Source organism: Balaenoptera physalus (genome assembly GCF_965194825.1).
Source record: "Balaenoptera physalus genome assembly, chromosome: 5".
NCBI lineage: Eukaryota > Metazoa > Chordata > Mammalia > Artiodactyla > Balaenopteridae > Balaenoptera > Balaenoptera physalus.
This window is the reverse complement of record NC_138884.1, coordinates 6,372,711-6,444,799: the sequence shown is the minus strand read 5'-3', so window position 1 is coordinate 6,444,799 and position 72,089 is coordinate 6,372,711.

Genomic DNA, 72,089 nt, shown 5'->3' with positions numbered 1-72,089 from the left:
TTAAAATTTTAGAAAGCCTATCCACCAATGAAAATTACCAAGCCTTTCGCACATGAGGTACGCATTTCTTATATATTTACCTCATTCTGCAAAACACTGATAGAAAATAGCTAACCATTGAGGGAAGAATATCTGTATGATCCAGATGCCTGCATGATGTTTGTGTACACCATTTATCCCTAAGGTGAAGGTGAAAACATAAATATTTTGGTTAAATGTCAAAATGGTTGAGTAGTAAAGAGCAATAATCTGCTGAAGCAATATAGTTCTTCCAAAAATTAGGTTTATGATATACAAGAAGTATATTAGTCAAGTGCTCTAGGAGAAACAGAACTGGTAGGAGATGATTGATTGATTGATTGATTTGAGTATGAGGAATTGGCTCACACAGTTATGAAGGCTGAGAAGTTCCATGATCTACCATCTGCAATCTAGAACCCAGGAGAGCTGGTGGTGTAATTCAGTCAGTCCAAATCTGAAGGCTTCAGGACCTGGAGACCTGATGGTGTAAATCCCAGTCTGATGGCTGGAGATGCTAGATGAGGTAGTCCAGCTAAATTAATGAAGCAGGAAAAAACAAAGCAAAATCCTTTTTCTTCTGCTTTTTGTTCTATGCAGGCCCTCAATGGATTGGCTAATATTCCCTTCTATTGGGAAGGGCAACTTATTCTACCAAGTCCACTGAAACACCATCCTAGACACCCAGAAATAATGTTTAACCTTGGTACACTGTGGCTAGTCAAGTTGGCCTATACATTTAACCATCACCAGAAGATATCTGAAATTTTAGCAAAATATTAATTCTGATTATGATTTTTTAAGAAAAAAATGTTAGCATTAAAAAAAAATCAAAATTTCTTCACAGAGCCTCAGCCTTCCTGCTCCAGCGATCTTTTCTATTCAGTCCCACCAGGAACAGCTCTCCTGTTGTACCTTGTTAAAAATGGCTCTGCATTGTTTATAGGGTTATGGACTTGAAAAATCTCCTCCTTCCTTCAGTATTTCTCATACACTTGTCACTATTAAATTTTCTCTTTGATATTTGGCTTTCGAGTTCCTCCTATTCATAGCCTGTCACTTTCTTTATAATTCCACCTTCCTGCCTTACTATTGTAGACCTGTACATTAATGGTATTCTCACTTCTGAATCCTTTGTTTGTCAGTCATCTGCCCTGGGTAAAATATGTCTTTGAATCTCATGCCTTCATTTCTGAGTTGCCAACATTGCTGCAGGAAAGCCTTCCTGTTTGTTCCAAAACAAACTGAAATGTCTTACTCATTTTTTTTTCACACATCCCAGCAATCTTTTCACTCAATCAATATTAAATTCTTTACAGAAAATGTCAATATTTTCTGTTCTTCCTAGAATTATAGATGACTCCCTCCATCCATGAAGACCCTAACTAAAAATTTTGACAGAATATAAGTGTGTGGAGCAGATGTCATCAAGGGTTAATAATAGAGAGATAAATGTTGGTTTGCTCTTCTTGGGAAATAGTTGACTAAGTTATTCAGACCAAGTCTTCCACAGAAAGAAAATACAAAATCTGAATAAGACATTGGAGGAAGAAAACATCAAAGGGCTCCTTACTGTATGTGACCACAAGGTAAGGGAGGAAAAAGTACTAAGATAGAACCACAAGAACTGTTATGAAGAGTAATGATGGAAATTGCATAATGAAAGGAGGTCAGAGGATTAGAAAGTGGAACCACTAAGGATTGGCATCCCTTAATCTTCATCACTCTTCTCTCCATGCCTTCCATAATACAACTGAAATCTGAATAAAACATTTTCTTGGCTGTTCTCACTTCCAGATAAATTACCAACCTGATGACTGTCTTCTTTAGAAATTGTGGAGCTGTCCGGGGGTTGAGAGCTATTCCAGAGAGATTATTATCAAGGGTCAGAGAGGGGAAAGGATAAAGATGAAAGATAGGTACCCAGATTGTGATTAATTTTGCTAATGACTTTATCTTTTAACTCCTTAATGCACTTTCCTACTATGTAAAGTCAGCTCTTATTATAGTATAACAAAATTAAGAAAAGATGCTTATTCTCAGTGGACAATATTGTTAACTATATTCTTTAAACAAATGAGAATCCATAAAATGACTATTAAGTGAGGATTTGCATTTAAATATGAAAGTAAAGTTAGTTAAATAAAAATAAAAAGGACTGAACAAATGAGCCTGAAGACCTGACCTCGATATTAATTAGCTAAGGTTTTAGACTTTTATATTCTGCCAAGTCAATATCTTCTTCTATGAGATCATGATATGTGGAAACTGGTCTAGATCAGTGGATTTCAAACAGAGCTTTTAAATTTGGAGGGTTTTGCTCATCTTTGTTTTATTTTTTGAATCTTCTGAGAGACTTCCCTATTGGTGGTTTTGTGGAAAGGGTGATGAAGACTACATTTGACAGTATTACAGGTCCCCAGAACCCACTTCAGATAGGTCAGATATATTTTTATTTGTTTATGGCTCTGGGTAAGATTTCAACAGAGCCAAAATTTTAGTACCTAAGAAAGCAATAGACTAGCTGATCTCTTTCTAAAATTCTAAGAAACCTTTTCAACTTTTGAAGTGAAGTGATACTGAATCCCAAAGGATATTATTCTTGTTCAAGATGGAATTCAAATAATTAAGTTAGTTTAAAATGTCTGGGTGGGCATTCATTTTCTATATGAAAAACCATAACTTCAATCGCATGTGTATTTGTGTTTATTATTTCTTCCATTCTTGCAACAAAATGCAACAAGCAATTTTTGAATATCAAGTCTATGTAAAGTACCCCATAGACTTTTCTTAAACATTGTTTTGGAATCTTGAGAAATATTCTGGCAGTGTTTTGTTTTGTTTTGTTTTTTGATCCAATATTTTTATTTTTTAGCACTCATTTGCCTAATCTCTTTTATTGTATTTTTTATCTCCTAATCTGATATATTTTTTTGTTTATTTTTTTACTTTTTATTTTATATTGGAGTATAGTTGATTAACAATGTTGTGTTAGTTTCAGGTGTACAGCAAAGTGAATCAGTTATACATACACATGTGTCTATTCTTTTTCAAATTCTTTTCCCATTTAAATTGTTACATAATATTGAGTAGAGTTCCCTGTGCTATACAGTAGGTCCTTTTTAGTTATTCATTTTAAATATAGCAGCGTGTACATGTCAATCCCAAACTCCCTAAATATCCCTCCCCCCATCTTTCCCCACTGGTAACCATAGTCTGACAATTTGCTCTAGTAAAATATGAAGTAAACCTCTTTTTATAGTGACAGTGAGATCTAAAGAAATAATTTAATAAATTATACTTCACAGTTTATTCCATAATGTCACTTTTTGAAGGAAAGCTATGTTCTGTGTTTTGTTCTCTTACTTGATTTCCCAGTTTTATAGCAGTGATTATTTTTATACTTTGAAATATATGAAAGTTCTTAATTTCCTGAGAAAAATAAAGAACTTCAGGATGTATCTTACAACTAGGAAGAAATGAAGTGAGAGCTGAGAAGTAGAAAATGAATTTGACACTAACAACAAAATAAAAATGAAGGACTGTTTTTGGTACGGCTTATACATATTAATTGGGGGGAAAACTTGTGTATAAACTAGAGCTTCTGAAAATATATTGAAATCTATTCATATTTTCAACTTTTTGAAGGGCATATCTATCTATCATCTATCTCTCTATCTCCCTATCTATCCATCATCTATCTATCTATCTGGCACAAAAATATATCTCTACACACATGCACATCGATAGGTACTTTTGCCCACCTTCTCCTGTACAAAGGCGCACAGATAGCTGTCCACTCACAGGATGAAAGAAAAGGGAAGGATCATTTTGTGCTCTAACAAGAAAGCAGTGATGATGACTGAAGCTCAGAGAAGTGATTAAGAACAGTCTGTGGGTGCTTGTTTGGAAGGAACAGTGAAACCTTTAGTCCTGTTGGGAGCATCAAACCTGGAAAAAAGAGAGCTGGTTGTCCTCCTCTAAAAGGAATGCTTTTCCTTCCTGTCACGTTGACCTGATGCATCTCCACCTTGTTGAGCCCCACTGTAAGGCTTAGCTGCTTGAAGTCAGCATAACATATGCTGGGCAGGGCAAGACGGGCTTCAAGATGGACCCGGGTATGACTCACTCGAGTTCCTGAGATTGTGCTTAAAAAGTCCAGTAATTTCTTTGTTTTGGGTCCTGCTGCTCTTGGCACAGATACTTTATGGTTCTTTAATGGTACTTGAAGTAACCTTTTTATGTTCCCCGTATATACCATGTCTTTTGACCGTTTATTATTGAACATGCTTTCATTATTGTTATTGTTGAACATTTTGGTTTACAGACCTCTTGTCAGATGTGGCAGAAAATTCAACAAAACCCAGTTATTTAGCCTTAAAATTCTATTTTTCTCAAAATGCCTGAAAAAATATATTTATTGAAAACAAACATCTAAAAGTCACTCTTCTCTCTAGGGAACTGACTACGTAACCCGGGGATGCTATTTGAATCATTCTAGCCAGGTGAATTTTCATAGGTATTTGTATCTATTGGAATGTATGTATGTATATCTAACTGGCACTGCCACCAAAAGAGAGGGAGTCGCTTTATCCTCCAAATATGTTAGGAAACAAAATTTTCATGCTATATATGCAAAGGACAAAAAGGGACATAATAAAGTGTCTTATAAAATGGCCAAGTTATCAACTGAATTTCTAAAAGAAAATTATTTTATGTAAAATTAGACTTAGGAGTTAGAGAAAAGCACAGACATTAATACACGGAGGGATAGACTGAATATGATTGAGAAAATCAGAGGGAACTGGCTTTAAATTTCCATAAGACGTCTGTGGTATCTGTCAGCCTGCCAGCAAAGACATCCATTTGTTCACTAGTTATGAAGAAAGCAGTGACCTAATCTGTGTTCCTCAACAACTAATGAGACCAAACTTAATTTCATCCTCCTGAAATCAACCTTGATAGTTTTTCGCTGGATTGTCCAAGACTTCCTTGGCAGGTTCTCATAAAAGCAAACCTAAAATAATCCTCAAGAGTATTTTGTATTGACACTCTAGTACTTGTTTTTCTTACTTTAAATCTTACACTTGTCTCTCCATTTTTTTTCTTAGTAAAGTGATGGACAGAGATAATTACGAATAAAGGGGTTTTGATCTAAATTCTGGTTAGTAACTGAGAAAGCTTTGTAGAATCCTGCCTTTACATTCTGCTTCATTCAGGATGAGAAATAAATGCTCTATGGGGAAGCAATGATTGAATGACATCTAGACTATATTTTTTAAAAAGCTTATTTACTTATTTATTCTTTTATTTATTTATTCAGTATAAAGCATGTATATTCTTCAAGACTTCAGACATTTCATATGGAGCTTTCATTGTTATTCAACTTGTAAACATCAAGAAGTTTGCAGAAGCAATAGAACCATGTTTAGAAAAGTATCTTAGAGCATGCTTGCTATTATAGCATATCTGTGAGTGAAACCAATCAGCTGAATTATAGAGCACCGTTGGAGAGGGAGCCTGACATGGTAAAAACAGGGCAGGATTTGGAAACAACCCATTCATAATTATATCCTGGATCTTCCCCTTGGGGGTTGAGTGAGCTTGGGCTAATCCCCTCGAGCTTTAGCTTCTTCCTTGGAAAACTGGGATTAGAAGTAATGTGTTTCCAGTGCTTGGATGTATCAGGTGGATTACTAGAAGGAAAGAGATGATACACTCAAAAAATTTACTACTGGTGGCTTAGTGAAGGGACTATTTTCAGAACTTTGGGCAGGGAATCAACAGAGGTGGTGAGGCAGTGGCGAGTGTAGCAGTGGCACTAAGCCATCGGCAGCCTCTGCCTACGAGGGCTGGGCAGAAACTGTGGTCCTTGGTAGAAGAATGTGGCTTCAGCCAGACAATGGTGAGGCAGAGAGAGAGCAAGAGAGAGAGAACCTGTCCTCTCTACTAAGCTCTGACCTCTGGCTTTGCTTCCTATTGGACACATGAACCTTAGTGTGGCAGCTCTCAGGGTCCTGGGGCTCAGAACGCACCAGAGAGAAGCAGAGTGTGAACTTAAGGGTGACACAGATTGGGAATAGGCACCACACTCACTGGACTAGAGAGTGGGTATTACATGTTCACTCCATAACAGGAAGGACAAGACAATCTCCTAAACCCTATGTCTTTGATGTGGCATACACTTTCTTCGAATCTTTAATAAATCTTATACATGGACATTGATCTCATATGGTATATTTTACCCTCTGTGAAAACCAAGATAAGGGGCTCAGTGTCATATTTGAGTGAATGCAAGGACAGTGATAAAGAAACAACTGCAAGACTTAGAAGAGAAAATAAGACAGCAAAGTCAGAGAAGGACACAAGACACTTGAAGATTCAGAGAAAATTTTGGAAGAACATCGTTTGGATTTTCTGCAAACAGTGAAAGGCAAGTTTGTTGGGATAACCTCGTCTTGGTCATTAGCAGCAAGGAGAACATAGTTGCTATCCGGATTATAAACAAATGAGAGCTATCGTTAAGTATGTGTTTGGGGGTACTAAATTATTCTATAGTTTTGCTGAAGAATGAAAAAGTATGTGCTGTTTCAGCCTCTGTAGGGACCCACAGTACCTGCCATCTGCCATAGCCATGAAGAGTTAACAAAAATAGAGCATGACATTAAGTAAAGTCCTCTAGTATGGCAGATGGGCAGAGAACACTAATGTCTAGCTTGCAGAACAATAACAGAATCCCACGTCAGACAAGTGGAAAGGGCCAGCTGCATGTAACAAGCCAGCATTCTGCTACAGGCATGGCACTGTCCAGCTCTGGGAAGTGTCTGAGATTCTTCCTTCCTTGGAAGCTGTGAAGGTGGACAGCTTCCAAGGAAGGAAGCAACATTATCATGGATGATAGCAGACCCAAGACTTCCGGTCAGGCACAGAGAACTCTGTCACTCAGGACACAGCCAGCAGCATCAAGATCAACATATTTGGGTCAGTTTTCTTTGGCCTCCAGACTCACGGAGGTGATGTGAATGGGCCCAGTGGATGTCAGCTCAGCACTGCAGTGTGTTGAACTTGGGAACACCCATTTCTTACAATGGGCAGAAGTATGCTCAGCCTTTGTTCCAGAGGGAGATACAGTCTCTGTCTTCCAAGGCTGTTCACTATACAATTATCCATGACGGTTTACCCACAAAAAAGGACAGTCAATGCCTCACTACCAAGCCATGCGGAAACACAAGAAATCCGTGGAGAAACGTGTCCCAACAGACAGTTAACATGGTCCTTGGTGAAGCACAGATGTGTGAGACCAGCAGTACGTGGTGTTTTGACATGAGTGTGTCATGATCACGATCTCTGTCATAAATCTGGCCTATGTAGATATTACTATCAACACAGGGTATGGAAAACAATTGTCTATAATAATTTTCTGTTGGTCTTATAGGATTTAGATATTCTATTTTGCAGATGAAAAATGAAAAAAAGACTAAAAATGACTGACGGGAAGGTATCATTGACTTATTACCAGCTGACTACTTTTGCCTCAGTTAAGGAGGCATTTGGGGGAAAATTGTGGGGTCTGTAAGGCTTGGGCCCAAATCCCAGTCTAGTTTTCTGAAGAGCTGTGTTAGTTCCAGGTAGCGCCTCCTTTGCACCTGCCCAGGTTTCCTGAGGCTGGTGATCCTTTCTACACTGGAATTAAACCAAGTTGCATCAGACCTTCAGAGAGAGGAGCTCAAAAGTTAAAAGAATCCAAGTGGACCCATAGAGCAAACACTAAATGAACACAACCCTAGGGAGTTGATGATGTATGTACACAGCAACCTCTATTCCAAGAGTTACCAGTTGTCAGACAGCTCTTCGGGATTCTCACACTGGTTTAGAAAATTGCCTTATTTAACTCCAGGAGAATTCACCTAAAGAATCAAATTGATGATTTTTGTTGAAAAAAAAAGAAAAACTTCTAGTATACCAGGCCCACATTTTTTGATGGCAAGAGTTGGGGTTGCTCACTCAGGTAATGATTTCTTTCACTTGTGGCAATTACTGACCATCACTCTATATTGTTCCTTCAACATGGAGGCCTCAGGTCATTTACCATTTTTACCACCATTTTTCAGCTCAGTTTCATAGTATAAATTGCCTCCTTGATTAGCTTACCAGCCTAGGCCCTCCAGGCACTGAAGTTTACAAGCCTTGCTTTAACCCATTTGCTCTTGACCTTGAAAAGTAGTCGCAGGTCCTACATCCTGATCTTTGTAGCTGGGATTGGGCCAAGCCTCGACCTCTTACTGGAGAAGGAAATGAGTCCCTTCCTGGCTTCCACCCTCGGTGATGGAACCGAGGCTCTGCTTTTGGTATAGAGAGGGCACAACTGGGTCCTCAGTTCTGTTAGAGAACCTAAGGTTCATATGACAGTATTCTTGGATTTTCATCATTTTGCAAGGGATCAGTACTTGTGTCACAAAGAAGAAAATATTCTCCCTAGCTCAGATTCACTGTTTGACTATTGAATGAAAATCTTAAGAATCCTTCTGACATTATTGATGCTTTTTGGTCTTATCCTTCCATGTTTTCCCACACTTTTGATGTAATAACAACCACGGTTCTATAAGTAACACTCTGCTGCGTCCACGGGGTGAGTGGGACGCTCGGGACTGAGCCTAGACTCCTTCACTAGCCGTCCACCCCCGTCACATCTGTCCTCGGCCCCGAGCCCACGAGCCGTTCAAGGCATATTAGATCCATGCTGGTGCCCTTGGCTCAGGAAATGCTTGTCCACATCAAACTGCATGGTTCTAACGTCCCACTGACATGTCAGCATTACTCAGCCAATTTTAAGTCTTTGGTACAGAATGTAAATTTAATTGGAACAGTAGGTACAATAATCTAGAAATGAAGTCAGCAGTATTTACTTCGGAATAGTTGCCTATCAAGATGAGACAAAGAAGAAAGCTGTGTTGTTATGACTACATTGTGCCAGTTAGTGAAGCTTAAAATAATCCTTAGATATAACAACATGACAAGATAATCAGGGGCATGTGTCCCTGTTAAAGTTTCAAGCTTTAAATGCAAAATCAAATAAATCTCTTTTTGATCCGAGTTTGTTTTTTTTTTTTTAAGGTCAGTATTTTTTTTTTTAATTTACTTAATTTAATTTTTATTTATTTTTGGCCACGTTGGGTCTCTGTTGCTGCGTGCTAGTTGCAGTGAGCAGGTCTACTCTTCGTCCTCAGGCTACAGGCTCACGGGGTTCAGCAGTTGTGGCTCGCGGGCTGTAGAGCACAGACTCAGTAGTTGTGGCACATGGGCTTAGTTGCTCCGCGGCATGTGGGATCTTTCCGGACCAGGGCTCGAACCCGTGTCCCCTGCATTGGCAGGCGGATTCTTAACCACTGCTCCACCAGGGAAGCCCTTGATCTGGCTTTTACAAAACTAATTTTAAGGGCTAAACCCAGATGGGATGGGTGGGTTGGGGGAAGTCAGAATTAATATTCAAGACCAGAAGGTGGCAGCAGTGAGCTGGGATTAGAGACCTCGTTGTCGCCTCTTAGCAGGGAGAGTGATTTGGCCAAAGTCTAGGTCTCTAACCATGGCGTGGAAGGCATCAAAGCCCTGACAATCAGGGAGTTTTGTGTACTAAACGAAGAGTATGAGGACCCATTGCACGGGTGGTGATAGTAAACGTTAGACTCTGGGTCCCAGGGCCAGTGGTCAGATGGAAGATGCCACACTGAATCGTTCTGCTGGTGTGGCCTGTGGTTGGCAGCTGAATTAAACCCCGTATCAGGGCTGTTGGCTCTTAAATACCTGGAGGGCTTTCCATATTGGATCTTGGATGGGGCTATGATTGATAGTTAATAAACAATTTAAACTAATCTTTCCTTAAAATTGATGGCCCCTAGTTAAAAATTCAAAATATGTAAAAACGTCCAAGGTAAAAATTTGTTAACACCTTACTGATCTGTACAGAAAGAATGTTGTCAAAAATGATATGCAGTATTTAGGGGAAGAAAAATGAAGAATTGTTGGTGATATTTTTCTAAAGAGTACAAACAAAGGAAAACAAATTTTATTTAATGTCATAGGGGAAAAAAAATCAGCTTACTATGCTCCAACATGACAAACATTCGTATATATATATATATCAACTAAATATATCTCCTATTATTTGAAAAGTGTTTCTGAAGTTGAAACTTTTTTATTGATGTATAGTTAATTTACAGTGTTGTGTTATTTCAAGTGTACAGCAAAGTTATTCGGCTATATTTATATTCTTTTTCAGATTCTTTTCATTATAAGTTATTACAAGATATTGAGTATATTTCCCTGTGCTATATAGTAGGTCCTTGTTGTTTATCTATTTCATATATAGTACTGTGTGTATCTTAATCCCAAACTCCTAATTTATCCCTTCCCCCTTTCCCTTTGGTAATCGTAAGTTTGTTTTCTATGTCTGTGAATCTGTTTCTGTTTTGTACATAAGTTCATTTGTATCATTTTTTTAGATTCCACATATAAGATATCATATGGTATTTGTCTTTCTCTGTCTGGCTTACTTCACTTAGTATGATTATCTCTAGGTCCATCCATGTTGCTGCAAATGGCATTATTTCATTCTCTTTTATGGCTGAGTAATATTAATCCTTAATCCTTAATATTCACTTAATCCTTTTCTTTAATACATGATAAATAATAGCTCTTAACACTGAACTTACAATCAAACCACACGTAAATAATTTTAAAAATATGGCATTTATTTCCTGGAATTATCATAAAAATAGGAAGGGAATAAAGACATGTCTGAAAAATATAAACAATTTCTACCCTAAGAATTCTACTTATTTATGAACATATTAAAAAATTAAAAGTTAACCAAAATTCTTCTCATGGACAAAATTGTCTTTGTTTATGACAACATGTTTATCAACAACATGTTTATAAGCTGCTTGGGCTAGTCGAAGAAACCTTGATTGTATGGATTTACAGAAGATAAGCCAAAAAGAGAATTAAACTGCTCAGCTTTTGGAACAAAAGAGAGAGAAAGAAAGAGAAGAGAGAGAGAGACCCTCAAGAAAAGGAGGTATAAGTGTAGACTAAGAATGTTTCCTGCCATATCAGTAAACAGAGGATGCTGGGCCATCAATCCCTCAACCACTCAGCTGCCCCCAACGGTGCCCCCTGAGGAGACTCAGGATGGGAAAGAACAGGATACGGGCCCCAGAGAGCTGTGGTGCATCTCAAAGGAATGATTTCAGTGAGCCCAGACTCTTGCATCTTCCCATACATAGAAAAGAGCTAAACTCATTAACTTGGGACGTCTGGTTTTATTTAATTAACTGTAAGCTTTTGATGTTCCCACCACCTGGTTTTTGTTGCAAAACCCCCTACATATCCTGGCTGCTCCCTGACCCCTTCCGAGCCGTCCCTCAGAGCATCTGAGAGGATGTGTCCCGGGCTTGAGTCCTCAGCGTGTCTGCTGAATAAAACATAATTCTCAACTTCTAACTCGTGCTTTTTTTCCCAGTGGATATAAGAGAGAACCCTTTTGAGAGATTACTACATTCTTGGTGCCCTTTCAAACCCCATGAGAACCTGCTGAGATTTGGAAGTGAGTTCTGCATCCTGAATCCTCAGATTTCACTGAAAGCAAAGCCTGAAACATGGCCTTCAACACAGGCAGCTTATTTGGGGAGTGATTCCAGAAGTGGAATTAAAGGGGAGGATGAGACAAAGAAGGGACAAGCTGTTAAGGGAGGATTGTAAGCCGGATCCCACTGTGGCGAATGGCGTTTACTTCCTTCAGGGGCCTTCTGAGGAGCTCATACGTACTTCAGAGCTTTTCACCAAAGGCCAGGAGGATAAGGCAATGACCCAGCAAGTCCTGTATCCCTCGGCGGGCTTTGTCCTGGGGGCACCTATCGCCTGCACTCTGGGTTCTGCTGTGTAGGCTGGGTGGCTTGTCTTGACCGTGGGGAGTAGACACTTTGTGACACAGAGCTGGGAGGCTGGCAACGTTCCTGGAACAGCCCACGACAGCTGTGCTGAGACCTGGCAGAGCAAGGGGGGCAGGAGGGGGCACTGCACGCACCTGTTACGCTTACATTTATTTTTTACGCTCATTTGCATGGGTTTTATTCATTGCAAACATAAAGCCAGGGATAGGAGAACCACCTAAGTAAAACCACCTGGTTTTCTATAATTGTTTGCAATTTTCAGTCAATCCCTTTCAGTGATTATTTTCATTTTTTTGTGCTATTTAAGTATCTAATCAGGTAGTCCTCTATCTTTAAAGAAAACGGTGACCTAATACATGTAATAGGCTCGTCTCCTCTCTTCAAGAATAAATCACCTTGATATTTTACATTTAAAGAATGATCGGAGATAAGACCCATGAATAGAATTTGTTTAGAATAAAAAAATATTCTGATATTAGGAAAAATATTCAGAGGGTAATATTCTGAATTAATGAGAAGCCTACAATTATATCCATAACATTTCTTAACTCTTAAGATTGTTGGCAGGTAGAACTTCTTGGTGATTCTTCTTTTAATAATCACCATTTTAGTCAGTATATCAAGGGATATGCAAAGTCAATTCAAAACATTTGAAAATTGTTTATGTAAGTTAATGTCTTTTATTCTATTGAAATATTAATGTTTATAAAGTGTTTATGATATTTAGTATTTTAAGAAGGAGCATACATACACACAAATGGGTTTGCTTTGCTTTGCTTTCTGCCTTGGTGGGGAGACCTGGCAATAATGAAACTCATATATTATGTGAGCTAAATGGATTTTTCCCAGAACCCCGGATTGCCTTTTGACAATTCATTTCATACAGTCACCACCGTATATTTCAAAACTGAATTATGAGGGCTTCTCTGTGGCACACAAATTATGGGATTCTCTCAACTTTGGTTCTGCATTTAAGTGTCGTTCTCACTTTAAATCAGGGTAATTTGACAACTCTGCTTTGGAAAAATCAGCATTGATTTAATAATATGAGTCCAAATAAATTGATAAAAATAATCTTTGCTTTGGTATCATGGAGAAGTCTGTTTCCAAAATGTTTTGTTTTATTTTCTATATTAAACGAATCTTCACAATGTATTTTTAGGCTAGATAGAGTAATAATTCTTTGGTTAATCAAATACTTGTGTCTCTGTGTGTAACACATTTCATAATGTTTATAACACAGTTTTCATTATTATAAGATTTTTAAAAAATTTTTTATTGAAGTACAGTTGGTTTGCAATGTCATGTTCATTCCAGGTGTACAGCAAAGTGAATCAGTTATACATATACATATATCCATTCTTTTTTAGATTCTTTTCCCATATAGGTCATTACAGAGTATACAGTAGAGTTACCTGTGCTATACAGTAGGTCCTTATTAGTTATTTATTTTATATATAGTAATGTGTATACACACTATAAGATTTTAAATCAATGTGAAATTGTAGGTTGCAAGGAATATATAGGGTAAATAGAAAAGCAAAATATTTAGATTTTTTAAAAAATCTGCGGAAAATTCCAGATTAAAATTAAGACAAAATGAAAAGACCATAAGGAATAAAGAAAGAGTGGCTGAGGGGAGAATCTAAGGAAATTGCTAGAAAAACATATAGAAAAATGATAAAGCAGTAAAAAAGCTAATATTATATTTGTGTCCACAGTAAAATACATTTTATTTTTCCAATAAAAACAAATAATGAAAGTGAAAGTAACTATATTTTTATTCAGTTACACTTGATTTATTCAGTACCCAATAATTTATATGTGCGGTTGACCCTTGAACAATGTGAGCGTTAATCCAAGTATACTTTGGGCCATGTAGTACTCTAGTATTTACTATTGAAACTATCCACATGTAAGTGCACTTGCACAGTCCAAACCCAGTTTGTTCAAGGTCAACTGCAAAAAAGGAATCACTGTCTCCTAATATTCCATCACTTTAGAGCAGCGTGTGAACATTTGCCCAAAATGGGGGGCATGTATAGACTATATGATGTATATGAAATGAACTTTGGGGAAGTCTGGTTAATCTCTTAAATATAAAGATAGCAAGGTGATAGGTGGAGATGACAGTTATCCAAACTCGAGTAAATAGAATAATACTAGTAGGTAAAAGAGGGCTTAAACATTCACCCCCCTGCCCCTCAAGCACTTAAATCTGACATGATTGCCATCACCTTTAGAGCATTTGTTTGGGGTGGAAGGACACTTGTAGCATAACATAAAATGTACTTTAAATGACCTCAGAGGAACTTGAAGACAAGGACTGGTAACAGCCCCATGACACTGTGGGTTGATAGAAGCGTGGCATATGTATTAGATGCCCCAGAAAGAGAAAACAAACAGTCATTTTGGATATGACCCTTTAACAGGTGACAAGCGCAGGTGCTTTACTCTGTGGTTGCTGAGTGACAGCTGAGTTCATCCTCGTAGGTGGCAACTCAGTTGAGCTTGACTCAGGGTTTGGTAGCAGCAGGTCTTTGTTTAATGAATCGTGGTTCACTTTTTTCAAGCCTGGGGTAAATCATATCTTAGGTACAAGTGTGATGGGAAGGAAGATGATTGAGGCACAGAGAAGGTGCTGAGGCCTGTAGCAGTTGCTGGAGTGCAAGGCCATCAGGCAAGACACAGGTTATGGAGTGTCGCTGTCAGTACCAAACTGTCGTTCATTTCAGAAGGAGAAACTCAATGTGCAATGTCTCAGGAGGTTAAGAGGGTTATGTGTGCAGATTACGACTCTCTCATACACAGAAAAATGCAAGTGAATAAGAGAGTGACTAAAAGTGGATGTTAAAAGCCCATGATAGATTATTTAAGTATCATATAGGACATTATTTACCTAAAATTGTGAGTGCTGAAATGGTCAAATTTATGGATGAAGAAAATGATTATTTAAGTGTGTAGAAAAATTTAGTTATGTGAGAAGGCATTTATTAAGCATATGTGCACATGGGATTTCATTTCAAACTGCAAGGGGAAGGCAGTTTATTTTCCCCTCACAGGTATTTTCAAGGAAAGATTTGGCCCACTGCATGGGGTGAGCACAAGGGGTGGGGAATTACTATCGAAAGATTATAAATGTGTAGAAGCAAGGAAATGCTGGAGGACAGGTAAAGGTCGGGAAGGGCAAAAAAAAAAAAATGTATTTAAGATTTTGTTTGATTTTAAGAGACTTTGGAGAATTCAAGTGGATATACGTAAAAAATGAAGACCTTTCTAATAAAGGTCTTGTCTTTTATACTTTGAAAATATTGTTTGTTCAGTTACAAAATTATGTGCCAATTTAAGAACATACTCGATTAAGTCTTCTGTATGAAATACTACTTTTCTTTCTTAGTAATGTTTCTCTTGCATTGTCAGAGTCGTTAAATTGCTGACACTGATACTTATATAATCAGTGTTTTGGCCATAATAAGGCCAAAAGATGCCAGCACTGATAACAGTAACTATCGTTTGCTTGGTGCTAATTCTGTCTTTAGACCCCGTTTTAATTTTTTCTTTTTTTTAATATCATTTAGTTCATAGGGAAAATGTACAAGACATTTACTGAGGCTTAAAGAGGTTAGACTATTGCTTTAAAATTCTCAGCTAACAAATCCTGGTTCAAGAGTATAGTCTATTTTGGACACCGAGGCCAGGCTCTAATTTCTATAGTACACCGCTGAGTTTGGACATATTATCAAAACCTCTCTTAATGTTGCTCAATGTGATTAAAAATAAAATTACAATATTTATCATTAACATAGCTAACACGTGCAACACATTGTCCTGGAGCAAGGGGTCAGCAACTATAGCCGCTGGATCAAATATGGCCCACCACCCGGCTTTGTATGTCTCATCCATGAGCTGGACGTGGTTTTTATATTTTGAAGTGTTTCAGGAAGAAAGAAAAGAATTATAATTTGTGACATGTGAAAAGTATATGAAATTCAAACGAAATCAATGTTATTGGAACACAGTAACATCTACACATCCATTTGTTTACATACTGTCTATGGCTGCTTTAGCATCATGTGATGGTTAGTTTCATGCGTTAACTTCAGTAGGCTATAGTACTCAGTTGTTTAATCAAACATTAGTGTAGGTGTGTTGAAGACGTGGTTCACAGTTATAGTCAACTGACTTCACGTAAAGGAGATGAACCTCAATGGTGAGGGTGAGGCTCATCCCATCCGTGGAGGCCTTTAGAGCAAAACTGAGTTTTCCCGGAGAATAAGAAGACTGTAATATCAGCTCCTGCCTGACTTTCCAGCCTGCCAGTCTGCCCTAAAAAGTATAAATTCAAGACAGCAGCAATAAATAAATAGATAAATAAAACTGTAAAAAAATTACCCCTGTAGGTATTTTTGATGAAATGCTTATTATTTGCTGTGTACTGTGCCAACTCTTTATTCTCTACTTCACATAACTCTCTTGGACATAAAAAATGTCCTCCATAGTATGGAGGTTCCTTAAAAAACTAAAAATAGAACTACCATATGACCCAGCAATCCCACTACTGGGCATATACCCTGAGAAAACCATAATTCAAAAAGAGTCATGTACCACAATGTTCATTGCAGCTCTATTTACAATAGCCAGGACATGGAAGCAACCTAAGTGTCCATCGACAGATGAATGGATAAAGAAGATGTGGCACATATATACAATGGAATATTACTCAGCCATAAAAAGAAATGAAATGGAGGTATTTGTAGTGAGGTGGATGGACCTAGAGTCTGTCATACAGAGTGAAGTAAGTCAGAAAGAGAAAAACAAATACCGTATGCTAACACATATATATGGAATCTAAAAAAAAAAAAAAATGATTCTGAAGAATCTAGGGGCAGGACAGGAATAAAGACGAAGACGTAGAGAATGGACTTGAGGACACAGGGAGGGGGAAGGGTAAGCTGGGACGAAGTGAGAGAGTGGCATGGACGTATATACACTACCAAATGTAAAATAGATAGCTAGTGGGAAGCAGCCGCATAGCACAGGGAGATCAGCTCGGTGCTTTGTGACCACCTGGAGGGGTGGGATAGGGAGGGTGGGAGGGAGATGCAAGAGGGAGGAGATACGTACGGGGATATATGTATATGTATAGCTGATTCACTTTGTTATACAGCAGAAACTAACACAACAATGTAAAGCAATTATACTCCAATAAAGATGTTAAAAAAAAAAAAATGTCCTGAGAAGACTGAATCCAGCAGGGATACTGTGTAGCCAGATTACTAGCACCTTGAATGTGGCAGAGGTAGGGAAGCATCTAGCTTAAAGGGTGGATTTGATTCAAAGATGTGTATCTATTCACCAGAAAAGTGAGAAGGCTGGGAGTACAGTATTTATGTTACGTTTGGATCACTTATTGTACAATTTCCATAATTACCCCTCAGTTAGAAAGATTGCCTGTGGAAGATCATAATGTTCCCCAAGTATTGTGATATTATAAAACACACTGAATACAAAACCTTTGAATACTAACCATTGAAGTACCCCTTTCTATATTCTAAAAATTCTTAGTTCTCACATTTTTTTAAAATGTATCATTTGAATATTCACAATTCTGACATAAAACACTATGGACATTTGTGAGGAATAAGCTACTTGTTTTTTATTTGGTAGGTTTTGTTTTATATATTTTTTATATTAATTAGCTTCTATTTCTATGAGGGAAGACTGAATCATAGAAATTCTGACTTAAAGTTCGATTTCCAGTTAGCTAAGGCATGTTTGAATGTAACATAACAGTCTATGGCAAAGACTTTCTTCTATGTTTTGTAGATGAATCAATCACTATTTAATTTTTTGTTATGATTGTTTTCAGATAAAAATTCCAAATACTTAATTTTTATAGTTTTACTTAATTACCTGACATTACACATACTCTAATAGAAACCCTCTACCTATCAGGAGTAGAGATTGTAGGTTGAGTAATTGAAAACATATCTTTAAAGCAGAGTATCATTTAAAGATAATGAGTTAGGCTTAGATATTTTATTTTAACAAAAAAATAATTGCACATAAAATATATTTACCAATATTTGCACTTAATTTGATTTACTTAAAAGTAGACACTCTGCTTAAAGACTTACAAAGCAATCTGAGTAAAGCATCTTTCTAGATTTTTTTTTCCCTCCTCTAGTCTTTAAAATCAACTTCTTCCCCTAATTCAATAGTATTTTTAAAGCAGATTACTTTTATCAATTTTTTTCCAAAGAATTTCACTTGTTTTTCATATAAACAATGACTCTCTTTTTGTACACACATTTAAAGTGTTTACATAGTATTTGTTTGGATTACATAATAAATGAATAATAATTAATAAACTTAGCAAAAAAGATTTATGAAGAAGATAAGTGATAATTGGCGAGCATCCCACCTGCCAGGTAGCTGAACATAAGAGGGCTAAGGCGAACCCTGTTTCCAAGGGTACGGGGAGGATGTGTTAGTCTGGTTGGTTACCTAGAAGACATTAGGTGAGGGGTTTTTAGTGGGGCAGTCTACAGTATTGGATGGGATCTGTGTGGAGGTGATTCAGAAATGCCCACACTTCAGATGCCTGGGTTATTGCAATGGTCTTCAAACCATACCCCTGCTCTCTGCTGCTACCGCTTCACTCTGTGCCTGAGAAGGGAAAGTCAGCCCCACCACTCTGCTCAGGACCTACAGGGGTTTCCATCCCACTCAGAGAAAAAACTGAAGTCCCAAACCAACCTCTGACTTTCCACATGACCTGGTGTCTTTCTCTCTAGCACCCTCTCCCCATTGTTCAGTCTGCTCTGACTGCACTGACTAACCTGTCTTCAAGCGTGCAGACACGCCCCTGCCCCAGGGCCTTTGCACTGGTTCTGCTCTGCTAACTCCTCCTCCTCAGGTACCCACGTGACTCATTCCTTCATTTCTTTTAGGTCTGTAGTCAAACAACAGGCTTGTCACAGAACACTCTCCTGGATCTTTGACCTAAAATTACACCCCTTTTTCCACTCCCAGATTATTCCTAGTTCTTCCCTATTTGATTTTACTTTTCAGCACTTACTAGGATCTAACATACTCCATGCTTTACTGAAGTTTCTGTCCATTGTCTGTCTTTTGTCCATTGCAGAGATGTAATCACTATTTAATTTTTCAATTTTGATTGCTTTCATATAAAAATTCCAAACCAATTAATTTTTATAACTTTACGTAATTAACAGAATTTACACATATGTGTATATTTTGTTAACCGCTTTTCTCCAACATCTAGAATAATGCCTGGGACTTAGGAGATGCAATAATATTTGAAGAGTGAATGATGAAATGAATTTAATGTTAATTTACTAATCATGCCTATAATTTACATGAAACGTATAAAGTAATTTGCAATGAAAAACACACACAGTGGAAACTCACGCTCTTCAGATAGATTCTGGAAGCCAAAATAAAAGATATTATCCATCATAAATTTCTGTACTTCAGCTAGGCATTTCCTTCTATTAATCTCTGCCTTCTCAAAGATTGTCTTTCTTTTATTCCTACTAAAACAGGGGTCCCCGACCCCAGGGCCGTGGACCAGTGGCGGTCTTTGGCCTGTTAGGAACCGGGCTGCGTAGCAGGAGGTGAGCGGTGGGTGATTGAGCAAAGCTTCCCCTGCTGCTCCCATCGCCCCCATGGAAAACTTGTCTTCCACAAAACTGGTCCCTGGTGCCAAAAATGTTGGCGACTGCTCTACTAAAAGGAAATAGTGTACCCCATATGGTGTGATGAAAGAATAGCATTGGAGTCAGGAATAGTCACACTTCTGCAGTTAATATGTTGAGCATGACTCAGGATGCCTCTCGCCTATGCTGAGACTCTCAGCCCCTCATTTCTGACCAAACAAGATAGATTAAAGTATCCCAGTTAGGACAGTCTTTGATTTTGTACCGTGATTTGCAGCAAGATGGCAGTACTGGTGGTTAGGCCGATAAGTGATGCTATATGACTTACATATTGAAAGGATCACGGTGGCTGCTATGAAAAGATTAAACTGTAAGGAAACTAGAGCAGAGGAAGAGAAGTGTTTAGGAGGCCGCTCACGTTGTCCGAGTGACAGGCGATGGTAGTTAAAATTCAACAGATGGAGATGGATCGGAGGCGACATGGTCAGTCTTGAGCAATGTGTTGACACAGGGCTGACAAAACTTGCCAACATATTCCATATGAAGGAAAGAAAAGTTTACGTTCTGAGCAACTGCGTTTTAACGACAAGATAATAACAGGAATAGTGATAATGTTCATAATTACGCACACAGACCACTGGAACATAAGTTATGAACAGTGAAAACATGCTATTCATTTCAGTCGTTAGCATGATGACATCCAAGGAAAGATCAGGAAAGGCACTGTGGAAGAGAGGTCACCTGAAGTGGATTTTAAGGATGCAAAAGATACATTTTATGAAGTTGCGAGTAGATGCAGAGGAATAGGAAGGGTAGCATTCTAGGTATAAATAAAATCCCTAATCAGATTTTGCAGTCTGGAGCTTATGTTTCTGTATTATTCTGCTCAGCTGCTGTAACAAAAACTGTAGGCTGGGGGGCTTAAACGACAGAGGTTTATTTCTCACAGTTCTGGAGGCTGGAAGCCCAAGGTCAAGGTGCCAGCAAGGTAGGTTTCATTTTGAAGCTTCTTCTTCTCTTTACTGCTAGGTGGGCATCTTCTCACTATGTGCTCACATGGCCTCTTCTTTCGGCATGCATGGAACGATAGAGAGCGAGCTCTGGTGTCTCTTCCTCTTCTACAAGAAAACCAGCTCCTCTGGATCAGGTCTCCATCCTAATGACCTCATTTAGCCTTAATCACCTCATTAAAGGCCCTGTCTCTCACATGGTCACATGGGGGTTAGGGCTTCAACATATGAATTTGGCTGGAGGACACAATTCAGTCCACAGCCATGCCCATCACACTTTGTGGGATACACAGTGTTCTATAGGATTCGAGCTTATCTAGATATATGTCATTCTTTATGCTTTACAAGGTAGAGCTCAGGGGCCCAGGGCCACCACGTTGCACAACTCCAGTAAACACCATTCACCTTACATTGCTAGGACAATGGTGCCACTAGCACTGTGGAGTTTACGGATAGCAGGAGTCTTTACAGTGGCCTTGGCGGAGAGGGGTAGAGCAAAACTACAACTGAAATACTGCTGACAACAACTCGGATGCTTCTGACAGGTTTGGGAAATATTTCATTGATATATTCAGGTCATCTTAACAAAGGAAATCAATCCATGTGACCTAGGGCTGTGTTTTACATAGGATGTTATAAGTATGGTTCACACCACAGAGATTTCATACTAGGGCATTATAAAAACAAAAACAAAAACAAAACGCAGGGTCTTTTTCTGATTTTCATCCCACAGCTCTGTACGTCAGGAGATAAAATCTCAAGGTCCTGATGTTTTGACTCTTTATTTCTCCCAAAGAAGTCCTACAGAACTACCCCATCTAGTCTGCCAGCCCCTTTATCTCACCTGTAAGCAGTCAACATTGGGGCACTTTTTCCCAGTAGTAATAAACCCACACACTTTGTTGTATGTCAGAAGTCCCTTTTCTTTCTCCCATGTGGTTAGATGCCTTTTACATAAAGGCATGCTAAATTCCACTATGGCGGTCATTCTGCAAACACACCCATGTTATCCTCTATGTATTCCCTCAAACAAGCAAGAGTGAAAAATCAGAGCACAACAAGACAAAACAGACAACATAAAAAGTACAGCTAACATATCAAAAGCCCAGGAAGCTCAACAATATTGTATTCATTTTTCTTGACCTTTGGAATAAGCCTCTAGAACTGGTCACATAAACCAACGTTCCCCAATGACAACATCAAGCAGACATATAATACAGCTAGTGGAAAAGAGAAAAGGCCCAAAGCAATCTACAACACAGTCCATAACACAACCCATAGCATAAACTAAATAACAACAACAGTAACAATAAAAACAACAAAAAAAGACTGGCAGTTGTTGAAAAAATTTTGCTGTAGTTCTTTTTCCTCACAGGCTAAAATCTGTTTTCCAAGCGTAATCTCTTAAAAATCTCACTTCTTGGGACTTCCCTGGTGGTGCAGTAGTTGAGAGTCTGCCTGCCAATGCTTGGGACACAGGCTCGAGCCCTGGTCCGGGAAGATCCCACATGTTGTGGAACAACTAAGCCCCGTGCGCCACAGCTGCTAAGCCTGCACTATAGAGCCTGCGAGCCACAACTACTGAGCCCACATGCCACAACTACTGAAGCCTGCGCGCCTAGAGCCCATGCTCTGCAACAAGAGAAGCCACCGCAATGAGAAGCCTGCGCACCACGACAAAGAGTAGCCCCCGCTCACCACAACTAGAGAAAGCCCGCACACAGAAATGAAGACCCCCCCCAAAAAAAGAAAAAGAAATGAAGGCCCAACACAACCAAAAATAAATAAATAAAAGATAATTTATTAAATAAAATCTCACTTCTCTCTCCCTTTCTTTCCTCCATTTTCTTTTTTCTTTTTTAATTTTAAGAAAATTTTATTGAAATATAGTTGATTTAAATGCGTTAGTTTCAGGTGTACAGCAAAGTGATTCAGTTATACATATATATATACATATATGTACATATATATATTCTTTTTCAGATCCTTTTCCCTTATAGGTTATGATAATATATTAAATATAGTTCCCTGTAGGTCCTTGCTGGTTATTTTACATATAGTGATGTGTATATTTTAAGTGAAGTCAGACAGAGAAAGAGAAATATCATATGATATTGCTTATATGTGGGATCTAAAAAAAAAAAAAAAATACAAATGAACTTATTTACAAAACAAAAACAGACCCCAGACATAGAAAACAAATTTATGTTTACCAGGGGGAAGGGATAAATTAGGAATTTGGGATTAAAATATTTTCTTTTTTAAAAACAATATTTTGCATTAGTTTAATTGCTCATCCTTTGTATATTTCAGATTTACTTTCTATAATGTTTATCCTTTTTTAAAACTGTGGAATATGGTGTAGAAATAAAATAATCTATTAATACACACATAGAGTTGAAAAGTGAGTAAGGAAAAGTGGCTTTCCCAACACAGAGGCAGAGAACATGCATGTTACTTGTAGCCCCAAGGTCGCTGGGAGCCTGGATCTGAGCACATCTTCTTATGTCTCTGGAGAAAAACCAAACCCTGAACTGTGTGTTAGTCACTCCCACTTGCTTTCTTCCTATTTTACATATGTTTATTTTCAACATATTTTTTTAGTTCGCTATATACTTTTAGTTTGCTATACTTAAAGTGCTACATATTTTGTCCAATATATTGTTTAGTTTGGAAAATTCATGTAAAAGGAAGTGTACTCTGGATATTTCTGAGACTTTCTTTTTTTTCTCAGTGCTATATTCTTGAGACTCATCCATGTTGACATGAGTAGCTTTCAACCATTTTCACTACTGTATGATCTTACTGCATTAACTACATTTGATAGGGATAGAGCAGGATAATTAGTTAGTTTAGAAATCCCACCAGGGGATTAAAGACAAGGGCAATTTTAAGGGAGTTTGGGAGACTGTTGTAAGCTAATGACTACTCAAGAAAAGAATCCAGTAACCAAGCAACAATCTACTCTACTTTGAAGGAAGACCAGGTGTATCCCAGCACCAGGCACACTCAAGCCACAAGTTCTAAGAGCTAAAGCACAAGACAATAGACATGGGGTCTGAATCTTGTCACATGAAGTCAGGGAGTGAATGGTCTTTGAAGAGTAGCATTTCTGCATGTGGCCAAGATGGGAATATAGATGAAAGAGGAAAGAAACTAGGTGAAAGGGGACGTAATACTGAAACCTGAGATGAATTACCATATTTTAGTATATGTCACCGTCCCTTTGCTAATATATAATACATATGATTTAAATAGTGCCATGACAGTCCCTGTTGAACCATATAGGGTCAAAGGAGAAACTAACGATGTAAGCCTTGACGTCTACCCCAAAATGAGGAAGAAGGTGGTCTTCTCCCCTCTCTATTTTTTCTTGGATTATAAAATGTAGCCCTCTTTGTTCTCCGGGCTGTGCTCCCCTGCCTGCCTGCTTGTATCTCTCACAAGCCTCCTATGCTAATAAACTCACTCTTCACCTATCACTTTGCCTCACACTGAATTCTTTCTGCATCAAGACAAAAGGATCTGAGCTTCAGTAAGTCCTGGCACCAGGTGAGCAGTTTCAATGAAAAGACAGTGGGTTCAAGTCTCCTCCTAAGTCAGGGATCGTGGGTTCAAGTCCCAGTCTGGTTTTTGGCTGGGTTCGAGTCCTACCCAAGAAGGAGTGCGGTTTCATATTTGTTTTTCCAGATTTCCTTAGCAAGGGGCAGCCATAGGTGAGACTGGGCTCCAGGCTTTGAGGACGAGGAGTCAGAAAGGAACGTGTCTCTTCTTGGCGCTTTTCCACTTAACCCGGGCTGCTGATATACCACGGGCCATGCTCAAACTGAATGACACATAGTTTGGGAGACATATTGAGGCCATTTAATCCTTTTCCTGATGGACCCTGGATTAAGATTTCACCAGATGGTAAGGGACCATCCACTCCAAGTGTCCCAAGGCAGAGTCCCCTCCTCCCTGACACACTGTGACAACAGTAGCAGTCATCACAGGCAGAGGAGAGCCATGCTCAGAATGAAGGGCTCTCACTGTCAGCAGAAGCCATGGCTTCGGACCATCACAAGAAGAAAAGTAGGAGAATTTGTTTTGGCTTCTGAGTTCCCATTATAAGAACCGAAGAAAACTCCTAGAAATGACTGGTAATATGTTGATGGGCAGCCATGATATTATAGTATAGGGTTTACAGACTCTAGCTTGCCATTCATTCGCCTGTTCTCAAGCTGCAAATGAACAAACAACAAAACAGCACCAGGTATCCTGGGATAAATATGCCTCCTCCATCAGGCCTCTAGATTGTCATCATATTGAGGAAACCGGAAATGCTGACATCGGAAGGGAGGAAAGGCCCTCTCTTGAGAGCACAAGTACACACCAGAGGTCTGGCCATAGGACTCCTAAATGCAAAAGGAAAGGCCTTAGAGCTCTCAGAAACACAAACCAGGCCTCAAGCAAACAAATCCTATTGCGAGGTAAGTTTTTCATCAGGAAAGTCAATTGAAATTCCAGTTTTTCTGATCCCCATAACTTTCAGAATCATAGTCTAAATCCAATTCCATGTTCGTAGCAGTGTTAACCCAAAACCTTACTATTAACCAATAACATTAAAAATAATTGACTGCTATACTTGGAAACATTCCCAGAATTTTTTCTATACCTTTCCACAAATTTAGAAAACACAAAAAAATTATGCAATGGAAATTCTTAAGCATTTCTAAGTAAATTTAATTGCAAACAGGTTTCGAGGCTTATAAATAGCTTGTGTAAGCAACTTTGGCAGGAAAGAGCTCTCTACATGAGACCCCTTTTTCTTGCCACTAAACTTAAAACAGGCACTCCCATGCTGTAATCATTTCTGGCCCTAGCACACCTTTCAGATCTTTTGATCACACAATACCTTGCCTAACTTTTTGGCTCTTTCCATAGGTCAAAGAAGTAGAAATGAAGGATAAGTAATTAACAGATGACAAGATTTCTTCCCTGGCTTCCCCTTCAGTAATCTAGTGAACAAGCTGTGTGCACAAGACAGAATCTAAAGAAAGATCACAAGGAGTCGACAAGCCTGCACAAAGTGGGAATGGTGAAGAATCTGACCCCCCTATCTCAAAAGATTAAGTGACATTACTTCCCTTTTTCCTTTTAAAAACTTTCATGGCCGAATCTTTGGAAGTGGTTTCTGGGGGACACTGAGTCCACCTTCTCCTCAGATTGCTGGCATTCTGATTAAAAGCAACTTTCCTTTCTACCAACATTTTTATCTCTTGAGTATTGATTTTTGAACAGCGAGTAGCCGGACCTGATTTGGTAACTGTTGCAGAGATGAAACACCTCATGCTTACCCCACTATATCGTGTTCGGTGATGGTATACACACTGAACATGGAGGATATTAAGAAATATCTGTTTACTTCTACAAATAAACTTTTCCAATTTATAATCAAATTTACCAATGAAAATTTACCTGCAACCAAACTGAATCCCAAAAGTAAATGAATCCCTAAAATAGATGATTATATAATACTTCTAATTAACATTCTCAAATGTATATACACATTTACTGGTTAAATGACAGTTGTCTCTAACGAAACCCCTCACCCTTTTTGTTAAAAGGACTATCTATTCAAAATTATGCAAAAATGAGTTCTTGGTTTCCTAGGGAATTGCCAAACCCAATTGCAGTTTCTAACCAAAAATTAAAGGAAATTCCCCTCCCTGTTTTGTTTAGTGTGTATGTTTGTGTTGGTTGGGGGCTTGGGGGGATTATAATTAGAGTGACTTTAGCAGGTTTTTTAAATTACCAAAGAAAAAAATAGCAGTATATATGAGCTATCTAGAATTCTATGTGAATCAAGCTGTATTCAGAGATGAAATTCATTTTTTATCACTTCACCAACACATGTAAGATTTTAAGCATAAATCAATTCTCAAGAGAATTCTTTTGCAGAATTGTTCTTCCGACATTTTCTATTAAGAATTTAGCACCCCTATTCTTCTTTGCCAGGAGCTCAACAATTCAGTGTCCTTCTGTGTGTCATAAAAATTTATGGCAGTCTGTATGCACGCATCCTGAATGTCTGAAAGAAGAGGTATTGAAAAACGTGTGCGAAATGAGCACCTCTGTCTCTTACTAGGTAAGGAAGAGGTTTCATTTTTGTTGTTTAAGATACCGAGTGCTGTTCCCTTCCTTCCGCAGTCTAGTTCCTCTGTCCTGATTCTTTGCCCACCTGCGCGCTTCTAGAGTGTCCCGAGGGTAATGGCTGAACGAGGGAGCTGTGTCATCATGCCTGTCGTCCTGCTCCTCACAGGCGGGCGGGCTTATATCTGCATGATCGTTGCTGGGATCTTTTTCTGGCCACGCTCCTGGCCCCCGACTCTGTGGGTGGCTCTGCTGCATGTGGAACTGTGATCCCCATTTCCCACGGCCTGAATCCCATCTGTAGCGCTTTATGTGGGTGACTTTGCCTCTCAGGCTGCTGCTGCACTGTGTTCCTCCTGGTTTCTTTCCTTCCTTAATTCCCACCAAGTAGCTTTCACGGAATTGTAATTTTTAATTGGACTTAGAAAGACAAAAGGTGATGGAGTTGCACGAGAGGTTGAAACACCTCAGAAGCGGCTGGCCAGCATCACAACCTTCTGCGTTTCCCCTCTTGCTCCATCTCTTATGTCAGGGGGTCCAGGCTAGATTATAATGAGGGGACTCCATGGAGAGATAAGGCCAGACAACAGCTGGCACCGAGACCCAGAAATGCGAGTCAGGGGGCCAGCCTGAGTGATCCCAGTTAAGACCAGCAGGTCTGTCCACTCTACACACAGATCTGTGACACACACACACAAAATAATTGTTGTTTTAAGCCCCTTAGTGTTGGAGTGGTTCATTATGCAGTAATTGATCACTGAAGTACAGCGCTAAACACTAGCTGAAATTACCCTTTTATTTAAGTGCGTTATCTGTCTCCCATGTGTGAACACCAGGAAGGCAGAGACATTGTTTGGATTGCTTACTGCTGAAATACCAGTGCCTAAATCAGAGTCTGGCATGCAGTACATACCCTATCAATATTTGATAAATAAACAAACCAATATACACCTAATCCTATTGGTTCTACTAGGAAATATGCTAAAATGGAAGCAGTTCCTGGGGTTGAAAAGGTCTAAATTCCAGTCTGCTTTGATATCCACTGAACAGACATATGGCCTTGGGAGCTGTTTTGCCGAAAACCTGCTTTCGGTTTTACGGTTCGTTGGATTCTCTGGCAAAATAACCACTCTCTCACACAAATATACAGCTTCAATCAAATCTTTAATAGAAGGTGATTTAACTTAATTTCAATATACAATCATTAAAAGGAAAGGAATGAGAACATTAACAGAGTATATAACAGAGCATGCATCACCGAATTGGGCCGACACCTAATTCCAGATCCAAGCAGCAGCTAGGAAGTCCCTGGAACAGCAATCTGGAGCCCCAGCTGGGAAGGTCCCAGGCGGTGCACCCCACGGGTGAGACTTCAGAGTGCCGCTCAAAGGAGTCCTGCTTTTAACGCCAAGCCGCAAGCTGATAATTATCAGCTTGTGTGCCAATATGCAGCTCTGGCTATTATCATAAATGCTTTGATACTTTAGTTGTAAGTCTCAGAATGTTTGCTGATCCCTGGGAACTGGCCAGGTTCCCGAGGCCCAGGAAGCTTCGTGACTAATTCCCTTCTTTATCTGTTGGTTCCCAAGACTTGCTAGCACCGTTTCTGCTGACCTGCATGTAGTCTAGCAGCTCGGCATGTAGCTCTTTCAGGGTCTTTGTTTAGTTAGAGGCCTACTGTTGCCTCTGAAGCCTGAACAAGACTATTTTACTAGCTTCCCCAACAGGAGCAATGCCTGGTCCTTCTAAGCTTTAGTTTTATAGCCTATAAAATGGGGATCTTAATACCACAAAGGTTGATTGTGACTGTTAAATGAGACAACAGTAAATAAATGTATATCACAGCATTTGTTTTAATAAATAACAATTGTGATGATGATGAAGCCATAAACAGAGGAGGAAACTGATGGTACCACTTAATAATTTATGATATATCTGCAAATGAAGGGTAAATCTTATTTAAAAGGACTCCATGTTGTAGGCTTAAAAAATTGAGCTGTCCCTCAAGAGTAGAGGTGACAATACCATCTCAGACTTGTGGGGCATTTCTGGGTAGCTTTCCCAGGAATGACAATGTAATCTCTCTCTGACCCTGTCCATAAAGAGCCATGGGTATTTGACAGAAATGTCTGCTCGTGGCGGGCTCCAAGCCCTCCTGACCCACATGAAGGCAGTTCCATGAGCTTGGGATTATTAGCACAATTTTCTACCCAACAGTGACAATGAACACAGAAAAGTGTATTTTGAAAAATATGATTTAAGGATGTGATAATCTCTTAATACCTCTGGCATAGTATTAATACCTAATGGTGTTATGCAGGCTTAGAGATTAAGTAGCATAAGACATGTAAGGCATAAGAGCTCGGCAAATAGGGAGCAGTTTCATAATTTGTAGTGACTTTTCTAATATGAAAGGATTATGGCATGAAACAAATGGGCCATCTAACAAAATTAAGAGAAAATCCCATTGGCAATAGCTAATTAGATACTGAGTATTTAATGGCACTGAGGAAAATGGGAACATCAATAATTTTCATGGAAGTTATTTTGATAGTTTTAAATGTTTCTAAGTAGTATTTGTATTCATTTTCCAATCATTTTTCTTTTCAGAAAGTAAAGTAAAAGTGTTTGCATTTTGGTGTCCTGTTGTTCTGACATTTTATATCCAAAGACCCTGCTGTGTAATATGCTGTGTCACATTCAGCTGTGTCATATTTTGTGAGGCATTAGCTGTGAATACAATTTTAGCATCCGGTGCATAGAGAAATGTTATTTTTCAGGACTTCACTTAAGGAATAAAACTCTTGAATGTTTTTTCAATAGTTAGTTAAATATGCCCAATAAGTGAGGGAAAAATCTAACACTTCATAAATAAACAAGAACATTATGAAGAAATGCGTCTGATGTTCCTTTTCACTTTAGCATTCCATTTCATTGAAAACTCTTGTTTGTTTGGGGTAAAGGGAAGCTCAATTTTAACATGACAATTTGAAACACTTCCTTAGAAATAGTAAGTACAATTATTCATTAAAATAAACTGCCACACTGTATGACAGACTCTAGGTCCATCCACCTAACTACAAATAACTCAATTTTGTTTCTTTTTATGGCTGAGTAATATTCCATTGTATATATGTGAGTGAAGTAAGTCAGAAAGAAAAAGCAAATACTGTATGCTAACACATATATATGGAATCTAAAAAAAAAAAAAGTTTCTGAAGAACTTAGGGGAAGGACAGGAATATAGATGCAGACATAGAGAATGGACTTGAGGACATGGGGAGGGGGAAGGGTAAGCTGGTGCGAAGTGAGAGAGTGGCATGGACATATATACACTACCAAATGTAAAACAGATAGCTAGTGGGAAGCAGCCGCATAGCACAGGGAGATCAGCTCCGTGCTTTGTGACCACCTAGAGGGGTGGGATAGGGAGGGTGAGAGGGAGATGCAAGAGGGAGAGGATATGGGGATATGTGTATATGTATAGCTGATTCACTTTGTTATAAAGCAGAAACTAACACACCGTTGTAAAGCTATTATACTCCAATAAAGAGGTTCAAAAAAATAAAAGAAACTGCCAGAACTTCAGGTGATTTCCTTTTAAAAATGTATTTTCAAAATAAGCTATAGGTGTTGATCTGTTCCATTGGGATTTTCTAGTGTCCTTGCAGTTCCTTAAGGTAACATCTGTGTGTCAGGAGCTGGGAAGGGGCTGATTTTTCTCTCTACAAGTTAGCCTGCCACAGCTCTATAGATGCCGTGGAAGACACAAGGCTCCTGTTTTAGAGACAAAAGACAGTTCATTACTCATGGCAAAGGCAGTAGCCAGAATATCAACATTTCTGTTGGTTACCCAAGTGCCATTATCCACAAAGCAATGGTTAGAGGACCAGAGACTGTCTGCACATGCAGCAGGTTGCATTATAGAAGAGGAATCCCGAGCTTAGGGAACCCAAATCTTTCACAATGGGCTGTAAGCAAATCTGCCCCCTTGGTTCTGGAGGGAGATAAACATCTCTTAGATGATAGTCTGGAGCAAAGGTAGCAGTGTCTCTGCTTTCAAGACATGAAGAAATGTGACAGACCCATAGAGGATTATCTCTCAATGCTGTGATGCCACTTTTTTCTCTCTTCACTATCTTCAACTATTAAGTTAATGAGAAAGCTAATTATTTAATATATAATATACATTATAATATATAACATAATAATAAATATTTAATATTTTAAACCCTCCATAATTTTATCCATAATGAACAATGCATACTGAAAGATCTTGAGGTGCACACAATTTTTATCACCTTCCAATACTTCTACTTGTTCGTTTATTCAACGTCACATGCTAAGTGCTGGGCATTGTGTATCCAAGGCTGAACAAAGCACTTTCCACTAACACAGAACATAGACTTTATTATGAAAAACACGTAATAAGCAATCACATATGTCATTTTTTAGGATATGTTACACTTTCTGTTGTAAAAATATTTTTATTTTGAAAAGTAACACACACCTAAAATAAAACATGTGCACAACCTCATAAACTAGTATAAAACAAACATCTGGACACATGAACAAGGGCTCCGCATCTTACTTTATAAACCTTTTAAGTTTCATAGTCTCCTTTTTTCTCAAAAGTTACCACTATTGTAACATTTATGATTCATAGTTTCCTGACTCTGTCCTTTTAACATTTAAGTTTACCTTCCTAAGATTTATAGTTTTGTTCTGCCAATTTTTGAAATACACATAAAGGGGAATTACACAGTATGCAATTTTTTCCTGTGGCTTTTTTTCATTTAACATTTTCTCTAAGATTCACCCATGTTGCTGCATGTAGCTGTAGCTGCAGTTCCTTTATTTTCATTGTTGCCTGGTTTTCTAGTACGTGACTGTGCCATGCTATAATTGTTCCTTCTGCAATTGCGATTTTTGAGATTACTTACAATTTCTGGCCATTAAGAAAAATTCTGACCTGAATGTTCTACTTTCTACATTCAACTGGTAGTTTTTTCTACACTGGTCTCTGAGATACATTACACGGCACAGTGGCTGGTTTATCTGTGAGTTAATAGCACTTTGCACAAAATTTAAGAGCTATAATAGTTCCAAGAAAAGCTTTGTTGAATAAGGACCAAAAAAGTTGTTGAACAAATTAATTGAATTTTGGTGGTAGGAGAGCAGAATTTTGAAGGAAAATTGAAACTTAAGCCAAGGATAATTTTCTTCACAATTAGAGAAAGGAAAAGGAATTTTAATGGAAAGCATTAAAAGGTCAATATGCTCTGTGACATTCTATGACCCATTTCCTTTTTTTTTTAACATCTTTATTGGAGTATAATTGCTTTACATTGTTGTGTTAGTTGCTGCTGTATAACAAAGTGAATCAGCTATACGAATACGTATATCCCCAAATCCTCTCCCTCTTGCGTCTCCCTCCCACCTTCCCTATTCCACCCCTGATCTCCCTGTGCTATGCAGCTGCTTCCCACTAGCTATCTATTTTACATTTAGTAGTGTATATATGTCCATGCCACTCTCTCACTTCGTCCCAGCTTACCCTTCCCCCTCCCCGTGTCCTCAAGTCCATTCTCTATGTCTGCATCTTTATTCCTGTCCTGCCCCTAGGTTCGTCAGAAACATTTTTTTTTTAGATTCCATATATATGTGTTAGCATACACTATTTGTTTTTCTCTTTCTGACTTACTTCACTCTGTATGACAGACACTAGGTCCATCCACCTCACTACAAATAACTCAATTTCATTCCTTTTTATGGCTGAGTAATATTCCATTGTATATATGTGCCACATCTTCTTTATCCATTCATCTGTCAATGGACACTTAGGTGAGTGGAGGTGGGTCTTAGCGTTTAGACGGAGATCTCTTGGAGAGCTTTCACCGTTTGGTATTATGTGGAGCTAGGAGGTCTCTGGTGGACCAATGTCCTGAACTCGGCTCTCCCAACTCAGAGGCACAGGCCTGACACCCGTCCAGAGCACCAAGACCCTGTCAGCCACACACCATGTGTTCTTTTAAGAGCACTCTTAAGGAACATCCTGATTGTGTGCGGTACAACTTTACGTTCGAACTGAGAGCTGCGGTGGATGGGATTTTTGCCTTCCCCAGATGGTTGAAGGTTACGATTTTTGTTTTTGGAAACCCCACCACCTCCTTATTTCTATTATTATTTTTGCAAGAAAAGTATAAAAAGAGTTGGAGTGGAGATGAGATTTGTGATCAGGAAAGCCCTGGACACCCTCCTTCTCCATCTTCCGCCTCTTTCTCTCTGATTAGTTCCTATTTAGCAGCAGATTGAAGCAAGAGATGATTCTTCTCAAGGTTTGTTCAGCAGCTTCACTTCTAGGTGAAGGCTTCATGAACCAAGTGACGTCAACCAGTGAGGCTTCTCTCACTCTCCTCTCTCTAACAATGAAAGTTGCTGTTAACAAGGGAAAAAAGAGAATTGTTTATACCATTTCAGTTCTAATAATAAATGACCTATCAGCTCTAAAGTAGTCAAGGGAGGGAGGGCCCATTTCCTTTTATTCCAAACTCTAGGTACAAAATTAAAAGGTCTTGCTTATACATTGAGATCAGAAAGATTGCTAGCACTTGAGAGTGAGAACATATTAGAGATATGAGCAGTTCACAAGGAGAATGTGGACCATTAGATTATACTGATCAACAACTTCTACCTTCTATATTCAAACTTAAATCTCACTGGTCTTCAGTATTGTCCAGTTTATTAAGCTCTTTGTTATATGTAAAAAATATTTTTAAATTTCAAAATTTACAATAGAGTATAGGTAATTAAAAAATCTTTTCCTACCTGTCAATTAAGTATTAGCAGGCATTTCAATTATTTTTAAATATACATGATTCAGAGACAGCCTAAGGGTGACAAGAATCTTTTGGAAAGGAGGCGGTATTTATCCCCCTCACCCTTAAATCCCAAAGTATTTGAGACTTCTTGCAACCATAATGCACATAATGGAATAGAAAAAAGAAAATATAAATATAAGAAAATTAGAAGAAAATCCGAGGAGATACAGTTACAGGGTTTGAATAGCCTATTACCTCTAGGTTATTCCTAAGGTACAGGGGAACATTTGCATTATTTGGAACAAATTATGCGCTAGAAAATAGAGAGTTGGCAAAGACAGAATCTTGTTTTTAGAGTCCATTTTAAGCACAGTTCAGAGTAACAACGAGAAAGGGAAAAAATAACACTCTCTATAGGCTGACACTCAAGAATGGGGAAAGCTGTGGATTAAGATGTACGTTGTCCTTAAATAAAATGAATGCCAAATCACTGTAATTGTCACAATCTGATATTATACTGTTCTGAAAGAAAATTAATGTCACTTCAATTGTGAGAGTCTCAATCCCAAGAGATATTTTGGTACCTAGGAATAAGCATAAGGGGATTTCTGACTGTAGGGTCTGGGCATGGCAAAACAGTGAAGCAAAATGCGAAAGTGCCGTATTTTTTCCTTTCCATTTTATTTCTCTTTTCTCACCAGGAAATATACATTTCCTGCCCTCACAAAGACCATGCTTTCAACTAATTGTTGAAATCTTAGTAAGTCTTAGTCTATGAAGTTTAAAATATTGCTCTAGCCATTTTTATTCTTGGTGAGAACATTTATGTTATACTCTTAGAAAATTTCAGTTATAAAATACAGTATTATCAACTATAGTCAAAAACGTGTCAGTTAACTCAGCAGTAGGAATCCTTCACAATGTATACACATATCAAATCAACACGTTGTATACTTTAAGTATAATATAATTTTATCAGCTGTACCTCAGTAAAGCTGATAAGAAAATGCTCTACCTTAAGCAAAAGGTCCACCTTTAATTACTGGAGGTGGCACTTTAGAGGAGAGTATTGGACTGACGCTACTGAGACTCATATCTCATCTGTGGAACAGTCTACTGGCTCTGCATTCCTGTGATGGGTTCTGTAAATCAATGAACAGAAGATGGGACTCAGCACGAAATACTTCATTTGTTCCTCTTATTAGGCACACTCCTATATAACACACATATCTTCTTCCCTCAACAAAAGGTAGGTCAGCTACTGCATGGATGAACTGGGGATGGTCTGCAGAGCACAAGATTGGCAGTGGGCAAATCTGAGTTCTAGTATGACTTGTTCCCTCACTTACTTGGACTTATACTGGTCACTTGGCATCTTTTCCTTTTCTCAGTTTCCTTTTCTCTTAGATGAAGAGATAATACCTCACTGAGGAGGGCAAATTCATGTCAAAATGTATACCAGCTCTCTACATTAATTTTCTGGTGCTATCTGAGGCTCCTTTTTTAGTTTTTTAGGGTTAGATGTGTGATCAACAGGAAGATCACTAGGGTTACTCTTGGAGGTCCGCCGTGGCTATGAGAAGAGTAAATGTCGGGCTTCCCTGGTGGCGCAGTGGTTAAGAATCCGCCTGCCAATGCAGGGGACATGGGTTCGAGCCCTGGTCCAGGAAGATCCCACATGCCGCGGAGCAACTAAGCCCGTGTGCCACAACTACTGAGCCTGTGCTCTAGAGTCCGTGAGCCACAACTACTGAGCCAGCGTGCCGCAACTACTGAAGCCCGCACGCCTAGAGCCCGTGCTCCGCAACAAGAGAAGCCACCGCAATGAGAAGCCCATGCACCGCAACGAAGAGTAGCCCCCGCACACCACAACTAGAGAAAGCCCGCGTGCAGCAACAAAGAACCAAAGCAGCCCAAAATAAAATAAATAAATAAATTAAAAAAAAAAAAAAAGAGTAAATGTCATATGACTGCCCTGCGCTTTTCTGATTAGATGACTCCCAGGGTCTTTTATTCTGTGAGTCCTAAGTTTTGCTTTAGCTCTTTTATAAATGCATTCTCCCTTGGTGTCTCTTATTTCCCAGTGACTTTTATTGCTTTATTAAAAACAAAAACAAAAACAAAAAAAAAACAACCAATCTGGATATGAGATTAACAGTGGGAAGTCTGAATCCTTCTTCATGAAAAATTAAAATTTTCGCTAAGTATTGGCCTGGTGCAGAGTGTCTCTGCAGTGGTGCCTCTAATCTCTTGTATTTGATTAGTCACAGAGACAGCTTGAGGCTTAGCTCTTATTAAGGTTCTTAAGAACCTTATTCAACAACTGCCTGGCAGTCCCTTCTCCTAAACACACAGAAATTTGAGAAACAGAAAGCAATGTGGTTTAATCATTTTCAGCGTGTTGAAAATAATGGAAATTTACCACCCACTTATTGTGGAACAAAATGCACACACTAGCAAAGATACATAACTGTGGAGCATGGTGAATGGGGCCACGAGAAAGTGCCCTTTGCTGTGATGGATGGATGGTCAATGGCGTGGTTAGTTCCAACTGCGGTCCAGCACCCAGACTCCCTGCTTGCGTGCTGGACCACAAGGCCGCCACTCTCGTCTTGGAATAGGAATTGTTTGTATCAGCCTCTTGTGGCATGGATGGAAAAGCCCCAACCAAACACAGCAACTCCAAACCCTGTTTCAGATCATGGCACACACCTGTCTCTTTTAACTTTCACTTTCTATCAAAGGATTGTTCAAACACAATTTAGAGTGCGTTACTTTTTATTTTTCTTGGTGACATTTGCTCCTTTTTGCTCTTACTCCAGCATCAGATTACTTTTCTAAAGCCAAACTTTTATTTCTGATTTTTCTCCTGTAATCTTTATCCAGACCTGTCTCTTCACCATCTTTCTAATCACTCAATGTTTACTTATATTAAGCACAAATACCTTCCTCTACCTTCCACAACCCCTGTAGCCTAATTAAGAAGTGGCTTCTCTCTCTCTGTCTCTCTGTCTCCCTCTCTCCCTCTCTCACCAAGTGGGTTGAATCTCAGTTCCACTATTTACTAGCTACATCACTTTAGACAACTTACCTAACTTTTGGGGCTTACATATCTTCATTTGTTAAATGAGCATGATAGGGATAGAATAAGATAGTTACACAGCTAGAAATCCCACTAGGGGAAGATAGATAGAGAGGAACTTCAGGAGATCACAATAAGCTAGGCACCAACAAGAAAATGCCCAGAACATCTGGCAGCTAAGCAACAATCAGAACACTTTGAAACTAAACAGACTTAGGCCACTACCACAGAAAAATGATTCCAAGACCTGCATTTGGCCTTGGGAGGTCTATAAGACAACAGACCCTGAGAAAAACTGCATTCCTGCCTATAGCCAAGACAGGAATATAGGTGAAAGGAGAAAGAAGCTAGAAAAAGGGGGCATTATACTGAAACCTGAGATGAATTACCATGCTTTAGTATATGTTACCACCCTTCTACTGACATACATATGATTTGAATAGCGCCATGACAGTCCCAGTTAGACCACATAGGGTTAAAGGAGAAACTAATGATGTATCTTTGATTATAAAAATGTAGCCCTCTTTGTTGGGACTGCCCCTGCCTGTCTGCTCGTACCTCTCACACAAGAGCCCTGTGCTAATAAACCTGCTCTTTGCCCATCACTTTGCCTCACGCTGAATCCTTTCTGCCTCGAGACAAAAGATCCTGAGCTTCGGTAAGTCCCGACACCAGGTGAGCCACTTCAGTTCAAAGACAATCTGTTCAAGTTCCCTCCTAAGTCAGGGATCGTGGGTTCGAGTCTCATCTGAAGGAGTGCAGTTTCAAGTATGGCAGTGTCCTCACCAGCTTGTTATGAGGGTTAAACATGTTAATATTTCCAAAGAGGTTAGAACGGTTTGCGAGATACAGTGTTATGTAAATGTTCACTGAATAAAAATCAAATAAGGGCCTAGCTACCTCTGTGTGGGGAGGACATGTTGGTGTTTGTCTCAGGAAAACCAAGTCTCATATTATCTGAGGAATCCACTTAGATATTCTTGGTCCCCATGTTACAGATGAGCATCTAGTCACTCATCTTTCCTCATGATACTTTGGTACCCACATTAAAATCTTCCGTTTACTTTCAAGTCCTGTCATCACTCTGAACTGTGAAATCCATAGATGGCCAATTCCTCACACTAGTTCCTCAGTGTTTCTCAACTACAGTAATCTTCCCACTTCACCCCCAGTGACCATACTCCAGGATGCAGGCTGTGCAGTGTGTAAACTACGCAAAAACACCAGCAAGTGGGTGATCAAGGGCTGAAATCCATGCAGGCTGAATTGATGGGAAAGCTTGCTCTGCTAATGGGGCTCTGGCCCCAGGACCATACCACGTACCTTTATATCACTCAAGTCTATTAGTCCTCTCCAAACATTAGCCTTGAAATCCCACTGTCTTAATACAACACATTCTGCTTACAGATTATTCACTTATTAAATCTGTCATCTCCATCATCTGAGCCCAGGGAGAATGCCAGTTTACCAACCCTTCTTATTTCTCCCTATCCATCAGAATCTTCCTTACATCACTTCCTTTGTAATACAAGTTAGATTCCATGAATAAATGCCTAAACCTATATTTCCTAAGTCCTCTGTAATTATTTAACACTTATCAAAAAATCGCAACTGTGGATGAATAAAATTGGCCACTTTATCCATGTGTTCATCCAAATAGCTAAGCAAAACTGGAGGATCTTATATATTAGGGTAAAATGATGCTACCAAAAATTTATGATCATTAATCTCAGAATTGTACTTATTATCTCTTTATAATCAACTAAATATCTGTGTCTGATTCTCACTTCAATTTTCTGTATTTTGTTATAACAAAATCTCCTTAATATTCTCAAGCTACACACCAGATCATCTTTGTCTCCTATTTTTAGTGAGAACAGAAAGATGATTAGAGAGAAATTACCTCATTTTTGACAACCAAGTTTATAAATTATCCTAAATATTAACTTTTCCTTTTCTCTATTCTTCTATTACAAGGAGGGAGTTATATTTCTTTTCAGCTAATTCTATAGTCCCTCCCCAGTTGCCCTACTGGTACTTGAGCACAGCCTCATTTTTCTATTAAAGAGACTGACTATTAATTATCTTTACATGACCCCCTCTCACTTGCCCATCTTCAATATCTCCATTATTATTAGAATATTCCTATCTGTATTTAAACTTTTGGCCTCTCCCACTTTCATTCCAGCTACCTGCCTTTCACAGGTAACTTCTTGAAAGAGTTCATATACTCTCCATCTGGTTACCTCTTGTCAACTCCTCAAACACAATCATTGGACTTTTACTCTCGCCATTTTGCTTAGATGTCCTTGAGGTAAAAAATTACCTTCGTGCTATTAAGTCTAGTGGCCATCTTTTCAGGTCTCTTCTGGTTTCATGCTTTCTGGCTTCTCTTCACAATCTTTATTTTTCTTTCCTGATTGTTAAAATTTAAAGCTTCTCATAACTCTGTCCTGAACCTCTTTTCATTCAGTACTCTTTTAGGAGATGATAATAATGATGATGATGATAGTAATCTAACATTTATTGAGCACGTGCTTTTCTGCCAGGTGCTATCCTATGCACTTAGTATATTTTAACTAATGATATACTCTCGATATTTCCATAAGGTGTCCACTATCCTTATTCCCTTTTAAAAATGAGGATACTACACATGAGTTAATAAACTTATTTAAGCTAATTCAGCTGATGAGTGTTAGGATGAAGATTCAAATCTATCAGCACTTTGATCTGATGCCAGAATTTATGCTTTTGTCCACTCAAAACATGCAGTATACAGATTTAGATCTCACCCATTTCCATGGCTTTAGTTATATCTAAATATCAATGATTCTTTTTTTTTTTTTTGGTAAGTTTTCTTTTTTTTTTTTAACATCTTTATTGGAGTATAATTGCTTTCAATGATTCTATATCTACATCTTTGTCTTAGACAAGATATTAAACTGTCCTGAGTTATCACATAATCATCTCCAAGAAACATATCCACTGCTCCTCCTAAGGTTGCAACCCTTTCTCTTCCTGGGTTCAGAAAACTCTCCTTCCAATGTCTCCTAGTGCCTCGGTGGTTGGTATCTCTGCTGATGGTGGTCCTGTGTTTCTATTTAATCCTGTGCAGTCTCCCTACTCTGACCTTTGTAATTATGCCCTTTATAAACACTTCCCCTTTGATATATCTCAGTGTTTATTATTTTATTTGTTTTCTGCTGGACCCCTGACTGATACAGTAACTGCCACTGGAAGTGGTCTTAATAAAAAGGTCTTTGAAATGGGATTCTGGACTTTTGTTTGTCATAGATTTAAGGAATACATAGATAACTCCCATTGCAGGGGAAAGTAAGATATGAGTAATTCATAACAAGTGAAAAAAAATCACGACTCTTCAAATTATCACCAGACGGACGTGGAATAAACTGTGTTCAGAGAGCAAGGTCTTGGGGGAACAGGGGTCCATGCACTGAGTTACTGTTCCTGCAGGAGGCCCTAGACCCCCACCCTTCACAAGGACTGCTTACAAGACAAGCTCTTGGCTGGCATCTGGGAATTTGGATTTGGGAGGGTTCTTACCATTCCCAGACCCACTCAGATTGTCTCTTTGTGCCTAAACTGTTTCTAAAATGTGTTTCCCTCCAGCCATTGACAAATTAAAACTGTATGTATTTAAGGTGTACAGTGTGATGTTTTGATGTAACAAACAATGTGCTTTATGTTGAACACCTGCAACAAAAAGTTGGGAGTCTGGAATTTTGGTACTTGCAGCAAGTGCCTACATGACCAGCCCTCAATAAAACTCCCGGGAACTGAGTCTCCAATGTGCTCCCCTGAGAGGTATTGTATATGTTTTGCCACAAACTTGCTGGAGGAATTAAGCAGGTCCTCTGTGACTCCACTGGGAAAGGACTCCTAAGAGCTTGTGCCTGGTCTCCTCTGTACTTTACCCAGTGTGCTTTTCCCTTTGCTGATTTTGCTTTGCAACCTTTAGTTGTGATAAATCATAGCATTCACATGACTACATGAGTCCTGTAGCTCCTTGAAAATCAGTGAACCAGGAGGTGGTCTGGGGGTTCCTCAACTCACACGGTAACAAAAAACCTTACAGTGATTGTGGAATTACCTGATTACTTCTTAACACCCTAGAGGACATATTTAGGAAAACAAAGACAGATTGAAAACTAGGACTCTAAATTAAGAACACTGGTGAAGACCAAAAGTCTCCATAGCAGTTTTGAAATTTCTTGTCTCTAATAGTCACAGGGTAGATTCAGCTAGGAATCAGCCTGGCTTTGTGATGGTCTCAAAGTAGCAGCACAGATTATACTCTCTATCCTAACAACTTTCTTACACTACATTAATGATGCTGATGGGAAACTAATGAGGCCCTAGGACATTGGCTGGAGACATTTGGGCAGATAGAGTTGAGATTGAGAAACCTGAATATCCAAATTTCCATTAAATGTTCATGCTGTAGGTAGCAAGATACTCCCCTATCTGAGGGGTCTTATTCCGCCTCTGAATTAAAGCGCTCCTGTGTCAGTGGCTTCCCAAGCCCATACCAATTCTCTAGGAACCACCTTCTTTTCTTTTTCTACAGGGCAATACTTGAGTTTGAATCCGACATTGTCTACAGTGGCCAAGGGTTATGAAACACGGTCCAGGAGGAGATATATAACCTGTACATTAAGAGAATCATAAGACCTTTCCAATCTTTATTGGCAGGATCTCAAGGAGCATGGTAGCTGAAGGCTGTATGAATATTAGACAAAGGGGGAAATAATGTAAATCTCAGACAGCTCAAATTTATTGACAACAGTGAACCAAATTAGGATTCAAAACTTAATGTACTAAAAACGTGCCAGAATCAGACTCAACAGTGGCCTACGCTTAATGGAATCGGCAAGCCAGATATGTTGTCATATTGTAGAAGGAAGCTGAAAACAGAGGGAACTGGGAATATTGGAATGGATACAGTATGTGAGGGTATGACTATAGTTCAATCATGTTATTATGTCCACTATCTTAGAAGGTATAGTTGGAATGGATAGATTTAGTAACTAGTAGAATATTAAAATTGATTATCTGAGTAATAAAGTAAGGGCTATTATACTACAAGGTAAAGCCCCCAGATCTTTTCAATCAGAGAGAGCGTACCAAAGGCAATACCATATTCCTGAAATAAGTATAGAGCTCAGGGACGCTATCAAAGTCTATAGATGCAGGGATGGTTATTCCTAACATGTATTCACTTTATGTATCCGTTTGGTCAGCAAAAAACCCAGATGCATCATGGGACATTTCATTAGGTTGTCATGGTTTAAACCAAGTAATGATGCAATTTACAACCACGGTTACAGATGTGCTATTTTTAGTAGCACAATTCAACACGATCCCTGGTCCTGGATATTTAGGTATTTACATGTCAAATATGTTTCTTTCCATTGCAGTCAGTACACAAAATCAGAATTAGTCTGCATGTACATAGCACTGACAATACTTCCTATTTCCTTCCCTGTCCCGTCTATGCCCGTTCTTTGGGTCTCTTTTATGATATAGTCTAGAGGAACCTGGATTAACTTGATATCCCACAAAACATCACACTAGCTCATGACATCATGACATTGACGGCTTTATGTTACTAGGATCTAGTGGTCAGGTGGCACCCTCTATGCCTTAGTAAGACATTTCTGCTTTGGGGGTTGAAAATAAACTCTGGAAAAATTCAGAAACCCAATCTGTCAGTGAAGTTTGTAGGAGTCCATAACCTGGTACTTGTCAGGTTGAGGTAAGAGATAGATAGGTCCCAGGCTGAGCAGCTGCACCTGATTTCCTGCTGCCCTTTGACAGACCAAATATGGGAACAAGCGAGACGACTGACCAGAGACAACCTGGAAAAATGCCCTCGTGTAAACAACCTAAGCTGCCCTATTGCATGCAAACTCACTCCGAGTTCACTCACGTGTTCTTCCATGCATACTTTGCTTCTAATAAATGCTGTCTCTATTTCACAATCTTGGTCGCTTTGCTGAATTCTTTCTTCAAAGAAGACAAGACCGAGGTCCTTCTTTAAGCCATTCCACTGCCGGAATCAAGATGAGCTCTTCTAAGATGAGAGATGAGAAGGTACATTTAATGTCCCATCATAAAGGAAAGTGACACCATGCCTGGGAAGCCTTTTGGGTTTCAGAAGCAACGTATGTCACATTTGGACGTGGTGTTCCAATCTTTTTATCAGGTGACATGTATTTCAATTTTAAATGGGTCCCAAAGCAGGAAAGGACCCTGAAACAGTTTCAGTCTGTGGGACAAGCTGTCCTGCCTTTCAGGCTTTATGACTAAGCAGGATGGAGCAGGAGAATGGATGCTGGAGAAAAGAGAGTATAGACTCCACCAGACAGCCTTCCACCCCACAGCCAGTCTCTACCCTTCCACCCTGCTCTCTCCTCCGGGATCCTAATCCCCGTGGATCACATCACAAGCTCCTGTGCAGTCTGGAATCTGTTTGGGTTAAACTAGAGGGAAACACTGGCCAGGATCAGAAGGAGGGACGAGGGTGAGGGGAAGGTATTTCTCTGGTTATTTTCTGCTTATTTCTCTGGTTCCTGTCCTGAGAGTTTGCCTTGGCTTGGTGGTGGCCCTTTGTTGAAGGTGCCTGGTTCTTCCAAGGCCCCACTCTCTTCTTCCTTTTCCTTCCCTTGTTCCTTAGCGTGTAGGAATAGTGGCAGCTCCGCTACTGTTGGCCTCTGTTTCCTCCTTATTTTCTGTGCTTCCTTTAATCCTCCTTATTTTTTGGTATTAGTCTCTTTGTAAATATATACTGTTCAAAAGACCCCAGTTTTCCTGTACCATCTCTTTCCTGTTGGAATCCACACAAAGATGTAAAAAAAAGAATGTGTTGGCTGTCCCAGTGGGAGATTGAAGAAAAAGCATGAGACAGAAGGCTTTTGAATAGAAAACAATGAATTGAGATGGTTTGCACGTGTCTACGTGAAAGAATGCGAAGTGGATGGTGAGGGGCTTTTCGTTTATCAAAGGTGCAGCTAACCCTCCATGAAAGTACCTGAGAAGGATACAAAGTAACTTGGGTTTAAGAAGAATGTGATGTTGTTATGTCATCTTCATCATTCTCATTATTATCATCATCAGCAGCAGCATCCTTTATTAACATCATGGTGATATATAATAACAACACGAGCAGTTGTAAAATTCTTAGTAAGACTGTTACAAATAGCAGCAGCAGCAGTATTTATTGTTATACTTATATCAAGAAGTAATGCTCAGGTTGGGACTAAGCCACGATTCTAAGATTAGTGGGGAAAAACTGATTCTAGAGATATAAAGAAACAATAAAGGGAATTGGACAGAAAATGAGCTTACATAATGTAGAATCCTCAGATGACAGCAATGATTTTGAAAGCTAATAAAAAGGGTATTCATTCAGCTGTAAAGATTTACTGACTTACTTTTAGGCACTGGACACTCAAGTGAATTCTGAGACCGAACAGTGAGCAAGGCAGACAGGGCCTCCTTTTTAACTACTTTTATTCATGAGAGTTTGAATAGTTTATGAATAGGATTATTATTGTTGCTATTTTATTTATTCTTGGTTATTCAATAAAGTCAACAGAGAACTAGTTTAGATGCTGATCTCATCTGTCATATATGCCTCTTTCCAATCTCTATTTAGCCATCTGGGAAGTATTGGTACACATGTCTGTTAAAGATAAATGAAGAAAGGAAAAAGGTGTTGTCATTTATCTAGTTAAGAAAGTTAATCATGAAAAGATTAAAACTGGGATGCAAAATAAAATAACATTTTTCAGTTTTTAAAGCTTGTATTTCTCAACATTTCTGGCCATACTGTGTTGTAATTAGAAACCAGGTTCATAATAGTTGCAATTAAAGTGCCCGTTCCTTTGGAATTGATCAATAGCTTATTTCATTTTTTCTCCTTATAGAAACTCCCAAATTCCTTTCCTTTTGTTATTCCAAATACTGGCACCTCAAATATTTTTATTCTTAGATTCATAAGATAATGCACATATTATTCCTAGGTTGAAAAGATAATGTTTAATAGATGCAATTAGTTTTGAATTTGTAGGATTTTCTGCACTTTTAATTTGATGATGAAGGTAATCAGTATTAGTCTTACCACTTAAGCCTGGTTTGCATATTTCTTTCAAAACATTATTTATGAGAGAAAAAGTGTTAAAAATAGGGATTGATCACGTGGGTGTCCTTTTCCTTTCCATCTACTAACTAAAGGAAAAAAAATAGTTATAAACCTATAACAATTGGGATAAAGAGGAAGCTATTAGAAGATGTTTTCCATCAAAACTAAGGATTAAATTCAGAAAGGAAAGATATGAATGATCTGGAAACCGTATACCCAACACAAGAGGATGAAGAGAGTTCACAGGAGGACAGCCACATGGCAGGGAAGGGAGGAGCAGTCTAGATTAGAACAGAAGGGTCGAAGCCTTAAAGGAAAAGATCTCCAGGAAAAAGCACACAGCTCTTGTGTAAGGAAGTAACACATCTGGACGTCTGGAGTGTGGGTGATCACAGCTCTAAAAGAATGCTGATTAATTACCAACGAGCTCCAAAACACAATAGTTATTTCTAATATGCATTACTTAGTTACATTAATTAGTCCTTTTTGGGGGGGAGGGGTACAAAATACTAAACCAATTTTGAAAAATAGAAAAAAATGATAGCATAATTGTTAATATGGCAGAACCCTAACATTAATGATAGAAGGCCTAAGAGCCAAACACATTTTTTATAAACTATGCATGAATCCTTTTAATGAAAGTCATCATTATTTCTCTATAAGGATCTGCAGAAGATACGTTCTCAAGGAAAGACCTATTCTCATCATGGTCGAGTCTTAACATCAAGTAGAGCATGTCTAGAGGCAGTTTTCTTTCCCAGTGTATTTGAGGCTGGTGACAAGTCTAGCAATTAGAAGACAGAAAAAGGACGCACAAAAAGGTGACAACAGCAACAGATATCTGAGGCAGATAATTGAGAGTCCCCTGCACCAAAACAACAACGAAGACCCAACATTTAGATGGTAAAATCTTTCAAAATAAAAATTGTATAAGTTCTTGCAGAATGCATGCCTTATCTCTATCACCACGTGTCCAGTGGCCATGCGAAACGGGATTCCCCACCCTACCTGGGTCAGCCACTAACCATGGGTGGAATGAGTTGTACCAAATGTAACACATTCTGGTATATGTTAGGTAAATGTTGAACTTTACCTAATCCCTATACTTCAGGAAAGCAGGGATGGTTAAGAAATCCCCCGACTCTCTGTGTTCCAGGAAAGGACTTGCTACAAAGAACCACACTTGCCCCATATGACCTAGGTGGGACTTGGGGGCGGCCCCCTTGTTTACCTTAGAAAGGCTGGATACACATCCCCTCCTTTGTCTCATCGGTGAATAGCTGACCGATCTGGACAAAATTCCTCTTAGCTTGACATTACTGAATACTGGCCAGGCTTCTCTCTTCCCAGGTCCTGAACTTCGACCCACCCTAATGTTTAAGCAAGCTTTGGGAGCTCAAGGAGATACTGGACTGAGAAAGACCCTCCCCACTCTCAAAGCCCTGTCCTGAGAACTGGCTGACAGCAAAGCAGACACTTCCTGCTCAACTACACAGTCATGCCACCTGCCCAGCCCACTCCCCTGTCAATGAAAATAATCGATATATAATCAATAATAAGAATAGAAAAGAATTTTATTTAAGCCAAACTGAGGACTAGCCTGGAAGTCTGCTTCCCAGATGACTCTGAGAAACTGCTTCGGAGAAGCAGGTTTTCAGCACAGTTTTGTATCTTATCAGAACAAAGAACATTAAGTCAGGGATACATTTCTTCAAGGTTTCAAACAAACAGACCAGCACGCGTACGTATGGCCTTGGCACCTGGGAAGGGAGTCTTATTTTTAACATGGACATTCTTTACTTCTGGTCAATGCACCCGTCTCTTTAATAATTAAAGCAGATGCACAATCTATGTCTGATAGCCACAAACAGGCTGCTTTAGTCAGCATCGACTTCCAGTTAACTCATGGATAAGCCAGAATGACTTCCCTGTATCTCAGTATGTGAACATTTCTTTTATCACCCCCAGAAAACATGGTGTTTTCTGTCTTATCTACTCTTCCCTGTAAAAGAAAACCCTTTTCATCTTTGAAAAACTTACAAGAATTATGTCGGAGCATTTTCTCTATGGTTGTAGTCATTTTCCCCTTATTCCAACAGTCTTTTTGAATAAAATCTCTCCTTTTGGTCTGAATTGGTCTTTTGTTTGACAAGGCAGTCTCCAAGGCTGCAGCCGCTTAGTGGAGTGAAGGCTTTCTCCAACTCTCTTTCATTTTCAAAGTGCCATCAAATTCAACTTTACTAATTTCAGGGCATAGCTAATGTAATTATACCAAGTGCTAAATTTGCTTGATAAAATTATGGATGAAAATGTTAGCAGCTTTTCTTTTTAATTTTTTTTTGAAAATTTATTAAATACCAAGGGCTTTATTATACTTATATAATCTCCACAACAACACTGTAGAGTAGATATTACTACTTAGACTCATTTTACAAATGAGGGAATTAAAACTGAATGAAGGGCTTCCCTGGTGGCGCAGTGGTTGGGAGTCTGCCTGCCAATGCAGGAGACACGGGTTCGAGCCCTGGTCTGGGAAGATCTCACATGCCGCGGAGCAACAAGGCCCGTGTGCCACAACTACTGAGCCTGCGCGTCTGGAGCCTGTGCTCCGCAACAAGAGAGGCCGCGATAGTGAGAGGCCCGCGCACCGCGATGAAGAGTGGCCCCCGCTTGCCGCAACTAGAGGAAGCCCTCGCACGGAAACGAAGACCCAACACAGCCAGAAATAAATAAATAAATAAATAAATTTATTAAAAACAAACTGAATGAAGCTTAAGCTGAGGCCCAAACCACTCAACTACTATATGGCAGACCTAAGATTTTAACCCAAGTTTGTCCTACACCAGATTGCCCTTAAATTTATGTAACTTTTATGCACACACACGCACAAGTGTATATATTACACTCAGTTTTTACTAGTCACCTGGAAGTTGAGAATGACAGAATAATTAAGCATCTTATACATTAATTGATGGTATTTTAGTATCTTAGTAATCTCTAATATTTAGCAATAGAGAACATAGCAATCACTCTTATAATTAGTTGAGTGAGGGGTTAAACTTTAGTTATTAAGCTTAGCTAAAGTGATGGGTGTGAATATGATCACTTGTGGAGGAGATACAGAATTAAATTAGAATACAAATGGTTAAGAGTGGAACCCTGGGGAACACTGCCGTTTCAGAGGTAGTCAGAGAAAGAGGATGTTAGGAAAGTGTTTCTGGAAGAGTAGCTGGAAAACCAGAAGAAAGTGTAATTGCTGAAGGTAGAGGAAAGTGGAATTTCAAGAGTAAGAAGGCGGATTGTTCAATGCAGGAAGGTGACATGAAAAAAGGATTATACAAATCTTGCACTTGGCAATCAGGCCTCATTAATAACTCTGGCAAAGGAATTTTAGATGAAAGACTAAGAACAAGACGTAGGGGTATGAAAGGGTGAGGTGAGGAAGTGTGAACCCAGAATATAAACTATATGAATTAGTCCACATGGAGCCACAACCACGAATGGAATGGTAGGTAGGGGTACATGTGGGACTAGATGTAGGGAGATGCAGGCATAAGAAAAGTTCATTATTTAATACTCACATTAAAATGTGAGCATACCTGCATACTGAGTTTAAGAAACCAATCTGGAGGAAGATGGTGAAGATAATACACAGGGAAGAGAAGTAATTTGTGGAGGACGTCCACTGCACCGGCAGGAGATAAAGAAATTGAGGGCATGTGTAGGGTGATTGGCCCTTAAGAGATTAATAAGTCAGAGGGAAAGAGAAAGTGATGAAGTCAAATTAGAATGATATTAAGAGAAAGGTGTGGGGTTTCATATCTGATGGACTATATTTTCTCACAGAAGTCAAGAAAATGGTCATATGCTGAGAAGTGGGGATCATACATAGCTGTATTGGTGAAGATTTGCGAGAAGCTCTGGGGAGAATTGGAAAAAATGCACTCAGGATTTCCAGATACTAGCTGGGCACTGCGTCTTAGTGACCCAGTTGAAGATTATTAATTATTAGCCACACTTCCCTGTTGCAGCATTCAGTTTCTAAAAAGCTGTTTCTTACCTCATGGGCAGCTATTTTTTCCACCACTTTCAATGGAGGTGAATATATTTAATTTGAATACAAATTCTTAGTTCATCTCACTTTATTTTAAAAACTGGAAGTCAAATCTGTTTTGAAATGTTAAAGTTATTCAAATGCATGGAATTTTACATCCATAAAAATGTAAAATATAAAACTCTGTGTCCCTAGATTTGATATAAATGTTAGCTGAATGAAACTGTGTTTTCATTTTGACGGTTGTTCTGGACCAGGAATCCAGCTGTGCATTTTGATCTGATGATTTAAAATCTAATTTGTTATGTATTAAAAAATTCTAGTCAATAAATCATTTTGGTCTTTTATTTTTTTTTTCCTGAGCCAAAGGTATCCGGATGTTAGCCTCTGTCTCTAAAGCTGTCATCATAAGAAACTTCGAAGTCTTTTTTATTAATCCCTCAATGTCTAAATAAAAATCAAGTTGAACAAAGCTACAAGCAATTGCTTTTACTACACTATAGAGATATTATCTGGTTGTTTTTCTCTGCAGGCATTAAGTAAGCATTAACACTGCTCCATTTTATATAGTTTATCTCACTCTAGGCAAGTTTAATTTCAGATAGGCTCTCATAGCCTTAAGGCACAAAAGCTCCTTTTGAAATGAAAATTACTACATTTTGTAAGGATCATTTAACTCAAACGGCTTTAGAGAATTATTAGATTTTAAATGCAATCTTTAGTGATATTAAAATATAATACATTATTAATTGTCAGGTTTGCATAGTTTGTATTACCTAACATAATTTCAAAGTGTACTGTGCTGTTTCTAAGATTACATTTTTCAGATAAGTACACCCTAAGGTAATTAATTTTAGGGATTATGCAGATCATAGATGTGGATGGACTGCTGTCATGTTCAAGAGATTTGTAATAAAATTTCTAAAATATGAAGCGGTTGACTTAGTTTGATATATTTAATTATAAAATATCTTGTGGCTAAATCCTACATGCATGCCAAATCTAAAGAAAAAGACTTATCTGTTTTGTCTTTAGTTTTACTTAGCCTTAGATAAAAAAGAAATAATTTAATAGGCAAGTAAGCTATGAAAAGATTCATGGTATAAACTATTTTGAGGAGTATCTTCCAAATAATGGTGTTGCTTGTACTGAAATTTGCTAACTAGACCATACAGGATGTTTTGTACACTGTTGTCAGTGCTGGTAAAATCATAATCATAAAAATGTGTTGCTTATGCCTTAGAATGTCTTGTGACAGATGATGGTATATTGGATGGAAAAAAGAAAACTTGACGGATAGCTTGTGCTAAGGGGGCCATGGATTAATATATCTAGATAGTCCTTTGTGGGGAAACCTAAAGGACAAGAAAGTTCCAAAGTCAGTGCTCTCTAACAATGACTGACAGAGGAACTGGACTTTGGCTGTTTGCTACTAAGTAGCCATCAGGAAGCACTGAGCTGGCCTTTTGGTGAGGAGTGGAGAGCGGGCATGGGGGTTAGATGGGAACCCAAGGCTGCATTCTGTTATTTTGTCTAATCACTGTAATCTGAATACATATGTTACTTTCTAAGGTTTTGCGGGTCAAATTTGAGTAGTTTGAGTATCTCACCACTTGGTTAACAGAGATGGGATAAGCTATTTCTACTTTTGATTGTTTTATTTGCTCTGGAGTTTGATAAGTTCTTTAGCTAAGATGCTCCAAGGAGACTAAAGCCTTGGCATCTATAAGCCAGTTCAAAAAGAGGGGCCACAAAGGAAGCCCAAAGACTCTAGGGTCAACGGTTTTTACACATAGGAATTTTCAATCACATGGTACTTGATCTTAGACAATTAGCAAGTACAAAACTTCCAACTTTTATATGTGGTTTGCACACATTATTCCAGGAATTCACCACCACATAACACCAAAACAGGTGCCTTCCCATTAGAGTTCCTCAGTTTCCAATTTTTACCCACCTAAATGTGGGAATGATCTAAAAATAGAGGCTTTAAATGTAGAAGTGTATTTGTGATAAATAAAACTACGTCTGTTTAATATGGTAAATTTTAGGAAGGTACAGGTCAGTGCATGTGAGAATAGGCTTTTGTTAATTTATATATCACTAAGTATATGTAATTTCACTGATACTTTTATTTTCATCTTAATATATCCTCTAAAAAATATTTTCTCTTCCTGAGATAAAAGTCTTTGTCTTTAAACCCCAGAGAATTCCATTACTCACTCTGACTGCTGACATCCTAAGGTGGGTCAGGTGACACTATGGCCATGTCAAAAATAGTAAAAATAAACACAAAATCTATGACACCACTACTTTGTATCAATGATATACATGATATGTCCATGCTATAAATGTATTACTCATTCAAATTATTAAATCATTAATGCTTTCAAAAATTGGAGGCTTAGTTGCTCAGTTGAAAATATTATTCTTGATCTTTTGGAACAATTTCCAATGAAGCTGGCAATTTCACCCTCACAGCTCTTTTAGATCAGCATGGATGACCTGCTGAATGACCCTTACAGTCTTATATTTCACACAGTAGAACCTGCAAACATCACTTTTTTTAGCTGTAAATGAATCATTGATACACCTTAAGAACAAGCAAACTAAAGTAAACTGAACTAGACTGGGTAGTTACATTTCATGGAGAAATACGAGCTAAAATGTATACTTTCATTCCTAATTGAGGATTTTGTTAAATAGTGGCCAAAAAAGAATTGACAGAAGAGAAAATCAAATCGTATGTCAGCATGCTTTTTGCACTAACAACAAAGCATGATGATGATGTGACTACTATCACTGGAACAAATCAATGGTCTCGAGACTAAATTAGGACTTAATTTGTACATACCAAATACATTTAGATCTGCTTTTGACATTTCTTTTGATTCCAGTGTCTTGAGCAGTTCTCACAAACAAATCTAAACCATAATCTATATGCAACTCTAAGTGGTTAGCTGCCTCTGTAACTCTGAAGTTCTGGAAAATGATTCTATTTCAGATGCAATAAACTTTGAAATTCTCCGGGGGATTCCATAAGCCAGCTGTTATAGGGTAAATTGACCTAAGATAAATGAAAGAAAAGTGGGCACTAAGATTTACAGCTGATAGTTACAAAGAGCAAAACGAGAATAGATATTCTTTCAAGTCAAAGAATAGGTTCAGTGTCTATAAGGAGATATAACACAGTTTGTAGATCTTTCAGAGTGGATGCTAAAAGAAAGAAAATATTATTTTTATTTTGAAAATGTGATTATGCCCATAGGCGTGTGTGTGTGTGTATGTATATATATAGTAAATACATAAGTGTGTGTTTTATATATATATATAAAACACACTCAGATATTTATATACATAGATATTTATATACATATATACATACAGATATTTATATACATAGAGAAAACACGACTATATTAAATAAGAAGATGAAATAATTCTTCCTATTGACATAATACTGTGGTGATTTCATCTTAAATATTTGTACCTTATAAAATTGGCTAGGTTTATACTAACTTTCAACTCACTTTCACCATGTTTCCATTTCCATAAATAATGCCAGTTATTTAAGCATTTGGTTAGTAAAAATGAGATGAAAGATTTTGAAAGGAAATACAATATGACTCATTGAACAGTCAGAGAAAGTAAGTAAGATAGCTAGGTCATCACAGGACCATTTTAGGTAATGCAATAGCAGTACATTTTTAAACAATGGTGACGATGCTGATAGATCCTAAATTGGAAGTCTGCAAACTTAATTTAATAACAACAAGTGATGTTTCTATGATATATATAGCTAGTTCTGAAAAGTAGCATTAGAGGATGCTGTCTAGGTACACTACAGATGCGTAAAGAACTTTGTCACTAAATCTAATGATATTTTTATTGATGGTTAACTCACTCCTTCCATTTTTTCCTTTGATGAGGACTGCACACTGAATCAAGGCATATCTAGATAATAGAAAGCCAGAGTATCGAATAGCATTGACTAAATGTATTCTCTAAACAAACCTTTATTGATTATCTATTAGGTCTTTGGCTCTGTGCTTCTTGCTACAGTTATAACTAACAGTGAGTAAGGCAGACGTGGGGCCCTATCATTCAAGGCCTCTTCTATTTATATTTGACATCATAGTAGCAAACTTTGCATGTCTTTTTAGGGAATAACAATAAAGAGGTAAATGTATATTCTTATAATTGAAGTATAAACATGAATTGAATTAAACAATTACTCTTAAGTATATCAGCCTAGATACAGAGAGACTTCCAATTCTGCTGATCAACTGACCCCTCTACAGAGGGTTCTTTTCTGGGCCTAATGCTGGAATTCTGATTCAGCACGAGTGGAACAGATCCTGAGATTCTGTGTTTTAAAACAACTTGAAAATGACTCTGATTATCAGCCAGAGTTCTGGCCCTTGGTCTAATACTTACACATAAACTTTGACTATTTATATATATCTATGCAAGCACTATTTTCATGAGAATACAAAGAAGAAAGAAGGAAATGCCAGAATGGTTATTACGAATACTTATCATCACATAAGTTCCTCAGTTGTTTTAGTGAAGAAGTAATACTCTCAGAGATAATCTGATTATCTCTGCAGACAAACGTACTAAAGATTTGGTTCCTAGTTATACAATATTAGCTTTTTCTGTATTTACCTAATAATTACTTTTCTGGTGCCTTCACTTCTAGCTAAAGAGTAGTGAAAAATTACATACAGAGGCTTCAAGTCAAAATTGTAAATATAGCTTACATCCTTTACATTCAGTTAAGTTATTTTAATAATATTTTTTTCTACAAATTCCACAATAGAGGCACATTCTAAGAGCTGCTCACTCAATAAGTGCATATTTTATTTCAGAAAATGGTGGGACTTTTTAGAAAATAAGTGTGAAAGAAATGATCCAAATAGCACAGCCTATTTGTTTGCAGTGCTGCTGTGCATTCTTTTGGGGGATTTTTCACTGTTGATTTTTAGAACAAGCTTCCATTCTGTACCAAGTGCAGCTAAATAATGAGAGAATATTCTTTGAGAAAGTAGGGGAAGGAATCCCGGAGGGAATCATTGCCGTCGAGAGAACTAAAATAATGACTTTCAACCTGTAAATGCCTTTCATAATTCATGATTGTATCCAATTATTCTCCAGTTATCTTTAGTACATGTTAATAAGGTAGGAGAATTTTATTGCGGGTGTTTTGACACCTCGGTGCTGGTCAATTCTGCTGGGTGATGGTCCGTATAAGCAAGGGATGTAAAGACTGGCTTCCTGGGTTTCCTAATACGAACACAGAAACCTTCACGTACTCCCACATGGCTGGTTGGGCTGGCATTAGAAGTAGACAGATAATGCGGTGCTTACGTGATCTGATTTCTGGAGAAGCCAGAAAAACTTATTTCCGTTTTTCTTCGTCTTGCCTCCAGCATCAGTGTATTGCAGTGACTGTGTACACAGATGCTGAGGAAGGTGGATTAAAATTCTAGCTCAGGCGTTAAGTGTCTGTGGAAAGAATCTTCAACAAATTATTTAACTTCTCTGCGCCGTGGTTTCCTCATATGTGAGTCATATCTATTGATATTTGAAAATGTGAATACCTATTGTAGTATTGATAGGGATACAGTAGGATAATTAAATAGTTAGTTTAGAAATCCCACTAGGGGATTAAAAACAGAAAGGGAATTTTAAGGGAGTTTGGGAGAGTGTTGTAAGCTAGTGACCACTGAAGAAAGGGATCCAGTAACCAAGCAACAACCTACATATGTAGTTAAAGTAAAGGAAAATAGACATGCGGTCTGAATCTTATTACATGAAGTCGGGGAGTTAATGGTGCTTGAAGAGTAGCATTTCTGCATGTAGCCAAGACAGGAATATAGGTGAAAGGGGAAAGAAACTAGGTGAAAGGGGACATTATAGCAAAACGTGAGATGAAATACCATATTTTTGTATATGTCACCACCTTTTGCTTATATACATATGATTTAAATAATGCCATGACAATCCTAGTTAGACCATATAGGGTTAAAGGAGGAACTAGTGATGTAAGCCTTGACGTCTACCCAAGAATGAGGATGAAGGTGGTCTTCTCCCTCTCCCTTTTTCTCTGATTACAAAAATGTAGCCCTCTTTGTTCTCAGAGCTGCGCTCCCCTGCCTGCCTGCTTGTACCTCTCATAAGCATCCTATGCTAATAAACTCACCCTTTGCCTATCACTTTGCCTCAAGCTGAATTCTTTCTGCATCAAGACAAAGAAACTGAGCTTCAGTAAGTCCTGATACCAGATGAGTGGTTTCAATCAAAAGACAGTGGGTTCAAGTCCCCTCCTAAGTCAGGGATCGTGGGTTCAATTCACAATGTGAGGTTTGGCTGGGTTTGAGTCCTAGCTGAGGCGGAGTGTGGTTTCAGTACCTCCCTCGCAGAAGTGTTGGGAGGATGATGGGAGTTATCACAGCTAATACATTATTTAGGATAATACAGGTCACACGAAGAACTCAGGAAGAGTCAGTTCCTATTTTTCTCCTCTAAACCTTTGCTACTTGTTGACTGATCCTTGGTTTAAATTTCCCATCTATTCAAATACAAATGCACCAATGTAAGGTTGACATGCTAAAACTTGTCAGTCATTTACACATTCATGGAAATAAAAATTAAATAAATAATAAAATAATAAAAAATATTATTATTTATAATAATAAAATATTTCCTGCATGTAGTTTTTGAGGAGGGGTTGGGGGTAGAGAATAAAATCACTGGGCAACCATTTGATGGATGAATTCATGGATGTCGATAAAGAACAAGCAATAATGAGGTCACAGATATCAAAGGAAACCTGAAGCTACATGGCAAGTTTGCTCTGGGCCAGTGTCCACACTTTACTCTAAAAAGTAAAGATATAGACTCTGCATGGCTACTGCACTCATGTGTCAGTGGCAGGGACAGCAGGGCTGGCTTTCCCAGCCCCTGGGCGCTGGATGGCTTTGTCCAAGGTGTCACGTTCTAGGCCTGGTCCTCCAGTTCCATGTGCAGAGAGCTTAGTTACAGCTGCACTGAAAGAGGACAGACCCATGGACCAACTACTGCTTTCTCTCATGCTGAGCTAAGTGGCCTAGAAGCAAAGATATTTGATTTTAGAGATCTGACGTTTTCTCACTGACTCTCACTGGAAAATGGGGTCGTAGAGTAAAAGGAAATAGGTCAATCCATAAGATTTAACCAATAGTTTTTTTTTTTTTCTTTTTTTAACATGGGATTTGCCTTAGCACAAATGTTCTTCTATCTCCACAAATTAGTCAAAGGTAGAGTCAAAGTCCAAGATATTAAAACAAATGTAGAGGGAGTATTTTATATCTTGATAAAGTTGGCATTTATCTGCTTATTTGAGGAAGTCCACATTTTTTAGAAAGACAAAGCTCAGGATGTGACTTTTTTCTTATACATGCTATTTTTTTCATATCTATACAAGATTTAGCAGTTGGCTTATTTTAAAATCCACAACACTTACCAGCTACTTGTAAATATAAACTTGACAACATTTTCATCTGATTTAAACAGTAATTTTTTTGGTGGAGTTTGGAAACAAGATAATAACCCCTTTTACTTTCTTTCTTCAATTTTCAATACAGCTGAGGGATAAACATAGGTATGCAGATTAAACACTTACATTATAACAAACAAACAAAAACCTGATCTGGAGAACATTTGAGGCCAAATGGGCTTTTCTTCCAAATTAAACTTTCTGCCCTTTGTTGAGAGGCGTTTCACCATGACTCTCTTGTTTCTCCATGTCTTCTGAGTAAGAAGTACTGGTAGATTTTTTTCCCTTTTTTTTCAAATATGTTAGCACAGCTATCAGCTTTGGAAGACAAATAGTGTCTCTCTTCTTGCTAGATGGCCAAGTTAATAAAGATAATGTCTTCCATAGTGCAGGGGTTGGTCAGATGTGCTAGCAGCCCCGTTATATGTTTGGGGGTTTCCTCAGCTGTGATGCAAACCCACTGCATGAGAAGCATCTACCTCGGCTGCTCTGTCTCTCCTCTGTGGGACTTGGAACTGATGCAAACATGAAGTGGACATTTCTTGCTGGGCCGTCAGTGGTTTTGCATCTTCTGCCAGCATCTATGAAACTGACGTAGGTTATCTTGTTAGGTTGCACAGTTCCTGATTTAGTAGTGTTACCAAGTCCAAGCTTGTACTGCTCGAAGCACAACAGTCCAGTAAATCAAGAGACGAGTTGTTGGGACAAGGAATAGCCACTTTATGTGGAAAGCCAGCAGACCAAGAAGATGGTGGACTAATGTCCCAAAGAAGCATCTTGCCCATATTTGGATGTTAGGTTCTTTTATAGAGCAAAAGGGGGAGGGAAGTGAGGAGGTAAAGTAAAAAGGCCATAAGTTGTTGCAGATCTTTCCTGGTTCAGGCCAGACTCCAGAGGGGATGTGTTAATTTCTTCTTTCCTGCAGCCATTCACAGGTGGGCCTGTTCAGGATGCTTCCTGTGAGTTTAAACACAGGAAGCCTTAGCTTAAGCCTTTTAGCTTAAGGCTCAGGCATGGGAGGCAGGGTTCCCAAAGATGGGCCATTATGTACACTGTAAGGTATAGGCAACATTTCTTTAGTGATTAATTTGTAGCAAAAGCAAGAGAACACAAAGGTTAAAGTAAAAGAGACAGATCTAATATGGAGTCAGATTTTTTTCTCTATTACAATAGTTTCTGAAAAAAAGAAAAAAAAAAAAAGACATTTATTAGTCTGTATCCTTCCAAGGTTCTTTTTCCTGGTATTTGGATGAAAATTGCCTTCAATGTTTGTCTCTGAATCTTTGGTTTTTGCCTTGAAGAGTGCCAGGGCCGAAAACCAGCCTTCGGGGTATTGATGCAAGAAAATCAGGAAAGAAATGCATAGAAAAAAATAACATTTAACGTATGATCTTGCCACATAAAATGTGACTTATGCATTTTCTGTACAAAATTATATAGGTGTATGTCTTCCTATATAAATCCCCTCAGAGCACCCTATCTCTATTTGACAAAAAGCTCATATATCCTTACAGATTCCTTCACCACCTTCATTTTTCTTTCTCTTTGATGCACCAGTCCCTTGTAGAGTCATAATTCCAATGCCAGACTTGCATAAAATACCAAACTGGAGTTTGTGGAACATGACTTCTGGAGTGGTTAGTCAGATGAAGAGAGTTGAACGACTCATGGGGTGAATCTTGTCCAATGAGAAATGTAACACGGAAGGGTAAAAATGGATAAGTCCCCTTTTCCTTTTCCCCCTTGAAGGTGTGGATCTTTTCGCAGCCCTTCCAATGAAGTTCCTTGTACTGCTGCACAGAAGTGCTGACTCACCTGTGGTATGTCAATAAAGCAGCTTGTGAGGCAGTAACTAGTGCTGTAAAAATCACTTCTCTTTGATTTGCCTCTTTCCTGCAAATCAAAGAGTTCCTTGTACTGCTGCCTGGAAGTGCTGAGTCACCTGTGGTATGTCAATAAAGCAGCTTGTGAAGCAGTAACTAGTGTTGTAAAACATCACTTCTCTTTGATTTGCATCTTTCCTGGCCTCACTTCCTTTTCCCTCACTTTCATTGCCTTGGGCTTGTAAATCACAAAAAAATAATTAGCATTTTAATGAACTCTTAGGCACATTTTTCTAGAGAACTCTAAGGCACCAGATGTGCTCTCCAACCTAAGTGAGCCCATAAGAACATTTAGGCTCTTGGAAGGCCAGATCAAAAATGTGAGCATCAGAGGGAGACAAGAGTTCCTTCTCATGTCTAAGTACATTAATACCCACCATCTATGTTCTGGTTTTATATCAAAGGAACTCTTGTTTACTTATTAATTAAACTGAGAATGCCTTTCCCCTTTAGGGAAGGCAAAACTAAACCTTTTCCCAGAAAGTATAATATTTCTCAATGGCCACTAGATACCATGATTCAGAATTGCAAAATAAGAAAATGCATGAAAAAAATATCACATGGAGTAGCCATGATTGTGAGGAGAGAAAATTTGCTGGAAAGGAGAAGAGGTTGTGCCAGAAACAGACTTGGCTTGTTCCTCAGAGTTTCTCTTCAATTTTGGGTGTTTATTTTCAGCATTCATCTAGGGAAATATATTGCAAACAAACATATTGGTGTATTTTAGAGAAGATTGGCAAGATAAAGGGATGTTTCTCCCAAAATAATAACAACTAAACATGCTATGCCTTTCTATTTCATTGAAATGCATGCAGCCAGAAAAAAAAAATTATTTGCTCATCTGTAATCTCATGCCAGGTAACTTAAGGGTAAATGAACATGGGATTTGTATTATGCTGCCTTGACAATGGTATAAATATGTTTACTAGGGAGAGCCTCTGAGTTCATTGATTTTACCGTAAAGCAGACACAAACATTTCCTTTGGTTTCAGAAGAGAACCTAAATCCTTAACCTAGTGTACAAGTCCCTTTAGGACCTGATGGCTACCCACGTCTCTGGTGCCCTCCCATCCACACTCTTACCAAGTTCTTTCTCCTCCTACTGTTGTAGGAAAACTGGGGTGCAAGATGGTCATGCCCCAGGTCTCGGGTGGGTCCTTGGGATGGTCTGCCAGGTGAGGGTCCTTGGCTTCACACAGGAAAGAATTCAAGAGTGAGCCACAGTAAAGTGAAAGCAGATTTATTAAGGGAGATACACACTCCATGGAGAGAGTGTGGGCCATCTCAGAAGGCGAGAGGTGGCCGCGGGGCATGGGGTGGTCTCAGAAAGTGAGACTTGCCCCCAAGTCGAGGGGGTGGTTAGTTTTTATGGGCTGGGTAATTGCATAGGCTGAGTAGAAGGAATATTCTAACTCTCTTGGAGAAGGGGCAGGGATTGCCAGGAATTGCGGCACCACCCACTTTTTGGCCTTTTATGGTCAGCCTTGGAACTGTCATGGTGCTGGTGGGTGTGCATTTAGCATATGTTAATGTATTACAATGAGCACATAATGAGGTTCAAGGTCAAATGGAAGTCAAATCTTCTGCCGTCTTGGGCCCAGTGGGTTCTAACCGGTTTTTGTGGTATCCTGTTCTTAACAGTTGTGTCATTCTTTTAGTGGTTGTGCCCTTCCCACTTCCTTCCTGTCTCACTACAGCCCAGCCAAGTGCCCTGTTGATCTCTGATTCCTTTTTCTGGAATGAGTTTTCCTGCCTGTATTCCTAACTGCTGCACATCCTTTAAGTTTCAGCTTCAAGAGAGTCACCTGCAGAAAATCTCTTCTGACCTCTCTGCCTTTCTGCTGTGTGGTTAGAGCCCTCTGAGCTGCTTCTGTTCCAGAGTGTGTGATAGCTTATTGTTAGTGCTTGTTGCAAGTAGCAAAGTCGTGAACATGAAAGGGTTTAGAGACTGCCGTCTCCAAATTATCTCTGCAAGAGCAGTTCTGCGTGTTCTGTGATACAGACTGAGCAGAGGCAGTTCCTAGTGGCTGGAGGGTAGCGGGGGCCTGGAGGTGATGAAGCTGGTGCCTTTAGCTTCTCCTTACTGTCTGTTACCACCACACCCCCAAGCTACCATGGTGGCCAGACCCCACGTCCCTCATTTAGTAGAAATTCAGGATTCAATATTGGCAGTAAAGAACAGGACAGATCCAAAAGGAAAATTAAATAAGTCATTCAGCAACAAGAATAGTTCAAGTCAACCTAAGACATTTGTAGAAAATAAAATGATTCAATTAGAGAAAATGATTTGGACACCTGTGTTTCAGGGAAGTTAGTTGTGGGTGGAGGTCCTGCTGACAAAACGTTTCCAGAGAGGATGGAAAGTAAAGAGAATGAAAGTGAAGAATGTATAAGAAAATGTTGATGTCAGTTATGGATAACAATCTCTTTGTGTCTTTCAAAATTCTCCAGAAAATTTTCTGAATTTTTTCATTTTTCCTGAAGTAATACACCTGATTTAAAAAATGAAATAAAATTACATAGAGATGAAGAGCAGCAATCCCTTACTTTATGTTTTCCCACTATAGTCTGATTTTGTTTTATTTCTTCTCCTGATGTTCAAACATCTAAAAAATAGTCTTGCTCAGCTGTTTTTAGAATTACCTTTTTTTTTCCCCCTAGGCTGTTTAAATAATCCACAGTCTTCTTTTCCTACAAATTGAAGATACTATCAAAAATTCACTGGATATTGTGACTTGTCTTCCTTTTTTCAGAGTTGGTGTAGAGTAGGAGCAGATCTTACTCTCTGGACTCATTTCTGTGGCTGCCATTTGTGATACTTATTGTATGAGACTGAACATTTTTACTGTTCTTCCGGCCCCTGCCATACACACAAACACTTTTTTTCTTTTTTCATTTTCTTGGGTGGAAAAGGGAATGTCTGAGATTCAACTTTACTCTCTTGTTACTAATTAAAATTTTTATTTAACATCAGAGAAAATAAAGAAAGCTTAAATTAAGGATTATACAACAGAGCTGCTGGACTGTACTCTTAAAAAAATGACAATGTAATGAAAATCAAACATAACTGTGCTGAATTAATGGAGACTAAAGAAATGTAACAACATTAGGCAATGTGTGCTTCTTTTTGGATCCTAGATTTTAGAAGATAAGGCAATAAAGAATATTCCTTGAGCAATTAGAGAAATTTTAATTTGAACTCTGTGTTAGGTATTTGTATTATATTATTGTTAAATTCCCTGAAGAGATGCATGTAATTTTGCTATGTCGGAGAACACCTTCATTCTTAGCAGATGCTGAAATACTTAGCGGTGAAGTGTCATGAAGACTACACGTAAGTGCGTTCAAAATGGCATGAAACAGTCATTTATTGTTTAACTCTGAAGTAACAAGAACCATGGCGTTTGGAGAAAAAAGCTCATACTTCTATTCAGATTCTGCATCTAGCACTTCATACTCAGAAAAGCATCACAAACTTTCTGAAATTATGTTGTGTGAGCTGGGAAGTGAGAAGAATGACACCACCTCTTGAGCTGCTGTGAGAATGAAGTGCAAGCTGTGTGTGAAACCACTTTGTAAAAGGCAAAGGGTTCTGTGAGGCTGCTCTTCATCTCTTCATCTCTTCATCCTCCTCGTCTTTCTTTGTGTCCTGATGATCGTCATCATCATTCTCAATTTGCTCTCAGCAAGTTTAGTTAAGATATCAGTCAAAGATGTCAGATGGAAGGAATGGTGTGAACAAATGTGAGAATGGGTTGTGTCCTTGTGACTGCATTAGAATGAAGACATTATATTTAAATGAATCACTCCACCGAATTATGTGAATCACACCCAGTAACTTGTTATATCCCATTTTTTGGGTCCAATATTGATGAATGACTCCGTATGAACATAGTGAATTATAATTTTTTTCAGGTTTTTTTTTTTTTGTATGGAAGTATAGTTGATTTACAATGTTTCAGATATACAACAAAGTGAGTCAATTATTCATATGTATACATATTTTTTTCAGATTATTTTCCATTATAGGTTATTAGAAGATTTGAATATAGTTCCCTGTGCTATACAGTAGGTCCTTGTTGTTTATCTATTTTATATATAGTAGTGTGTATCTGTTAATCTGAATTCCTAATTTATCCCTCCCCCTGCCATCCCCCTTAGGTAACCATAAGTTTGTTTTTGAAGTCTGTGTGTCTATTTGTTTTGTAAATAAATTCATTTGTATCATAGATTCAACATATAAGTGATATCATATGATATTTATCTTTCTCTGTCTGACTTACTTCACTTAGTATGATAATCTCTAGGTCCATCCATGTTGCTGCAAATGACATTATTTCATTCTTTTTTATGGCCGAGTAGTATTCCACTGCTTTCACTCCCTTGTTCTACAGCATGAGACCCAATAAAGCCTTGCCTAAAAACAAAATGAATGATAACTAAAGCATGATGGTTGTTCCTGAAATTTAATGGGATTATGAAACACTGGCAGTTGTTCCCAACTATAAAACAGGAAGTTATCTAATTGATAAATGAAATAATCCATACTCTAAAAATAAAAGGCAAAGAGGAATTAAAATAAAAGAAATAAATTTCCAATATCACTTCCAAACAGTTTTCAAAAGTTTGTAAAAGTGTTACCAAATTAGATGTGAGGCCACCCTCTTGGTGTCCTGGCTGAACCAAAACCCCCCTGGTAGGTCAGGAAGCTCTTTCCCACTTGGATTCACGCTGCCAGGAATGAAACTGAGTTTAGTGCAAACAAGACAGACTTTTATTCAACGGCCAGAGAATGGAGAAGGGGAGCTCATGCTCTAAAAGCATCTTCTCCCTTAAGGGAGGAAAGTTGGGTCCTTTAAGGGGTAAGAGGCAGGTGAATCATCAGAAACTGGGGAAAAGGGTGGAGATTTCCAGGAACAGCCGGCACATGCACAGTCCCTCAGGCTCCTTGACATGGCACTAATTGCGCTTAACAGAGTACAAATCCCCCCTTGGGGTGGAGATCTCACTGTGGCAATGAAGCAAAGGCAACTCTGGTCTCATCTGCGCAGGTGCGTTCCTGTGGTCAAGTCAGAGTTGGTCGGAGTGGTTGACCACTGTGTATCTCTCAAAGTACAGCTGCAAAGCATCTCTGCCAAACACCAGGTGCTTGTGAAACAAACACAGAGATCAACACAGCAAGGAAAATGGTGACCCTTAGTGTACGTTGCCCACCATCTTGGATCTAGCCTGTCCAATCTGGTTTTGTTGCAGCCTTTGTGGCATACTGTTGATAAAACACAACTAGCCTGTTTGTTTAAAAACAGTTTCTGCACCTGGGGTCTGGACTGCATAGCATGGGTGACAAGATTTGGTCAGGATAGTCTTTATTAAAAAAAAGAAAAGGCACTGGCTACATAAATTTAGAATTTACTATGATGAAGATCAAAACAACATTTTCAAAGGAAGTCAGAAGATTGTAGTTTGCTTTTGGCTAGAATGGCAAATGGACTGCAGACTGAGCTTTACGACATCAACTGCAAGTCAAGTGTGGCCTAATGATATACTAGGTGAATTCACAAGTGAGTCTTTTTTCCAACTTTCACAAGTGATCTGATTGACAAAGTAGGGAGTACTTCAAACTCTTAGATGATGAAGACTTATGAGAGATCACACATTCTAGAGAGAAAATTATTAAGACGATCCATGACTAAGAGAAAAAGAGTAGAGAGCAAGGTCCTCTGTCATATGTTTTCCTCTCCCTCCCTTGAAACCTTGTGGGGTTGGAAGGAACAGGGGACACTTAGGCAGAAAGACTTGCTTTAAGAGAGCTAGTACAACATTACTTATCTCTTGGGAATTTAAAGATTCTTTTCTATTCACTATTAACAAACTAGATTATTTCTGTCTGACATTATTTTAGCTCATTTATGCAGACAATAAACTGGGTAGTACAGACACAAACTGAATAAAACACAGTTACTTATCTATTTTGGTAAGGAAAATAAACGTGCAACAAATAAATGCAAGACAATGGGTTACATATAATATGGTCATAGAAAAGCACTTAGTTGTTAGAGGGCAGGGAATTAACTATTTTATCAGATGGAGCCAGAGGTAAGTGAAGGATCATGGATTAGGATTTGAAGAGGAAGGAATACTCCCTAAGTCATTTCACAAGGCCAACATTACCCTGATATAAAACCAGACAAGGACAACACAAAAATAGAAATCACAGGCCAATATCTCTGATGCATGTAGATGTGAAAATCCTCAACAAAATATTAGCAAACCAAATAAAACAGTACGTTAAAAGGATCATACACCAGGATCAAGTGGGATTTATCCCAGGGAGGCAAGAGTGGTTCAACATCCACAAATCAATCAAGGTGATACACCACATTAACAAAATGAAGGATAAAAGCCACATGATCATCTCAAGAGATGCCGAAAAAGCATTTCACAAGATTCCACACTTATTTATAATAAAAATTCTCAATAAAATGGGTATAGAAGAAACATATCTCAATGTAACAAAGACCACATATGACAAATCACAGCTAACATCATATTTAATGGTGAAAAACTGAAAGCTGTCCCTTTAGAATCAGGAACAAGACAAGGATTCCCACTCTCACCACTTTTATTCAACACAGTATTGGAAGTCCTAGCCAGAGCAATTAGGCAAGAAAAAGAAATAAAGGCATCCAAATTTGAAAGGAAGAAGTAAAACTATCACTATTTTCAGATGACATGATTTTATATATAGAAATCCCAAAAGATACCACCAAAAATCTATTCAAAATAATAAATGAATACAGTAAAATTGATGGGTATAATATCAACATATAAAAATCTGTTGAATTTCTAATCACTAACAATGAGCTAGCAAGAAGAGAAATTAAGAAAAGAATCCCATTTAAAATCACAACAGAAATAATAAAATATCTAGGAATAAATTTAACCAAGGAGGTGAAAGACATATATGCTGAAGACGATAAGACATTGTTGAAAGAAACTGAAGAAGACAAAAATAATGGAAAGATATTCCATGCTCACAAATTCAAAAAAATTAACATTGATAAAATGTAAATGTTATCTAAAGCAATCCATAGATTCAATACAATCCCTATGAAAATCCCAAGAACATTTTTCATAGAAATAGAACATAAAATTCTAAAATTTTACCCCAAATAGCCAAAGCAATCCTGAGAAAAAAGAACAAAGCTAGAAGTATCACATGCCCTGATTTCAAACTATAGTACAGAGCTATGGTAATCAAAACAGCATGGTATTGGAGGAAAAACAGACACACATATCAATGGAACAGAATTGAGAGCTCAGAAATAAACCCACACATAAATGGAAAATTAATTTATGATAAAGGAGCAAAAGATACAATGGAGAAAGAATAATCTTTTCAATAAGTGGTGTTGGGAAAACTAGACAGCTACATGTTAAAAAAACAAAAAGAGCTATCTCACACCATACATAAAAAAAAACTCAAAATGGATTAAAGACTTGAATGTAAGCCCCCAAACCATAAAACACCCAGAAGAAAAACATAGGCATTATACTATATGAAACTATTTGACATCAGTCTTTGTGATATCTTTCTGGATATATCTCTTCAGGCAAGGGAAACAAAAGCAAAAATAAACAAATAAGACTAGATCAAACTAAAAAGCTTCCACAGAGTGAAAGAAATTATCAACAAGATGAAAAGGCAGCCTACTCAATGAGAGAGGATATTTATAAACAATATAGCTGATAGGGGTTAGTATCCAAAAAAATATAAAGAACACATACAACTTAACAACAACAAAAAAACCTGATTAAAAAATGGGCAGAGGAGCTAAATAGACATATTCCCAAAGAAGACATACAAATGACCAACAGGCACATGAAAATATGTTTGGTACCTTTTTTTAAACTCATTCAAATCATTGTATTTATAAATGGCAATTGACAAAATATATATTATTTAGAAAGATAGATTATAAAGCGTCTCTTTTGCTGTGTTTCTCCAATTAAGCACTGTTAATTTGAATAATATTTTTTAAATGCATGCTAAACAATTTTTAACTGGTTTAATTACACTAAATTTGCCATATAAATTGTCTAAGCCTTCAAAGGAGAGATCAATGATGAGCTTGCTTTCCAATAGAACAGAAATGAATTTGATGGGATTGACTAGAATTTATAAATTATTCGAGATGAATAATATTGAATAATAAGTCATTGTTAGTCACTGTAAGACATCAGTCTTCATAACACATTTAGTGTATCTGATATCTATTTAATTGTCTTGTCAGCTACTATTATAAATCATCTCAGATAAAATGTGCAGACAAAAGTGAAATGTGAAACTCAATTTGAATTTTAGTAGTTTTACAACTTATTTCGAATTCCCTGATCATTTTTGTAAAGGGGTTTTTATCTTTTGTAAGACATTTATTGTCCTCTTTTGACTCCTGAAGAGTTTATAGTTTTCAGAAAAAAATATTTTACAGTTCAGAGTGTTTTTAACACTCCAGTGAAAGCACAAGGCTTTAGATAGTCCAAAGACAGTTAGCCATCTGGTGTAGAAAGAGAATCCTAATTCTTTTTAGGTAACTGCTTTGAAAATTGAATCTAACTTACTGTCCTTAATGTTTATAAGTAAGAAAAAATGGTATTGCCTCACACCTGTCAGAATGGCCATAACCAAAAAATCTACAAACAATAAATGTTGGAGAGAGTGTTGAGAGAAGGGAACTCCTATACTGTTGGTGGGAATGTAAATTGGTACAGTCACTATGAAGAACAGTATGGAGGTTCCTTAAAAATGTAAAAATAGAACTACCATATGACGCAGCAATCAGACTACTGGGCATATACCAGGAGAAAACCATATTCAAAAAGATACATGTACCACAATGTTCATTGCAGCACTATTTACAATAGCCAGGATGTGGAAACAACCTAAATGTCCACTGAGAGATGAATGGATAAAGAAGATGTGGTACATATATACAATGGAATATTGCTCAGCCATAAAAAGGAACAAAATTGTGCCATTTACAGAGATGTGGATGGACCTAGAGACTGTCATACAGAGTGAAGTAAGTCAAAAAGAGAAAAACAAATATCATATATTATTGCATATATGTGGAATCTAGAAAAATGACACAGATGAACTTATTTGCAAAGCAGAAATAGAGACACAGATGTAGAGAACAAACGTATGGACACCAAGGGAGGAAGGGAGAGTTGGGATGAATTGGGAGATAGGGATTTACATATATACACGACTATGTATAAAACAGATAACTAATGTGAACCTACTGTATAGCACAGGGAACTCTACTCAGTGCTCTGTGGTCACCTAAATGGGACCGAAATCTAAAAGAGAGGGGATATATGTATACGTATGGCTGATTTACTTTGCTGTACAGCAGAAACTAACACAACATTGTAAAGCAACTCTACGTTAATAAAAAAATAATAAAAAAAGAAAAAAATCCTTACGTATCCTTTTACAAAGTTGGTGGTGAGTGTGGGGCACAATGGAAAGTTTTGAGCAAGTGATGTCCTTGATAATTCATAATACAACCTAGAGAGTGGAGTTGGTATCTTTAAACTGTTCGGTGAAGGAGGGTATACATTGCTAACTAAAGAAGTCTGAGAATAACCTGCTTGGTATTTCTGAGGCCAGTGGATAAGGAAAATGCACGGCAGCTCCCGCCCCTCCTGTCTGGCTGGTACTGTAGTGTTCAAGAGCCCAGCCCCGCCCGCCTCCACAGGGTGCCTGGCTTAAAAGTCAGCTGTCCTGTCGTGGGCCTTCTGCCTCTCCTTCATCACTACCATCTCTCCCTTCAGCGAATAAAACATTCAAAGCCTTCTGGTCTTTACTCCACAGCACTCACTATAAATGTCCTCTACATTCTGTTCTATACGTTTTTCACTGAAAATCAAGCTTCCAGAAAAAGTAGTGTAGGTTCAATTTCAATTCCTCCACGTTCTTATCTTCAATTCATTCTTGAAACCACTGAACTCTTATTTTTACTGCTATTATTTCAGAAAACTCTCTTTTTCACCAATAATCTGCTAATTCTGAAACACACACACGTACGCACACACACACTTACACACATGTGCTTTTCCAGCAGTGTGTCTATAAAGTCTTTGTTGAACAGTTCCATCTATCTTTCTAGCCTTATTCTCCTTGTGCCCATCATCCTTTCACCCATAGACCTTCCATTGTTTACTCCTCTCCACTTCTTATAGCTCATATTTATATGTCTTAACACATTACTTTCTCTTTGACTAGATAGAGCACTTACATTTTCTCATGCAGAAAACTTCTACATTTCCTTCAAAAAGTCTTCTCATTTAAAAGGCTTTTTTGGATACATGTACCACAATGTTCATTGCAGCACTATTTACAATAGCCAGGACATGGAAGCAACCTAAATATCCATCCAACAGATGAATGGATAAAGAAGATGTGGCACATATATACAATGGAATATTACTCAGCCATAAAAGGAAACGAAATTGAGTTATTTGTAGTGAGGTGGATGGACCTAGAGTCTGTCATACAGAGTGAAGTAAGTCAGAAAGAGAAAAACAAATACTGTACGCACGTATATGGAATCTAAAAAATCAGTACTGATGAACCTAGTGGCAGGGCAGGAATAAAGATGAAGACATAGAGAAAAGACGAGGACACAGAGGGGGAAGGAGAAGCTGGGACGATGTGAGAGAGTAGCATTGACATATATACACTATCAAATGTAAAATGGATGGCTCGTGGGAAGCTGTTGCATAGCACAGGGAGAACAGCTCGGTGCTTTGTGACCACCTAGAGAGATGGAATAATGAGGGTGGGAGGGAGACGCAAGTGGGAGGAGATATGGGGATATATGTATATGTATAGCTGACTCACTTTGTTATAAAGCAGAAAGTAACACAACATTGTAAAGCAATTATACTCCAATAAAGATATTTAAAAAAAGTTTTTTAAAGTTTTTTTTGAATGTCTAATCAGATTTAGATGGCACATATACGGTCCTATATTTCTGTATGCATAGATGTATCATAGCATTCTTCAATTAGTTGTTTACTTACTTAGTTATTTACTTACTTTTCTCTCTAAACAAGTTCAGGAACTATGTTTTATTTGATTCTGTATTTTTAGAGTCTATCACAGTCCCTGGAATATAGTAGATATTAAATAAATGGGTCTTTTATCCTTATGTCTAAAAAATAGGTTGAATGATTGGTAAATAGAAAGGTTCCTTGGTTAGGGAAAAGTTCGAAGTGTTATTTACTGAAATAGAAACCAGGGAAAATATCTGGGAAAAATGCAATGCATTTGATTTGAGATATGTTTAGGTACTTGAGGGGTATCCAGTGATGTGCTCAGCAGGTGGTTATTGAGAGATTATGTACAAAAAGGAGTAAGGAAGTCTGAGGATGGTGCTATGGAAAAAAAACTATCACACAATCTTGAGAAGAAAAAAGTCTGAAATTATAAGAAGAAAGCCTAGAATATATATATATATATATATATTTATATATAATATATATGTATATATGATACATATATATATATATATATATATATATATATATATATATATATATATATATATATATATCATAGAAACCAAAGTAGATAAAGCTAGATTCAAGGATAGAAAATGAGAGTTCCCTGAGAAGGCAGTAATATAATAACAGGCTTAAAATCTTCCCCAGATTTCTCCCTTGATGCCTTTCTCGAACTAGCTGAAATGACAAAAAGGGACACATTTCACAGTATTTTCCTGAACCTGGGGTCTAGCTTCAAGATTCTTTAAAGGCATACTTTTGTCTCCTCACCCATCGCTCTATTTCCCATATATCTATCTGAGTTAATAAGGAAGTGGAGGGTAAGAGAGCTGGCAACCTGAAGCCTGACTATGCATCCACCAATCAGACAAATATTTATTCAGCCAGCATTACTGAGTACCTCCCACTTCCCAGGCACTGCACTGAGAAGAGGTAATGCAGTGCTTACTATAAAAGACGTGATCCTTGCTGCTAAGGTTTTGGGGAATAAGCTTGAGAGAGCAAATGCATAAACAGACATATAATGCTCCTCGAACTATGTTAATTTCTTGAGAGAACAAAATCCATATAGTCCTTACCTTCACAAGATGGTCTTTACTAAGCATTTTTATGGGAATTGATAAAGATGTTTGGAGAAGGAAATTATCATTAAGATGAAATGAATCTGATCCAGCATATTTTTATCTCACCAAAACTACAGGGACCTCAGAATCCAACCCAGCCCAGAAACTCAGGGCTATGGAAGGGTTTGAAGAAAATGACAGACTGTGTGTGGGTTGAAAACATACCACCACCAGAAAGCTGTAACACTTGGGCCCAGGCAGTCTTCCCCATTGTGAGGCTCACATGGTCATACATCACACAGAAGAAGGGAACTCAGTTGGTGGAAACACCTGTGCCTTTGGGATCAGCAGATCTTTACCGTGAGGTTAAATTGAGGACACTTATACCTGGCAAAAACCCCACTACAAGATGGGCTTCCAGATCTGGAATGCTGGGGGCAGCAACAGTAAAAGTTATGGTGGGAACATAGCTCTGGGAACTTTAGTGATTGAGGCAACTAAGGTTAACAACATACTTCATGTGTGGGTGTGTGTGTGAGAGAGAGAGAGAGACAGAGACAGGGAGACAGAGACAGACAGACAGACAGAAAGATATTATCAGGGACCAATTCCTTAATTGTGAAACTTGACTTAAAGAACTCAGAATATATAAAAATAAGAGAGTAGGAATTGCACTTTCTAAAGATTAAATAAAAGCAATAAATACAGTTTGTACAGTTTTAAAATACAAATGTTTTATTTATATTTGAGAAAGGGTAAGTGAATATACAGCATCGATGAGCAATGCATGTTTGGAATAGTAACTAACTTGTTGCCAAATAACTTATTGCTTACATAGGATCCTGAGTAAAAATGAAAATATTAAACAATTTAAGGTGAATATTATACAGACAATAGAACAGAGAATTAGTTCTACCCCGCTAGTAGTCTATAGGTATTGAGTAAGGGCAAAGCGGGATAAACAAACAATTGTGCGCCTCCTTAAGTAACCTCAAAAGAATGTGGAGAGAGGAAATTTTGGGCACATAAAGTCATTTACTTTAGTAAAAGGATGGAGATAGTTCTGGATATTAACACAACTTCAATCTCACTCACCGTCATAGAATGGGGAAGCCTTGAAGTGCTACTGACACTTACCTTGAGGAAAAACTCAGTATTAAAATCAGGGTGTAATGCCAATCATTTGGTAGAAATTACAGGCAATTTGTGCCATGTATGTAAAATTCAGAGCAAAATGAAATAGAACATCATAATTCAAGATACAACTGCCTCCCAGAGAGAAGGGTAGAGTATTTTGATATTTAAGGAGAAGGAATTCTGGCGAATCATCTGTACCTCACCCAATTGTAAGGAATGTGTCTGGAATTGTGGGTAAAATCTAAATGATATTGGGTCCAATGCATTGGAAGCTCCCTTTATACACAATTGATAGTAATCTGCAGCCTAACTTACAAGGCTGTAGGAAAAGTACTAGCAACATCAGACATGGGTAGAACTGCAGTACAGGGTCAGTCAAAAGATTCGGCCATAGAAATGGTGGATACTCCTGAAGACACTTCCACACTGTTTTTACAAAAGAAGATACATGCAGTCTCACTAAACTGAAAACAAAACCAAA